General features: G+C 36.3%; 3 protein-coding genes, 1 long non-coding RNA gene and 1 other non-coding gene across 6 annotated transcripts; 2 read left to right on the top strand and 3 right to left on the bottom strand.

Moving 5' to 3' along the window:
* Positions 1–20755: 20755 nt before the first annotated feature.
* LOC145068185 (uncharacterized) lies at positions 20756–21723 on the bottom strand. The gene is made up of 2 exons (XM_079015162.1): positions 21568–21723; positions 20756–21424 (listed from the first exon to the last, which is right to left on the bottom strand). The coding sequence occupies exons 1-2, from the start codon at positions 21721–21723 to the stop codon at positions 20756–20758; spliced, it is 825 nt and encodes a 274-aa protein (XP_078871288.1).
* Positions 21724–22681: 958 nt separating this feature from the next.
* LOC145068605 (uncharacterized) lies at positions 22682–25490 on the top strand. 2 transcript variants are annotated; one of them, XR_013689026.1, is made up of 4 exons: positions 22682–23211; positions 23438–23915; positions 24021–24284; positions 25272–25490. It is a non-coding gene; the product is annotated as an uncharacterized LOC145068605 (long non-coding RNA). The 2 variants fall into 2 exon arrangements; XR_013689025.1 differs by lacking the exon at positions 25272–25490 and adding an exon at positions 24929–25203.
* Positions 25491–27027: 1537 nt separating this feature from the next.
* LOC145068184 (DNA (cytosine-5)-methyltransferase DRM2-like) lies at positions 27028–32188 on the bottom strand. Its single transcript, XM_079015161.1, has 9 exons — positions 32111–32188; positions 31827–31964; positions 31614–31707; positions 31477–31523; positions 31274–31381; positions 30756–30808; positions 29667–29806; positions 28718–29571; positions 27028–27661 (listed from the first exon to the last, which is right to left on the bottom strand). The coding sequence occupies exons 1-9, from the start codon at positions 32186–32188 to the stop codon at positions 27230–27232; spliced, it is 1944 nt and encodes a 647-aa protein (XP_078871287.1). The 3' UTR covers positions 27028–27229.
* Positions 32189–50358: 18170 nt separating this feature from the next.
* On the top strand, positions 50359–55389 carry LOC145070616 (putative polygalacturonase At1g80170). Its single transcript, XM_079017572.1, has 9 exons — positions 50359–50639; positions 51263–51391; positions 52050–52220; positions 52343–52363; positions 52629–52836; positions 53769–53850; positions 53962–54070; positions 54706–54822; positions 54919–55389. The coding sequence occupies exons 1-9, from the start codon at positions 50412–50414 to the stop codon at positions 55213–55215; spliced, it is 1362 nt and encodes a 453-aa protein (XP_078873698.1). The 5' UTR covers positions 50359–50411; the 3' UTR covers positions 55216–55389.
* Positions 55390–60825: 5436 nt separating this feature from the next.
* Positions 60826–60932, bottom strand: LOC145071568 (small nucleolar RNA R71). The gene has a single exon (XR_013690574.1). It is a non-coding gene; the product is annotated as a small nucleolar RNA R71 (small nucleolar RNA).
* Positions 60933–72089: the final 11157 nt, after the last annotated feature.

The raw sequence follows: 72089 nt of genomic DNA, 5'->3' as shown, positions 1-72089 counted from the left end.
GCCGTAAACTCATGTTTACTCCCTAAATGTTGAGTTCAAGGTGTTCCAAGTCCATTCCAATAAGTCCTTAAGTCGATTCTAAGCTTCAAAAGTGTTTTGAGAGGGTTTTGGGGCTCAAAAACCCCTTATATGTGTGTTTACGGCCTATGGGTGTTCTAGGGCCGTAAACACATGTTTATGGTCCTACTTCATAGATTGAACACGGATTTGAAAGGTGAAAAGGTTACACTATGAGTTAGGATAGTTACCTTGTTGATTTGGAGCTTAAATTGGATGATTTTGGACTTAAGATTGAATTGTAGAGAGAGAGTAGTGAGAGAGGGTGCAAAAGCTTCAAAATGAAGTCATTTGAACTTTATATATGGTTCAAGTTTGGGACACGGTGGAATTCTACCCGATACTGACGTTACACGATGCTTTTGGTCGCACCCGATTAAGTTGCCGTAACCCGATATGGTCGAATATAAAAATCTTCCAATTATTAAATTGGGGTGTTATCATGAGTTTCTAATGTGTTTGGACACCCATTAAGTCATAATAGAAGTCTCAAAATTAATGACTTAATTTAATAACAAAATGGAAACAATTCGAAAACGACAAATTTTATTGACGGAACAGGTTACAATGACGGAACAAACTTTGGGTTGTCACATTTTCCCCCCGTTAGAGGGAATTTCGTCCCGAAATTCAAGATTAAGATACAAATCATGGATTTGGAAATAGATGTGGATACTTCTGTTTCATCGAGTCTTCGCGCTCCAAGTGAATTTGGGTCCCCGCTTGGCATTCCAGCGAACCTTCACTATCGGGATGCGGCTTTGCTTCGTACGTTTGATCTCTCGATCCATGATTTCGATTGGTTCTTCCACGAAGTTCAGGTTTTCGTTGATTTCGATCTCTTCAAGAGGAATTACTAGGGTTACATTGGATAAGCACTTCTTAAGATTCGAAACGTGGAATACAGGATGGATGTTACTAAGTTCTTGGGGTAATCGGAGTTTATAGGCTACGGGTTCGATCCTGGCGAGGATCTCGAAGGGTCCTATGTATCTCGGGTTAAGTTTTCCGCGCTTTCCAAAGCGTATCGTGCCTTTCCAGAGCGATGCCTTCAACAGGACATGGTCTCCAACCTGGAACTCCAGAGGTTTCCGTCGTGTATCAACGTAACTCTTCTGTTGGTCTCGTGAGGCTTTCAGTCGTTCTCGAATTTGGATGATTTTCTTGGTGGTTTTGCGGATGATTTCAGGACCACTGAGAGCACTGTCGGGGACTCGACTCTTGGGTAGCTGCGTGTACCCTACCTCGGCCCAGCATAGAGGGGATCTGTACTTACGACCGTAGAGGGATTCAAACGGGGCAGTCTTGATGCTGGTGTGGTAACTGTTGTTATATGAGAACTCTATCAAAGGTAAATGTGTGTCCCACGACTTTCCGAAATCAATGACGCATGCTCTAAGCATGTCTTCCAGGGTTTAGATAGTTCTCTCACTCTGTCCATCTGTCTGAGGATGATCAGCCATGCTTATGTCCAGCCTAGTTACAAGAGCCTTCTAAAGGGACTACCAAAACCTTGAGGTAAACCTGCTATCTCTGTCGGAGATAATGGAAACAGGCACACCGTGCAGTCGGACTACCTCTTGGATGTAGATTCGCGTGAGTCTTTCCATCTTGAATGATTCTTTAATCGGAATAAAGTGAGCGGATTTTGTCAAACGATCGACAATTACCCAAATGGTATCGTACCCACTCGGAGATTTGGGTAACTTGGTTATGAAATCCATGGTAATCATCTCCCATTTCCATTCAGGTTTTTCAGGCTGCTGGAGTAGACCCGAGGGTTTCTGGTACTCGACTTTTACCTTGGCGCAAGTCAAGCACTTGCCTACGAAGGTAGCGATCTCGGCTTTCATGTTTGGCCACCAATATTGTCTCTTGAGATCCAGGTACATCTTATCCGAACCCGGGTGAACAGAGTATCTGGTCTTGTGTGCTTCCTCCATGACAACTTCCCTAAATCCTCCAAACTTTGGGGTCCAGATTCGGTCCATGAAACAGTAGACTTCGTCACCTCTGATCTCAAGTTTCTTATCCATTCCCCTCAAGGCTTCGCTTGACACATTCTCTAGTTTGAGGGCTTCCAACTAGGCTTCTCGGATTTGCATGGATAAGTGAGGATAGATAGTCATCGTCAGTGTCTTCACTTTGCGGCTTGAACTTTCTTTTCGGCTAAGGGCATCTGCCACCACTTTAGCCTTGCCGGGATGGTAGCGGATTTCACAATCATAATCATTGAGTAGCTCTACCCATCGCCGTTGCCTCGTGTTTAATTCCTTCTGATTGAAGATGTGTTGCAGGCTGTTATGGTCAGTGAAGATCGTACACTTGGTTCCATAGAGATAATGTCTCCAAATTTTCAATGCAAATACTACGGCTCCTAGATCCAAGTCATGAGTGGTATAATTGACCTCATGTGCCTTCAGCTGTCTCGAGGCATAAGCAATTACTTTTCCCCTTTGCATAAGCACACAGCCTAAGCCCTGATTAGACGCATCACAATAAACAACAAAGTCTTCCGTCCCTTCGGGCAAGGACAAAACAGGTCCGCTGCACAAGGCTTGCTTTAACGTTTGGAACGCGGTTTCTTTCTTTTCACTCCAACAAAAAGGGTACTCCTTTCTGTGTCAAAGTGGTTAAGGGTTTGGCGATTCTGGAAAATTTTTGGATGAATCTTCGATAATAGCCGGCGAGACCCAAGAATTGACGGATTTCTGTGGGTGTCTTCGGTGCCGACCAATTCTCTATTTCTTTGATCTTGGAAGGGACCACGTCTATACCCTCCTCGCTAACCACGTGACCAAGGAAAGTTACCTTCCGAATCCAGAATTCGCACTTGGAGAATTTCGCGTACAGCTTTTCGGATCTAAGGGTTTCCAATACTGACCTCAAGTGTTGTTTGTGATCTTCTTCTCTTCTGGATTAGACAAGTATGTCGTCAATGAACACAATGAAGAACTTGTCCAGAAAAGGGCGACACACCCGGTTCATCAGGTCCATGAACACAGTCGGTGCATTGGTTAGACCGAAGGGCATCACTACGAACTCGTAGTGTCCATACCGAGTCCTGAAAGCTGTTTTGGAAATATCACTCTCATGAACTCGTAGCTGATGGTACCCTGACCTAAGGTCTATCTTTGAGAAGTAGCTGGCTCCCTAAAGTTGATCGAAGAGGTCATCAATTCGAGGAAGAGGATATCGGTTCTTGACGGTCAACTTATATAGCTCACGATAATCGATGCACATTCGGAAGGATCCATCTTTCTTCTTTACAAACAAAACCGGAGCTCCCCAGGGTGAGGAACTTGGTCTGATGAACCCTTTGCTGAGTAGCGTGTTGAGTTGGCTGGATAACTCCTGCATTTATGCTGGAGCTAGGCGATATGGAGACTTGGCTACGGGGGTAGCTCCAGGGATTAGGTCGATACGAATTTCAACTTGACGTTCAGGAGGAATTCCCGGGAGCTCTTCGGGAAAGACATCAGGAATGTTGCAGACTTCGGGGATGCTCTCAAGGTCTTTAACTTCCTGTTTCTCGTTGATAACATGAGCTAGGAATGCTTGGCACTCCTTTGGCAGAAGCTTTTGAGCTTTGATGCAGGAAATGATATGAAGATTTGAGTTAAGCTTATCGCCATAGATCATGAGAGTCTGGACAGAGGGGAGATTGAGACGGATGGCTTTTTCATAACAAAGGATATCAGCATGATTCAGACTCAACCAATCCATGCCAATGATAACATCAAAGCTCTTTATGGAGACTGGCATAAGATCAATGGGAAAAGAACGGTCGTTCAAGGTAAGGGTACAACCTATGATGATATCGCTAGCGTTTTCTTTCTCACCGTTAGCCATCTCGACGGTAAATGTTTCGGTTAATGGTTGGGGATTATGTTTAAGAAGGCGTTTGAATGAAGGGCTAACAAAACTACGTTCAGCACCAAAATCGAAAAGAATACTAGCATAAGAGTTGTCGAGAAGGAACGTACCCGAGACAACAGTGGGGTCAGCGACAGCCTCCTCTCTTCCTATAGCTAGGACTCTCCCCATGTTGCCAGCTGATGCTGCCTTGGGGCAATTTCTCTTGAAATGCCCTACTTCGCCACAACCATAGCAGGCCTGACCGACACCTGCTCCGGAAGATTGATTGGTTGATTGGGCTAGTTTTCTGCAGTTTCGAGCAAGGTGGCCCTTCTTGCTACAGTTGTTGTAGAGTCTTTCACGACATGGCCCGGGAGTACAATGATGGTAGCTGCACTTGTTGCACCAAGGAAGGGTACCGGTATATCCACTGGTAGGAGTCTGAGCTGTGGATCCGACGGCAGAAACAGCAGCAGGGGCAGTAGCAGCGTGGACTGCTACCATTTGTTGTTTCTTAGAGGATCCTTGTGAACTTTGGGCCTTCCGTTTGTTCCAGAATTTCTTTTTACTTCCGCCACTACTTTTAACCGGCTCAGGAGTGGTGGTCTCCTCATCGGGGTTGTCTCCGTGATCAATCAGGGTTTGCGCCAGACATTTAGTGCTGTCGAAAGTGTCTGGCTTTGCGGCCAAAACATTCCCTTTGGTTGGCTGGGTCAGCCCCCAGATAAATCTTTCAATCTTTTTACTCTATGGGGTAACCATTCCTGGACAGAGAAGCGCTAGGTCTTCGAATCTAGAGGTGTAAGCGACGATGTCGGAACCCTTCATCTTTAGATTCCAAAGTTCATGCTCTAAATTCTGCCTCTCACCCCGCGGGCAGTATTCAGCAAGAAGAAGATCCTTCATGGCCTCCCAACCCATAGCATTAGCTACAGGTAGAGTTAAGGATTTGACTCAGCCGTTCCACCAAGTCAAGGCTTTATCGGTGAAGGTACAGGCGGCGAACTTCACCTTATCAGACTCTGAACAGGCACAGATTTCAAAGATAGATTCGATTTTCTCGAACCATCGGGTTAGGGAAATGACACCTTCAGTGCCATCGAAGGATGTGGGTTTCGCGTTCATAAAGTCTTTGTAGGAACACTCCTTCCGGTGTCCCTGACCACCGTCCTGGTTTTGAGATTAGGTACCACCTCCTGGACCACCGGAACCACCAGGGTTCATTTGAGACATGGCGGTTGCTACTGTGGCAGTAACAGCTTCCTGGAACATCATAGGATCAAATTGAGGAGGAGGTGGTGGCGGAGGAGGATTCTTGTTCTTTGAGTTGGGTCTCTTTCTTGGAGGCATCTTGATCTAAAAAGATCAGGAAAGAGAGGATGGTAAGTCCTCTGAATTGAATCAAGAGATATGACAGATATAGAATTCTATTAAGCGATAAAGTAGGAAAGGGTTATCAAAGCAGATAAACTATCGCTAAAAGAATGATTGGGGAGCAACGCTTGAATGAGGATTTTCTATAACGAAGCTGGCTCTAGAAATATCCCATAGTATTTCATGATTCGCTGCGACGACGACTCGTTGTTTTGGGTATTGGGTAAGTTTTAGGCATGCTGAACACCACAGTCACTCCCAAGCACATGTTGGTCGTGTCTCGAATGAATATAGTTGATCAGGCTATACTGATCCTAGACACGACTACATAACTGCCCAGGTTTAACCGTAGCGTACAACACCCATTTACTTATGTTTTGTTCTACTTGTAGTTACGGATTTCGAAAGTTAGGTATACTTGTATACTTTTGAAAATACTTATATTTTAAAGTATACTTTTAATTCAGAGCACTTAGGCCCTTTAGTGTTTATAGTCTTATACCATGTAAGGTTTGGTATACTTTGTTCACTATAAACAAGGGCTCTGATACCAATCTGTCACACCCCGAAACCCAGGGCGGAAACGTTCCGGGGCGGAGGTGACTTCATGTTAAATATCATAACCAATGTACATAGTAAGCGAAGTAAACATAACCATTACATTACATAATAGAATTTACATTTGCTTGAAAGTAAAGTGTTACAAGTTTATACATCATATAAACAAAAGCTAAGACGAATCTTCACTACACTCTGTCTTCTCCAAAAGATCGCGGGTACCTGTCTAATGTGGACCTGAGAATACAAGCAGTTTGAAAATCAGCATAAAGTTGGTGAGTTCATAAGTGTTTTGTTTTCTGAAAATGAACATGTTTCCTTTAGTTTTCTGAAAAAGTTGTTATCCAAGAAAATCTCATATTTTCTTATAAAGACAGTTTAGTTAGAACTTCTGAATTCCGTTCAGTACAACAGTAGATAGTTTAATACGTAAAAGACAAAACTACAAATTTGGTCCCTGTGGTATTCAAAAATCTTTGGATAGGGTCCAAAAAGTTTCGAGCTTGCATGGAAGGTCCAAAATCAAAACATTTATGTGATTTTGGTCCAAAATTTTTTGAAAAGATGATTATTCCCTTTTATTTTCTTTTTTGTATTTTTTATAATTATTCTAATACTATTTTAATTAAAAAAAAAAAAGAAAAAAGAAAAAAAAAGTATCCCCACCCAACTCACTGTTCTCTCTCTCTCTCTCTCTCTCTCTCTCTCTCTCCGTTCGTCTTCTCAAATCTCATGAACTTCATCTTCTTAAGATATCCCCAAATTGATGAACAAAATCCAAAATCAAGCCATATAAAGAAATTGAAAGCCAAACACACTAACACACATATTCACATTCCAACGCAAAGCACCAACATCGGCTGGAAACAATCTCATCAATAGGATTGAGTCCAGAAAACATATATATTTGTATCGATTTCTTGTGCATCCCCACCCCAAGCTTTTTCTCCTGGAGAAGTAACTGCAATCATCAATTAAAAGTCGTCTAAGGAACAAGATTGCAGGGTTCAAAGTTGTGGATGAAATCGCATATAAACTATACATACCAACGACAAGAACCAAAGAATAAATAAAAACCCATTCATCCCAAAATATTTCCTCCTCTCTCCTTCTTTCTCGTTCTAAAACCTTTCTTCTATTACCAATCCATGTGACAATCTGTTTTCAAAAAAACGTTGTAATATCATCGATTATAATGGCGGACTCGATGAGTGGTGGTGAAGGTCGGTGAATGGGGCTGTGGAACGGTTTTTGCTCCAATTTTATTGTGAGGATAAAAGATGAACACAATTTTAGAGAACAGTGATGGTGACTCCTATGAACTTCAATTGTTGACCTGAACCTTCATCTCTCTCTTCTATTGTAACCTGCAAATCGATGATCCACACATGTGTCATTCATGCTTCATCAATCTCAGTGACCAAATTGAGGGAGCATAAAACCCTAAACCGTTAAATCCGATCTAAGAACTAATGATTCTAAGAAGGTGAAGAACGATAGTAAGAAGACCAATATTTGCTTACAGGATGCTGATGGTATAAGACTATGGTGAAATTCGGTGTTTCTCTTGGAGGAAGGGCAGTGACGGTAGAATGAAGAAGGTAAAGAACAATAGTGTCCGACAAATAAGAGAAAAGGAGAGAGAGAGAGAGAGAGAGAGAGAGAGAGAGAGAGAGATTTTATTTTTTATTTTTTTAATTATTTAAATACCAAAATAAATAAAGAAAATAGAAAATGAAATGAAAAAGGGTAAAACCGACTTTTCAAGTTTTTTGGACCAAAAACAATGAAAAACTTTGATTTTGGACCTTCGATGCAAGCTGGAAACTTTTTGGACCCCATCCAAAGGTTTTTGCAAACCAAAAGGACCAAATTTGCAGTTTTGTCTACGTAAAACTATAGATTGAAAACCACTGGGAATACCATCCAGTACAACAGTAGGTATAAAATCCGTGAATAAACTATATTTTAATACGTATTGTGACTCGTATAACCATGCTAATGTGACCTGACACCTCCTTGACGTTCTTCAGGCGTCGGACGATATCCAGAATTTGTCACCCCAGGCGTGCCCGCCTAACTGTAGCTAGCAGTTAAGGTGTGGGATTGTCAGTCCCGAATAGATCTATTCACAAATTCCACGCTCTCCCTCCAGGAGACTCTGGTTATACTTCCGGGGAGGATTTACTGATAACCCGAAGGGTTTAAATGAAGACGAATCTCACAAGCTAGTATTAAATTATTCACGGTGTACTCGATCGTTATCAAATACCATAATCGTTTTGAAACATAATAGAGTATAAGTAATTGAATACAAAGAAACTATCTGGCATAAAACTCTACTTTAGACAGAGATAAACTGTATCAAACATAGTTTATCTATTAACATTGCATGAAATCCGAACTCATAAAACGAGAATTGAAGTTCCCAAATTATTCCCATAATAATTTGATTAGTTTGATTGTTTCCTTTACTGTAATTGAAATCCATGTAGTTATATTTGATAAAACATCCCTTATGCTCCGCATAATACATAAGGGGTAAAGATATCAAAAAGTTTGCCAGATATTTATAATATTACATCAGTTTTAAGTTTCGAAAACATTTATAATTTGCTTGTATTCCCCCCCTAAAAACATTGAAAAATACAAAAAAAAGGCGTAGGGGTATGAACTCACCAGTTGAGAAATGTGTCGGCTAGGATGCTAAACGTCAGTTTGGGGCATAAGAACGCGCGAGGTTCCTATGTAATATGAAATGATACACAAATGTATCTAATTAGACTTTAAATCACTAATTAGATACGATTATACACTCCAAGAAGCGAAAACACTTCAAATCAAGTGTTCGGAGTGACCCGGGTGGCATCTACGGACGTATAGGGCATAGATATGGAGTTTGCTCTTCAAGAGTAAACTCCTAAGGGAATTTTCGGCCCTAAGACCATGCCCACATGAGTTCACGCCCGCGAACTCATGGGTAATGTATTCTAGGGTGCTCAAGGGTCAAACATCACTAGGGGAATATTGCTAGGATTAAATCTAGGGCATAGGGAAGGATTAAACCACCAAAGGGACTACCAAATGGAGTTTACAGCTGTAAAATAGGATTTTACGGCTATAAGCTCCTAAGTACCCTTTCTTTATATGTTTTGGTAGTCCTAGATCAATCACATGTGATTCAAACTCATTTTTACAAGCCATGGAATGGATTTAGGGCATCATTTGACTAAGGTATAGGAGTTTACGGCCCAGGAACCTATCATTGGGGGGTTTATGGTTGTAAGCTCCTATGGGGGTGGTTTTTATCAAGTTTAAGGCCCCTAACTCGTTTGTGGTTGCTTCTAGACTTTATTCCAAGGCTTATGAGGTGTTTAAGTGGCATCTTAACACCTTAAAATGAGTTTACTGCCCATGAAATGGTGTTTACGGTCCAAGAATGTTCTTGGGCCGTAAACTCATGTTTATTCCCTATATGTTGAGTTCAAGGTGTTCCAAGTCCATTCCGATAAGTCCTTAAGTCGATTCTAAGCTCCAAAAGTGTTTTGAGAGGGTTTTGGGGCTCAAAAACCCCTTATATGTGTGTTTATGGCCTATGGGTGTTCTAGGGCCGTAAACACATGTTTATGGTCCTACTTCATAGATTAAACACGGATTTGAAAGGTGAAAAGGTTACACTATGAGTTAGGATAGTTACCTTGTTGATTTGGAGCTTAAATTGGATGATTTTGGACTTAAGATTGAATTGTAGAGAGAAAGAGTAGTGAGAGAGGGTGCAAAAGCTTCAAAATGAAGTCATTTGAACTTTATATATGGTTCAAGTTTGGGACACGGTGGAATTCTACCCGATACTGACGTTACACAAGGCTTTTGGTCGCACCCGATTAAGTTGTCGTAACCCGATATGGTCGAATCTAAAAATCTTCCAATTATTAAATTGGGGCGTTATCATGAGTTTCTAATGTGTTTGGACACCCATTAAGTCATAATAGAAGTCTCAAAATTAATGACTTAATTTAAGAACGAAATGGAAACAATTCGAAAACGACAAATTTTATTGACGGAACGGGTTACAATGACGGAACAAACTTCGGGTTGTCACATTATAAAATACTCATCAACTTATAATCTTTTTTACATATTTATTTATATTTCCTATATAAAAACTTTATAAAACGTACAAAAATCGGTTCCGATCCATTAAACCCGGTTCCGGTTTTTTTAAATATCCGATTCCAAAAACCGGTTCCAGTTTTTTTACCCGGAATACCCGGACCCGTTGGACCCATACCTGAAATACCCAGAACCCGGATAAGACTAAATTTGGAACCTAATACCCGGACCGTTTAAACATTTTCCGGTTATATCGGTTCCGGTTCCGGTCCGATTTTTTCGGTTTTATAACTCATCCCTACTGTGGACCCTCTGGTCCTTGTTCTGTGAACCTTCCGGTTCTAACTCTTATATACTCTAATATACACATGGCATAAATCACATAGAAATAATGCAGTGCAACACATCACATAAATAGCACACAATAACTCTGTCACATAACTATAGTTACCACTCAAGGTAAAGTAAAGTGAGAAGACTCACCTCGGATGTCTCAGTAATATCTCGCTTGCGTAACACTGATCTAGCCTCTGCCTAAACACATAAACAATCATCTCAATTAATATCGGCTCTCTAGGCTAGACTAAATCTTCACACGTCCTCTAAGAAGGCTAAAAGACCATTTTTACCATTCAAACAGTCCACAAGTCTAATTGTTGACCAAACCCTAAAAGTCAACAAAAGTCAACGGTCACCCTTTGACCAGACTTGTCGAGTGCATAATTGTGAATCGGCGAGTTCATTCATGAACTCAAGCCCTCAAAACCCCCAATGACTCACCGAGTCACTTCCCCAACTCAACGAGTCACCAACTGAGTGATTCATGGGGAAAAACTATCCTACTCGCCGAGCCTGTTCTTGGACTCGGCGAGTTCATGTCATGCTCAAACTCAAAAGACCTCCTGAGGTCAGATCTGTTCCTCCAATCCATATATCTGGTCTTACCAACCACTATAATCACGTAAAGGTCTGATCTTTACACTCATGCCATGACCAAAAAGCCTCCTTGGGTGAAATAACCCCTAAAATGGCAACCTAGGGCCATATCTCTAATGGAGTAGCAAAAAGCAATGTGAATGGGACTCTCTGGACCTCTTAAGGTCCAGATCTAAGAAGAACTCCACCTTGGGACCTCACATACTTCGAATCGAACCCAAAGAATGCATAAGAAAACCCTAGATTCAACTAGAACACCAAATACACGAGTTGGAGCACAGATTAGTACCTCTAGTAGCCTCCTCTGATGAAGGGATGATGGATCTGAGCTCCTCAACCTTCCTTATTTGACCTCCTTCCTTCTTTCTTGCAAAAACACACTTAGAATGATGAAATAGCCCTCCTCTTGCACTACAAGCCTTCTCTCTGCTCTCTAGGGTTTCTCAGGGGTCTGATAGCCACAAATGGTGGCTTAAAGGTCCTTAAATAGGGCTCAGGCCCCGGGGAATTAGGGTTTCATTAAACAGCATGGACTTGCCGAGTCCGCCATTAAATCAGTCCGACCATGCGCGATCCTACTCGGCGAGTCTGAGCGCCTACTTGCCAAGTCCTTCTCCAAAACTCAATATAAATGCCTAAAACAAGATACCTGGAAATCCGGATGTTACAATTCTCCCCCACTAGAATCAGACTTCGACCTCGAAGTCTCATTCCGCAAACAACTCTGGATGCTGCTCACGCATCTCTCGCTCCGGCTCCCAAGTCAGCTCGGAGCCTCTCCGATGTTGCCACTGGACCTGCACTAGGGTCACTTCCTTGTTCCTCAAAACCTTGATCTTCCGATCCATAATCGCAACCGGTCTCTCAACGTAGTTCAGGCTCGCATCCACCTGGATATCATCTAATGGTACCACCACCGACTCATCGGCCACACGCTTTCTCAATTGCGATACGTGGAAGTGTCATGAATCCGACTTACTCCGCAGGTAGCTCCAACCGGTAAGCTACCCTGCCCACTCTTGCGATTACCCTAAATGGACCAATATACCGGTGCCCTAACTTGCCCCTCTTATTGAATCGGATCACTCCTTTTCTAAGGAGATACCTTCAGGAGAACGAAGTCACCAACTTGAAACTCGAGCTCCGAGCGATGCCTATCCGCGTAGCTCTTCTGACGACTCTGAGCCATCAGCAGTCTCTGCCTGACCTGTTGTATCTGCTCTGTCGTCTGGAGCACTATCTTTGTACTGCCCATCACTCGCTGCCCTACTTCTCCCCAGCAGATGGGAGTACGATACTTCCTCTCATACAATAGCTCAAAAGGTGGCATACCAATGCTCGAATGATGGCTGTTGTTATAGGAAAACTCAACCAAGGGTAAATATGTGTCCCAGCTCCCTCTGAAATCCAAAACACATGCCCGAAGCATGTCCTCGAGCGTCTGAATCGTCCGCTCGCTCTGTCTGTCAGTCTGTGGGTGGTATGCGGTACTAAAATGCAGCCTCGTTACCAACTCCTCATGAAATTTCTTCCAGAACCTGGAAGTGAAATGTACATCTCGATCTGAGACGATCGAGATCGGTACTTCATGCCGCGATACCACCTCCCTCACGTACAACTCTGCTAGCCTATCAGCAGAAGAGCACTCACTGATAGCAAGAAAGTGAGCGCTCTTCGTCAATCTGTCTACAATCACCCAAATCGCATCGACCCCTCTTGCAGTCCTTGGCAATTTGGTGATAAAGTCCATGGTAATTTGTTCCCACTTCCACTCGGGAATCTCGAAAGGCTGCAATTTACCATGCGGACGCTGGTGCTCAGCCTTAACCTTGCGACAGGTCAAACACCTCTCTACGAACCATGCGACATACCTCTTCCTACAGGGCCACCAATACTCTCTCTTCAAATCTAAATACATCTTAGTGGCCCTGGGATGGATCGAAAACCTTGATCGGTGCGCCTCCTCCATCAGAATGGTATGTGCCTCGCCCACAAATGGCACCTAACACCGACCCTGGAAGGTCATAAGCCCCCGGCTATCGGTGACGAACTGTGATACCTATCCGATAACCCACTCCCTCTTACAGTTCTTCGGTCTCATGGCCTCAACCTGGGCCCCATGAATGGTGTCTAACACCGGAGTCATCACTGTCAATCTCAAACAAACGTCTCGTATCGGGGCGCTCTCTGCCCTACGGCTCAGGGCATTGGCTACAACGTTAGCCTTGCCCAGGTGGTACAGGATCTCGTAGTCATAATCCTTTACCACATCCAACCACCTTCTCTGTCGCATATTCAGCTTGGGATGATCCATCAAGTACTTCAAACTCTTGTGGTCCGTGTATATAGTACACCGGACCCCATATAAATAGTGACGCCAGATCTTGAGGGCAAACACTGCAGCCCCCAAGTCTAGATCGTGGGTGGGATACCTCATCTCATGAGGCTTCAGCTGCCTCGATGCGTATGCGATCACATGCCCTCTCTGCATTAGCACCGCACCCAATCCCGATATTGACGCGTCACAATACACCACAAAATCCTTCATCCCCTCCGGAAGGGCTAACACCGGAGCTTCGCATAATCTCTGGCGAAGAGTCTCAAATGTGGTCTTCTGCTCCGGACCCCATGCAAAAGCAACAACCTTCCGGGTCAACCTGGTGAGAGGCACAACAATCTTGGAGAAATCTCTGATGAATCTCCTATAGTAGCTGGCCAACCCTAGGAAACTCCTGATCTCGGTGGGGGATCTCGGCACCTCCCAACTCATCACTGCCTCAATCTTGGCCAGATCGACCAATATCCCATTCTGGTTAACGAGGTGTCCTAGGAACTGAACCTCTCGTAACCAGAAATCGCACTTGGAGAATTTGGCATAAAGCCTCTCCAATCTCAGAACTCCGAAGATCTCCCTCAAATGCTCCTCATGCTGCCTCCTGGATTTTGAGTATACCAATATGTCGTCAATGAACACGATCACCGAACGATCCAACATCGGCTTGCACACTCTGTTCATGAGATCCATGAATCCGGTTGGTGCATTGGTGAGCCCGAAAGGCATCACCACGAACTCGTAATGTCCATAACGAGTCTTGAATACCATCTTCTGAATATCCTCATCTCGCACTCTCACCTGTTGATATCCAGACCTCAAATCAATCTTGGAGAACCAAGACGCTCCCTGTAACTGGTCGAATAAATCATCGATCCTCGGAAAGGGGTAACGGTTCTTGACTGTCAACTTGTTCAACTCCCGGTAGTCAATACACATCCGGTGTGAACCATCCTTTTTCTTGACAAAAAGGATCGGAGCTCCCTATGGTGAGCTGCTCGGCCGTATAAACCCCTTCCCCAGCAGCTCCTGAAGCTGTGAGGATAACTCCTGCATCTCTGGAGGCGCAAGACGATAGGGTGCCTTGGCGATAGGTGCTGCCCCCGGAATCAAATCAATGCGGAACTCTACCTGCCTCTCGGGAGGCACACCCGATAACTCCTTGGGGAAAATATCTGGGAACTCGCGGACTATCGGTACCTCATCGACTGACCTCGATCTCTCTGAATCAACTCTCGTATCCATCACGTAAGCCACAAACCCACTATAGCCCCGCCGTAGACTCTGCCTCACTCTAGCAGCCGAACAAAATGCTGAACCAATATGGTAACCCTTGCCGTATACCGTAAGAACTCCCCCACTAGGGTCTCGTATGGTCACCAGCTTTCGCTCGCAGTCAATAACCGCTCCGAATCTGCCCAACCAATCCATGCCCACGATAACACAGATGTCCCCCATCGCAATCGGGACCAAATCAATAGGAAACGCAACACCGAAGATCTCGAGTACACATCCTTGAATCACCTCAGTGGCATAAACTGCTCTCTCATCAGCTATGGAAACTCTCAGAGGTCGACTCAACGCCTCTCGACTAATACTGATGTGTTGACTAAAGGCTAAAGATACAAAAGACCGACTCGCACCCGAGTCAAATAACACCAAAGTAGGCACAGAACATACAATAAATGTATCTATGCATATCATAATATAATCATCTCATCATAAACTCAAAATAAACATGAGAAAGAATACATACCAGCCACAACATCGAGCGCAGTGCGGACCTACTCCGCGGTCAACTGGAAGGCTCTCCCTCGTGCCTTTGGTGCCTCGGCCTTCACCGAGCGGCTCTCTGTAGCTCTGATAGCAGTAGGGGTAGCTCCCTGAGATGCTCCCTGTGCTGACCCCCGTAGTTGCGAACACTCGGCCTTCTGGTGTCCGGTCTGGTTGCAGTGGAAACAGACTGCGAACCCTTGGGGCAATCCTTGGCCATATGCCCCTCCTTTCCACACTTGTAGTAAGACCCTACTCTGCAAACCCCATCGTGACCCTTTCCGTACTTGCCACAAGTGCGGCTCTTCTGGCTCCCTGATCTGGAATCGGCGGGCTTGGCCCGCTTTGCTACCGGCTGGGACTGTGCCAGTCGCCTATCCCTCCCCTTAGACTCCGCCTCCTCCCTAGCCTGAGTCTCCAGCTTTATCTCCCAATTCCGAGCATTTGCCTGAATCTCGGCAAATTTCCGGTACTAGGAGTTCGCTACGAACTCCCGTATATCCCTCCTCAAAATACTCAGATACCGACTCATACGTGCCTGTTCGGAAGACACGTGCTTCGGTCAGAACATCGCCCTCTCGTGGAACATCCTGGTGATCACTGTAACAGACTCAGTACCCTGCTTGAGGGTCAGAAACTCCTGTGCCAAACACTCCCTCTCCACCGGGGAAATGTACTCATCACGGAACATAGCGGTGAACCTCTCCAGGTCACCGCAGCAAGCTCGGCAGGCGAATAGTGCGTCGTCACAAATTTCCACCAGTCCTTCGCTCCCAAGCGAAGCTGGTTCAGCACGAACCGAACCCTCAAATGCTCTGGACATGAGCATGTGAAGAAACACCCCTCAATGTACGAAATCCACCTCATCGCCGCAATCGGATCCTGTGTCCCATCGAACTCTGGTGGTTTTGTGTTGTTGAACTCCCGGAACAGCAACGCATCACCACCCTGCGGTCTAGCCGCAGCTACAGCTGCAGTGGCTGCAGCAACAGCAACATCAGAAAGAGCAGCATATCTCTCATTGAAAGTCTCTATCAACGTGGTCTTGATAGACCCAAACATCTCTGGTATTTCTGCCCTAATGGGCGCAGCCACCTCCTCGTGAATGATCCTATGAATCTCCTCATCACTAGCACCACTGCTCTCTGGTGTAAGGCGTGTCCTGACCATGATGTCTCTGAAATACAACATAAGGAAATATCAGGGACTCGTTCAAGTATACTCTCACTCGATAACTCTACCCTACTTGATCTCTGATGCTCCATGGATTCTTACTTGGACTGTGCACCGCTCTAGTGTCTTCAGTAGTACGGGCCCAATACTACTGTCCACACTGCATCAGCATACACCCCAAGTCCTCCTCCAAGGATCCCATATTCCAAGTACCCTACTCTCACTAAGCATAGTCTACTCTCCAGCAGGTCTCTCATAAGCCTCTCGCTGCTATCTACCTCCTCTCAAGCATCTCCTGGCAGCAACCCCTAGGCTAAGGCATCACAAATCAGGCCACTCTAGTACTAATAGAATACCTAGCCTGCTCTAGCATGCAAAACATATCATATCGTCTCATAATATATAACATAAGGGTATTTTGGGAAATCATCGTTCGGGCGCTAGCTGATCGTACACACGACTCTGCTCTGCTCTTTTTCAAATTCTTTTACTCTTTTAGAAAACTTTTTTTCACTTTTTGAAAAATATCTCTCAAATCCTCAGTTTGAGTTCAATTACGCCCGAAGGTGTACCCCAATCCCTCAAACCAAGGCTCTGATACCAACTTGTAACGCCGTAAAATTTCAGACAAATTTTCACATTTAAAAAACAATTCAACTCACAATATTATAAAACACATTGTTCTTATATTCCACATAAGTCAAAATACCAAGATCATAACATATCAATAAAACTCTGCGCGCGTGTGTGTACTGATCATGTCGGTGCCTTCCCGCGATCCTCACTAGTACCTGAAACACATAACACAAAACACTGTAAGCACGAAGCTTAGTGAGTTCCCCAAAATACCACTCATAACACATACTAGCCACTCGAGGCTATAACTTTGCGGGCCCTTGGGCCCTAACTCTGTGGACCCTCTGGTCCTAGCTCTATGAACCTTCCATTTCTAACTCTGATATACTCTAATATACACACGACATAAATCACATAGAAATAATGCAGTGCAACACATCACATAAATAGCACACAATAAGTCTGTCACATAACTCTAATTACCACTCAAGGTAAAGTAAAGTGAGAAGACTCACCTTGGATGTCTCTGTAATATCTCGCTCGCGTAACACTGATCTAGCCTCTGCCTAAACACATAAACAATCATCTCAATTAATAACGGCTCTCTAGGCTAGACTAAACCCTCACACGTCCTCTAAGAAGGCTAAAAGACCATTTTACCATTCAAACAGTCCACAAGTCCAATTGTTGACCAAACCCTAAAAGTCAACAAAAGTCAACAGTCAACCCTTTGACCAGACTCGCTGAGTGCACAATTGCGACTCGGCGAGTTCAGTCATGAACTCAAGCCCTCAAAACCCCCAATGACTCACCGAGTCACTTCCCCAACTCAACGAGTCACCAACTGAGTGATTCATGGGGGAAAACTATCCTACTCGCCGAGTCTGTTCTTGGACTCGGCGAGTTCATGCCCTGCTCAAACTCAAATGACCTCCTGAGGTCAGATCTGTTCCTCCAATCCATAGATCTGGCCTTACCAACCACTATAATCACATAAAGTTCTGATCTTTACACTCATGCTATGACCAAAAAGCTTCCTTGGGTGAAATAACCCCTAAAATGGCAACCTAGGGCCATATCTCTAATGGAGTAGCAAAAAGCAATGTGAATGGGACTCTCTGGACCTCTTAAGGTCCATATCTAAGAAGAACTCCACCTTGGGACCTCACATACTTCGAATCCAACCCAAAGAATGCACAAGAAAACCCTAGATTCAACTAGAACACCAAATACACGAGTTGGAGCACAGATTAGTACCTCTAGTAGCCTCCTCTGATGAAGGGATGATAGATCTGAGCTCCTCAACCTTCCTTGTTTAACCTCCTTCCTTGTTTCTTGAAAAAACACACTTAGAATGATGAAATAGCCCTCCTCTTGCACTACAAGCCTTCTCTCTGCTCTCTAGGGTTTCTCAGGGGTCTGATAGCCACAAAGGGTGGCTTAAAGGTCCTTAAATAGGGCTCGAGCCCCGGGGAATTAGGGTTTCATTAAACAACGTGGACTCGCCGAGTCCACGAATGGACTCGCCGAGTCTGCCATTAAATCAGTCCGACCATGCGCAATCCTACTCGGCGAGTCTGAGCGCCTACTCGCCGAGTCCCTCTCCAACACTCAATATAAATGCCTAAAACAAGATACCTGGAAATCCAGATGTTACATCATAAAGAAAACATTTATCTTTATAAATTAATAATTTTTCTATTAAAATTGTTCAGTAATTACCTTACGATTTATTTATAATTTTTTTTTATCTTTCTCATCCATGGTGTCCACGGGTTATAACCTGGTAATATAATATAGAATGAACTGGTTAGATCCATGAAACCCATATCTTTCCGGCTAAGCCTAATTTCTAAGGAGTCAGTCCAGACAAGAATGGATCAGGCTGGAAACCCCATTTTTGGCCAACACCTCTATTAAAGGGTCTTAAATTTTGGGGATCATTGGCCTTTAAATGGTTGTAAACAAGCCACGCATAATGATAGACCCGTTCAGTAATCAAAGATTATAAATCCTCGTTAGAGAAGCTCCTTTCAAAAATAAAATTATAACTAGACTTTAGTAATCAGTTAAAGAATCCGAACTTTTTAATCGAGAAACATCCACTGCGTCAACCGCATAGAACAAATGAGAAACTTTCACATCAAAATCTTCAATATGCATACCCATGAACACTCCAGCTAATCCAACACGAAGGAAGGCCACAAGGAAATCTTCCATAGCAATAAAAAAATGGGATAAGGGATCTATTTGCTTCAAAACCCCTCTGCACTACAAATCCTGGGTAGGGACTCATTAACCCTAATAGAGGTTCTAGTAGAAGAAAATTCAACCATACTCCACCCACACCACACGAACCAAACCCCATAATCTACATAATCTCGAGGAGATAATCCCAAAAAAGTGAATAACTTGTGACAGAATCCTAGTACCATTTCAGAAAACCAAAAATGAAACCATCGGGACATGGAGTTTTATCAACCCCACGTCCCAAACTACCCGTTTAATCTCTTCCCTAGAAAAAACGAAAGGTAATTTTGTTTTACTTTATAGATTAAAACATAATGTTAATTCTCAAAATTGTATCACTCTCAACTCACCTATAATTCACAAAACTAATTGACGGATTTGATTTTCTTGTTGCGTCTATTAACTTGGATGGAATTGTATAACAAGTGGTTTCACATGCACTAATTGTGACACAAAAGTTTGTAAGTCTATTAACTTGCATAAAATCATATAATAAATGATTATACGTTTACTAATTTTGAGACAAAATATTTTGCATATACTAATTTGAGAAGTAGATATTATACTTTTGCTGATTCCTTTAGATATATTCATTTGAAAATTAAATAATAAATTACCTAAGGAAATTGTTGACCATTCTATTATTGATATGACAATTGAATGGAAAAGTTGATTTTCAAAGAAATATAATGAGATTATTGTTGATCAAATCACACAAACACGAACATGCAAATTATAAGCCAAAACACCAAAAACAATGAGCAACAATAGGAAAAAGAAAATACGAATCTAAATAGATGTTTATGGATCAAACCGGCAATATGAATAAGCACAAGAAGACCATAAACAAAAGTAAGATCAAAGCAACTTTTCAAGGAAAAAATGTTAGATTTTTTTTTCAATTACCGAAAGATCACTGGTATACCTGCTAAAACAGTAAAAAGTTTTTTTTTTTTTTTTTTTTTTTTTTTAAATAAAAGATTAGGTTTAAAGAAAAAAAGGTCAGGAAATATTAGGTCTTTTATAATTAGTAGCCCGAAATAAAAATAAATAATAGTTATTATATATATATATATATATATATATATATATATATATATATATATATATATATATATATATATTAAAATTGTCCATCCTTAGACCATCCGTTATACCCACCACATACAACATATGTGGTGGGTGCCACATCAGCACCATATTCCACTGCCACTAACACGAGATACCTACCACTAACACACCACTCCACATCATTATTTTTATTTTTTTTAATTCAAAAATACAATAAAATTACTTTTTTTTTAATTCAAAAATTACAATAAAATTACATTTTTTATAATTAAAAAGCATTCATTTTTTTAAAACTATTTTTTCATTAATTATAAAAACAAAATAACAACTTTAAACTACATTACTTAGTTAATCTAGAAAAAAAACATTACATTAATAAGAAAACGAACAAACGTACATATAAAAATCCTAATCGTCGTTCATGCTATGTTGGTACAAATGTTCCGCGACATCTTCTTGAAGATTGAAACACGTTTCACTGTTATGAATTTCAACAACTCGCTCTAAAAACACATTCGTTCCAGGTACGAACTCCTCAATTGGAACGACAACGTCGTTCGGATCATACGTGCAAATCGCTCGACCTTCATCTTCAATAATCATATTATGCATTATAATACATGCTAGGACCATTCGCTTAATTCTTTCTTTATCCCAGAGTCGTGTAGCATATTTCACTACATGTCATGTTTGCTTAAGGACTCCAAATGCCCTCTCGATATCCTTTCTCGCCGATTCCTGTTTTTTGGTAAAAAATTTTGCTTTTTCACTTCGAGGAACCGAGTATGCATTCATCAATGTAGAATAATCCGGGTATATCGCATCACCAAGGTAGTAACCGTATTTGTACGCGTGCCCGTTTACCGTGAACATCATATAAGGTGATTTGTCAGTCCAAATATCGTTGAAAAGTGGAGACTGACCAAGAACATTAAGGTCGTTGTTAGACCCCGCTACTCCAAAAAAGGCATGCCATATCCACAAATCTTGAGATGCAACAGCTTCTAGGATGATAGTTGGTTCACCTATATCTCCTCGAGTGAACTGACCATGCCATGCAGTTGGACATTTTTCCCAAGCCACATGCGTATAATCTAGACTGCCAAGCATACCAGGAAATCCATGCCTCTCTTTATGAGCCGAATATAATCTCTCAATATCACGTTGAGTAGGTTTACGCAAATATTCTTCGTGAAAAACCTCATAAACACATGCAGAAAACCAATATACACATTCAACTGCGGTCCTCTCGGATACTTTCAAGTATTCGTCAGATGCATCAAATGTTATACCGTATCCCAAATACCTACGAGCAGCCGCACATTTTTGTATACTACTAAACCCATTCTTCCTCTAGCATCGGGTTTTTGTTTGAAAAAATCATAACGAGATTCTAAAGCATTACTAATACGTAAAAATATAGCCTTATTCAGACGGAAACGACGTTCGAACGAGTCGTCATTATAAAGACAATTATCGGAAAAGTAATCACGTACCAATAAGTCGTGTGCGGCTTGACGATCACGATTGACGACCGCCCTTGTACGCGCTGCATTCGAACTTTCTTCGGCGTGAACGTGTTGCACAACATTGAAGAATGTCTCGACGAATTCTACGTCGTCATCTGATTCAAAACTTTTTAAAAATTCCATATGTATTGTGGGATCCATGTGTATGTATTTTGTGGTTTAGAGAATAGAATGGGGTGTAATAGAATGTGTATGTGTTTTGGTAATAGAAGTTTACTTATAATTGAGTTTGAAAATAGCCATTCAACGGCCAAAATAGCCGTTCAACGGCCAAAAACCAAACAACCAATCAAATGCCTCGTTTGAATCCATTGTCCCGAGCACGAGTCACGACGAAAACGAGCCACCACGAAACAACAGGGTGGTGTGCACGCCCGTTGTTCGTGGCCAGCTCGACCACGAACCCACTCGTTATATGTATACCATTTGGCCTTAGCTACAGTAAAGTGGCTAAGGGTTGGCAAAAGTAGTCCCTGTTTATTTGTCTATTGTCAAATGTGTTTGGGCTTTCATGAATGTCAAAATTGCCCCACTTCTTTCTTCATCTGGTCCTTCTCAGAATTAACCCAATCGTTTAAGGAATTGACAGCTTAATCCCTGAACTCCTCTTAATTAGGTTGAAGGGTTCGCCTCCTCATCGGTTTTGACACTACCAAGAAGCGTGGCGTCTTCCCTCTTTTGTTTTTTTGTTTTGCATGTCTTTGCTTACTCACCCTCAATAAATTGTTTATTGGTCGGTGGAAGCCACGTGTTCTCTACTGCACAAAGTATTTGACCACTCCACCGCCCAGTTATGTTCGTCTGCTATTCTCTCACACCCCGCTCCCGAGTTATAGCAAAGAAAAGAAGAGAAGAGAAAAGAAAGTAAGGAGAAAAAAGAAGAGAAAAGAAAGGAAAAAGAAATTGTCATTTGTGCTCCCGAGTCGGAGAGAAATGGAAGAAAAGTTAAACATTTTGTTTTTTTTTTTCAAATCCTCCCAAATCGGGAGGAAAAGTAGGAGGGAAAGTTTTCCTTCCATTTCCTTCCACTTCCTTCTTTTAATAAACTCAGAGCACCATTCTATCTTGCTTTCCTCTCACTTCCTCCCATTTGTATTTTCTCTCTTTAAGTTAACTCGTAAGCGGGGTGTCAGTCTAAATCCGAACGGCGACCATGATTTTCTCCGTCTCCACAATCGCCTACTTTCGCTAATATCCACTGCCAACCTTCTTCTACCCTCTTAAAATCCAATATTCTTACAAAGTCCTTTTCATCTTTCTTTAGAGATCGATCGGTCGATCGAGATGGCATTGAACGGGAAAATGCGAGCCTGGCCACCAGAGAAAAGGTAGCGGTGGTGGGAATGGACTGCCGAAGATACAAACGCATATGATGCTGAAGGCACATACCATCGATGAGCTATATTCTCTTTAGCAGTAGAAGCTGGCACCAACCGCGTCGGTCGACTCCGTTCAAGGTGACGATTCCCGTGTTTTGTTGTGTGTTAACAGAAACGAATAAAGGGGAAATCAGCCGCTGATACAGAAGGAAGCAGCCCTGTGTTGTTGTATCAGTACTGTTCAGCCCTAATTTCTTCAACTCTTCCCTTCTGCTAGACAAACTTTTAAGAGGTAAGTTGTAAACCCTAAGTATAAATTCTGAAATCACTTGGGTTTTTTTGTATGCCTATGGAAATACGGACATCAAATTACCTCATACATGCATGTTACATCATCATCATAACCATTCATATGCATATTTGTTAGCGTTTGCAGCCACTTTGATAGAGTCGGTATATCAATCATTTAAGGATGAATTTGATCTGTTCGATTAACTTCACAAATGGCTTTTTTTTAGGGAATTTGCACTTAGGATTGTAACTAATCAGGTATGTTTTCTAATAATTAAATGGTTAAACTTTTAGATGCTTTCATATCTCTCGCTTCCTCATTCACTCCTAATTCTTGGAATTCATGTTCTTCACAAATTGTTCATTAATGGGGTTTATCCTAATGTGAGGCCAAGCAGCTGAAATGATTAAAATATAAGAATTGAGGTATGCAAGTAATTACGCAAAGAAATGATGGTTTGCTTAATTTGTAGGAGAAATTGCTCTTATACAGTTTGTGAAAGTTTATATATCATAAAAGGGGGGAAGTGCCAGTGGATGCCTTCTATTGTTTGATGTAGATGCATATAACATTGTTTCTGATATTAGGTTGTTTTCTTCTCTGTATATGAGATTGGAAATTTTTAAGTTTGCAGTGCGAAATTGGCTTACAAAGGAAATGATTAATAAGAAACTTCAGCGATAGAGGTGTCCACAGATCATACAGTAAGACCTTTTGTGTATGTCTTTGAGTAATGTATTACATTACATTAGATTACAATGATATGATGATACGAATGAATATGATTGATTAAATGATTATTTGGTTAGAGAACAAAAATCACCTTCTTGAAATTCACTTGGAAGAAAGGTGGTGAAGCTGAGACTTTTCGTTAATCAACTAGCATGTGTGGAACTTAATCGTGGGACTTGGATGGTTCATGGTGTAGTTGTAGTGTCATGGAGCATAGGTGATGTTCATTTGAAAGATTGGTTATTGAGTGAACCTGAAAGGACAATTTTACCCTTGACTGATGAGTTGGAGTATCCAATATTGGTTTCTGATGGAGTGTGGGATGACGTACATAACACATGGTACTTATATTTTGTAAACTTTAGACAAAATTACACAAATGGTTATTGTGGTTGACAAAAAAAACTATGATCACCTACTAAAAAAAGCAATTTTTTTGACCAACTTAGTGATGAGGACCTCTGGTGCAACATTTCAACCCTCAGGCATCACCAATGTTCAAAATTCTTTATAAGGACTTGCAGTGTTTTTATTTGCCAACCACAAGCACCAACTATGTAATTTTGTAAATAGATGCCTCTTAACTATTTTATTTATTTAAAGGTAAAATGTTAGAATTACCTCCTCTATTAGTAAAAGTAGCCATTACTGAAATTTTTTTTCTTTTTCTTTTATGAAATGACCATTTTGATCCCGAAGACTCAATCCGTCTATTTTCACCTTTACCCTTTATAAAATGACCATTTCGCCCTGTCTTCTCTTCTATATGTTTTTATTATTAATTACGGTAACTGTAGAAAATAGCAACATATATTACACTTTTTACCAATATCCTTTATTTTTTTACGTTATTATTAATTAAGAAAAACTATATAATTCTTTTTTCTTAATAGGTGACATAAAATAGCCACTGACACTATTGTGCTTTTTTTACATTTCATTATGTTTTTTGCAAGTATTTGATACATTTTTTTTCTTCATTCAGAAAGTCGCGAAATAAGTCAATGCAGAATGCTTCAAATGCATAAAAGAAAATGTGAAACAAGTTTCTTCACAACAAAATGTGACACAAGCTTTTGATCATATTGGCGAAAAAAATTAGTTAGGATATGTTAACTGTTGGAAATACCCTTTGAAATCTTATATTTAACTCAAGAAGTAATTTGTTTGTCAATTATGTTATGCAACTTGACCATAGGAAGAAAGATTATAATTCTGGGTTGGTTTTCAATTAATCCAAAGATACGATTTTTTTTTTTTTATCTTTTGTTAATTTATTAGTCAACGAAATTATGATCAAGTCAATGTTTTTAATTCGTGGGACGCAGGAAGGCCAAAAAGCTGAGATCACGAAATGAAAGAAGAGTTTGACATTTAAAACTGCCCCACTGCTAAATTTTTACAAAAATTCCCCTCTGAAAGTAGAACTAAAGAAGGTTAACTTACTATTTTTTCTTTGGCGGAATTTTGCACTTATTTCCCCATTAGCTTTGTGTTTTAGACATCTATGTTGAACAAGAAACAAAATGACAATGCTTATTCTTCAAGAGACCCTTTACAACGTAAATTACTATGATACCCTTGGTAGAGAATTGCATATCAAATTACTATTTTGTCATTTTATATATATCAAATGCATGTCGAAAATCTCCAAAGCTGAGCAGAAACATCTGCTCTGTGGCCGAATCATCAAGTAGGAAGGTTAGAAAATTCTTTTAATATTTGTAGTAATAGAGTTTTTTTTATGCAAAGATTTTCAGGTTGGTTTTTGTGATATGAATAATGTGGTGAAAGATTGTCTTTTTTTTTTTTTTTTTTTTGCAAAAGGGTTGTCTCTACATGTTTATATGATATGATGTAATGAATCTTTCTTTGAATCCAAATGCGATTTTTTTTAATCTTTTGTTGATTGTGATATGTTTTTTGTTTTTTTTGTTTTTTTAATTTTAATTTTTTGAGCAGCTCTCCAACTGTTCTCCACAATATCAACTGAAAATACAAAAAATAGTAATGTACTTTTATTTACTTGTGTATCATGGCATTAGTACATTTGTTTTTTTTTTTTCTTTTACATGATTCTACTTGCATTTTTTATCATGGAATTGTACTTTGATAAATGTAACTATTTTCATCAATTTTTTCTTCATTGTACGTTATATTTTGAAAAGTCTATCCCTGTATAGCCTTTACACATACATTGCTACAATTTCATATATTTTTCAAAGTACACTGCTTTAATAGGAAAAACCAAAGGTATATGTTATAATAAACAATGTAATTAAATTAGGTTGCTATTTTGGAACTTAATCGTCAGAATGGAACTTTTAGGCTGAATTTTGTGTCAAAAAACTTTGGAATCAAGAAAAAGATGTTCTTCCAATTCCTGATTTTGAGATGAAAACAAGTAGACATCCGACTGAATCTTCTACATGATTAGTTGATTAAAAGTTTTTTTAAAACACTCGATTAGTTGATTAAAGATCTGCAATGTTTACCAAAAAAAAATATGACATCAGATACATTCGTCTCTAGTTTGTAAAAAAAAGGTTGTCTAAAATATGTTCAAAACGTATAGATTTCTGAGTAGTATTTAACAAGACGAGTGTGTATATGTTTGCCGTTTAGATTTTACAAATTATTTTAATAAGTATTAGTAGACATTAATATTTAAGTACAACTACATTAGGTAATTAACTAAAATATAAAAAAGAATTGTTATAGTTATAAAACTAAACATGAAAAATATTATATAATAAAATATTTCATAATTGAAATACTATCATATTTTTAGTAAAATATTTTTTTACTAAAAAACTAATTTTAAAATATTAAATATAATTAAAGAGGCAATATAAAATATTAATCCATTTCAAACAAATAATAATTAGTTATAATAAAACTTCCCATTAGATATGAGTAATGCTATTATAACTTTTACATAAGAGTAATGCTATTAAAACATTGAATATATGTGGTTTTGGATTTCTCAATTTCGGATTAAAAACAAAATTCACCATTTTTCTTGAACATGTTTCCATTATATCACAGACAAAACCGAAATAAATATAACAGACAAAACAAACAAAAGTCAAATATAACATTTCCATTCTACCAAAAATGTTTAACAATAGATTTCCTGAGAACGACATATGTAACGCGAATCCTGAGGTTTCGTTAGCTTTCACCATTTACATTCAACGCTAATAAATGAGAACACAATGGTGGTAATTGACTAATTTTTTATATCAAAAAAACAAAGATATTATATTAAATCAGGACCTCTAATTTAATTTGTACCCATAATAGACTTAACCCCATCAAGAATACGAAAATAGTCATAAAAAAGCCAAGAGTGTTCCCCTTCAAGTCCATCACGTGTCTTCCTATTTCCACCAGCAAGATTGTTACAAGGACTCCCTCCAATCACAAGATCAAACCCTCCAAAACACCCAATCCACTCCTCTAACTTCTCAACTGTCACATCTTCAACATCTGACACGTGTATCAAATTCCCTTTTTGGTTAGTTTGTTCCCACCAATCCTGAAGAATATTCTGACAAACTACAGATTTCTCAACAGAAACCACATTCTTCATTGGAATCCCGAGTCTGTGTAGTGCAACTTCAGCCCCACCAATCCCGGAGAAAAGTGAAAGAACGTTTATTCCGTGTGGGTACAAATTCTTTAGCACGGACAAATGGTAAGCAACCGTGTCAACCTGATTACAACAAATTCATAATTATTTACGTATTATAGATTATTACAAAAATTATAATAACAAAAGACAAATTTAACCTAGTTCGTTAATCATTTGTCAAGAAACAGCCAAAAAATTAAGAAACGACCCAAATACCTAGTTCGTTAATCATTTGTCATGAATTTAACTGTTTAGACACGTATAAGATACGATACAAATTCATGTTAGATATGTGACAAGTACAAACATGTATAAACACATATATACACATATATACTTTAAGGTTAAATTTTATATTTATAATATATTATGGACCACTTTCGTAAAAGTCAATAATTCGCTTATAGCCCTAGCTTAAAAAGAGTCATTAAAAATATGTCTATTCGTGTTTTTTCATGTAACACGGCTAAAAAACATGTCAATTCGTGTCGTGTCACACGGATTTTTTACGTGTCGTGTTCGTGTTTGATACCCCAAACACGTTTTATAATTCGTGTCGTGTTCGTATTTAACAAATTCGTGTCGTGTAAATTTGTGTCTGACAAGAATACACAACATGCAGACACGGATTGTCAGGTCTATCCTTAAGTGAGATTGTACAAGTATTTAATACATAATCTTATGCATTAGAGACATGTACTATATCAATTAAAGAGAGGAAATCCCAGATGAAAATTTTCAAAAGGAAATCATAGATGGCAAATGATATCTACGATTTTGTTATACAAAAATGGAATAACTCGATTTTATTTTGGGAAAACCTCATAAAAACCCAATGTATTTTTATCAAATGCTTAAAAAAACCACTATATTATTTTTTAGTGCACAAAAACCTTTATATTTTCTAAAATTCATAATTAAGGTTTTCTATACCTAGAAAAACCACTATAGTATTTCCCTTTTATTTTTATACTTTTTATCCATATAGCAGCCCAAATGACAAAACCACCGCACGTGAACCATTTCATTGGCTATTTGGGTCATTTCTTAAATTTTTTAGTTATTTCTTGACAAATGATTTCAGAAATTAGGCTAAATTTGTAGATTTCTCAAATTATAATTTTAAAACATTTTAACCTGAAATGCATTCCCGAGGCCTTTGTATCTTTCGGCTCTGCTTGCACCTCTTGTATGGTAGATAGGGTACCCCATGATTAACTCAATCTCATCAGGCTCAAGTGGCGCCACCTTCGTCTTCCCTGTCCAAACCATGTTCCATTTCTTGCACTGATTGATAACGAATTTCTTCACTTGCTCCGAAGGCTCGCACTCACTTTTGGAATTCGAATTCGAATTTTCTAGGGCTAATCTGATCCGATCCGTAAGTTGGGCACTTCCTATACATGTAAGTATGCAATTCAATTGTTCTCTTTTGTCCCATGAAGGCCACCATTTTTTAGTTCCAGGGAGAGCTTCGAAAATCGTGCGAGGGGGAAGCGGTTGAATTGGGGATCTGTTTGTTAACGGAAGGTTGTGGATGTAACCTCGTTTTCTAGCTGCTGCACAGAAGAATTTTGAATCCACAAATTCGGGTTCGATTTCGTATAAGAAACGTTTGATTGTATTCCAAACACCTTTCGGTGTAAGTGCAACATTTTCATAGTAAAAATACGGAGGCCCAATGGCTGCATCGGGAAGCGTTCTGTGAACATTGCGAAATGGTTCGTGTGGGACCCCGAATCCTATCATTGGATTAGGAAGGTGAAGAACGTCTTCGTCTTCGTCTTCATCTTCATTGTTTCTTTTTCTTTTTGGTTTTTTTTCGAGATTTTTCTTTTTCATCAAGAAATTCCCTTTTTGAGACTTTCTCTTCTTGTCCTTTTTTGAGACTTCCTCTTTGTATGTCAATGCATCGAATTCTGCATCGGCTTGTTTTGATATGTGAGCAGCACTAATGAAATCTACTAGCTCTGATAATGGCACATCTTTTCCTACAAATTTGATGAAATTTTCATTTTAAGGTCAGGAATTAAATGTGTTGCACATAGTTTTATTTTTGAGAAGAGAAAGTACTAAGTACACACACCACATCTGGCAATAGCAGCTGAAGCTTCTCCATGTGAGTACCCCATATCAATTAGACACACCAATGAGTCATCCTTTTCAAAAGATTCATTATTGTCTTCCTGGAAAACATGAAGGAAGCTAGTCATATAATATACTTGTCTATTGAAAATAAAAAAAATATACCCAATCATAGCATTGTACTTTCAAATATTTTTAGTGGGACATTTTCCTTTGAAACTTTACCCAATTATAAACAATGAAAATTGCTTTGTATTTGGATCACATAACTAGGTAGATTTTCTGTGATGCTATAATAAACAAATCAATGAAAGTGTATTGATATTTCTTGCATTTAACTTATTAAAAAGGTAAATTCTATCTATTTATAAGATTTTCCTCTAGTGTCTATTTCTGAACCTATATATATTTCTCTTTATATGAAGTAAATGAGATGAATTGTCTCAATCCTTGTGCATAAGCTAGTTTCACTTAGTCAAATCTTCAATATTCTCAAACCATATAAACGGGACCCATAAAATTAACCTAAAGTATAGGAGCTAAGGATGCGTTTGGTTGTGGAAAAATTTCTAATTTTCCCGAAATTTTTCTAAGAAAAACGATAAGTTAGAAAACATGTTTGGTTCAATTTTTTTTCCAAAAATTTTCTATGAAAAGGGAATTTTCCAATTTTCTAAATTACGTATAACTTGAAAAAGTGATAATTTTTGTTTTCCATACTTTTCTATTTCTAAATTTTTTCTAAATATAAACCCACACATGCACCCCCACCCCCATACCCACACCCACCAAATTTTTAATGTTGACAAAGCAATTAAACAGTAAGCTCAAGAGTAAATTTTATTTTTAAACTATTTAAATATACAAAAGGTTATTTTCTAATTTCTACAAAATAAACTTATGCAAAAAGTCATTTTCTGCAAAATGTAAAGACACAAGGAGTCAGGGGCCAATTCTGTAACTTTACTATTATACAGGACCATTTTTGTAATTTTTACATTCCATGCAATTACACAGGGACCATTTCTGTAATTTTGTCTATTTCATGCACAATGCAAGGACACGGACCATTTCTGCAATTTACTATTACACAGGGACCATTTCTGTAATTCTTTGCATTAGAGAACTGTAGTTTGATTGGTCCTTAAAGACCAATGCACAATATTTGCTACATGTTATGTAAGTAATATATTAAATTGTTATTATTTGAAATAACAAAAATTGGAAAATAAAAAAAGGATAGAAAATACACATCCAAACATGTTTTCTTTTCTAAATTTTTCTACAGAAAACTGAAAATAAAACCCCACTCCTTTTTCTAAAATCTTTTCCAAAAAAACTGAAAACAATTTTCCACAACCACTTGCCCCCTCAAATGTGTTTTGTTGTGGAAAATTTTGTAGTTTTCCACAAAAAATTTTGTAAGAAAAATGTTTTTTTCCTAAGAAAAGAGAAATTTTCAATTTTCTAAACTACATCATATAACTTGAAAAAAATGATAAGTGTTGTTTTCCATACTTTTCCATCTCTAAAATACATGAAGAAGAAAGACAGACTACGAATTCGGTGCTTTATTTGACAAAAAAGAAAATCAAAAGCAGGACTTACATCACTACAACTGTCATCAAGATCAGAGAAGTCACTTTCAAAATTGCTTTCAGGCTTCACAAATGAATCATTGAGTTCTTGTTCTTGGTGGGGAGTCTCATCAAGATACTGCAACACTTTCAATTAGAAACAATACAATTTCTTTGATACAAAGAAAGGTTGATATAAATAGTAGTAAGATACAAAACATATGGAGAACTTACACAGTATGAGAGTAATGTATCAAGTATTGCATCAATATCATGATCTCCTGGAAATGAAACAAAACTAGATATATTATATGATATACAAAAGAAAAAAAAAACATGATCATAGATAAAATTTAAAGATGAATTATTACCAATTTCAGCTATGACTTTAGCCACCATTGCTTGAGGAAATCCCATTTTTATAAAGTGATGTAGCTTGGAAGAATAATTGCTAGAAGAACTTGACTGCAGCAACCAAATAAAAGAGATTAGTGTAACATTTCATTATCACATCCCATGTGGCATTATGTGGGACCCGGTGTTATTATTTATGTGTAATTAATTAATTGTAAACTATTAACTACCTCCCCGAATTCGGATAAAACAGTTCCATTAGTACTCATAGAAACTGAGGAAGATGATGATATATTATTAGCGATCTCCAGCTCATCATCAGTATTCCAATCAATGGTGTCACTTCCTACAGAAGAAGAATTGTCATCCTGCAGAGAGATGAAATTTTAAAGAAATTCCAAGTTTGATAGGGCCCACCAAATAGCTAATGAAGAACATTTCTTGCTTTTAAATTTTTGTTGAAAGGCTTTGAATATAATCATCTAAAAGCAAATTACTAATAGCACCAATTTACCATTTGTCCAAAAGATTCAGGATATACGACTCTGTAGGCTGCAGCAGATAATAATCTGTTAAAAGGATTGGAATCCATATCAGATCTTTATCGATGAAATAATAAAATATCTTTCAACAAAACAATAAGATTACACATGGAAATTCCATAGTTAGCTCCTCATCAAATCTAGGGCTCAAGATAGAATACCCTAAAATTGTCCTCATAAAGCATTTTTCGATTACATGGTACAAGTGATCAATGCACAAAGCATTACATTGCATATCTTCCATCAACGAATATAAATAATGTTAATATATTGAACAAAATCCAGGACTCCACACGAATATTCCGAAATGGATCAAATCACGTATATTTTAGTTGTACAGTACAAGTAAGTCATGCATAATGAGAATCATTTAGCTTTTAAGGGTTTCCTTCTTCGTTATGTGAGAGGTGAACGACGACGGATTAAGTACAGAAACTAAGGGAGTAATGAAATGCACCAAGAGGTAAAACTCATTCATTACATGCACTAATGTGTGTGGCATTGTAAAAGTAAACCTAGAATAAACGGCAATAAATCAAAACGCAAATCGTGTTGAGTGATATTTCAGCAAAAATCACAATGTAGGTATTAGCAACTTGATTTCTACTGTTTACCAAAAATGAAATCGGAATGAAATCAGTGATGAAATCCGCTTTCAGAGGTAGCTTCGCCAACAAGCTACAAAAGTTGCAGGTAGCTTGATGCTGCTCGCTTTTACAGAGGATCCCGAGAAAATGGCGTATGCAATCCCCGATTAAAACAGCTTTAATTACTTTATTTTTATATTATTTTTAAACAAAACTTAAAATAAACATGGTTTTACCAAATCTAAAGTTTGGTCTTCGAATTTAAAAAAATCTGAGTTCATGTGGTTTCAAAACGTTTTTTTTATCATTAAATGAGTAGTATTTTCATCATTTTAATATCCATGGATTATTTATGAAGTTTTCTTTATTTAAAAAAAATAAAAATAAAATATAAATATTTAATATAAAAGGGTCCTACCCGCTCCCCTCTCTATCCATATAGATTTGTATACGTAATGTAATTTTCTTTAAATCGTCATATTGGTATCTAAGTTTATTTCGTAATGTATTCATGTCTTTCGGGGATCAATCTTATTCGATTTTGATGCGCTAAGACTATTCAAAGGTAAATTTTTGCTTTGGGATTAGGATGATGCAATTTACGATTTTGTGAATTCTGGTTAGGTGATCCGTAAAACCCTAGTTATCTCTTCTGTTTTTAATCTTTTATATATATATATATATATATATATATATATATATATATATATATATATATATATATATATATGGAAACGATTAAATGAGAACAACTAAAAGATTGAGAATATGAGAACAGTTCTGGATCAATCAATATATAAGGGCATATTAATAATTATATATTTTAATTAAATTAAAATAAAATAACATCAATCAAATTCCCTTAAATTTAGGATCAGTTATCAAAAAAATGAAATATTTGATTTTTTTTTTATTTTTCTTATTAATGAAATATAAAAAACATTTTTATTAAAAACAAAAGTTTAACTAAAAAAATTTAATTTTTTTTCTTAAAAAATATTTTTTCTCCTATTTCACGTCTTTTTTTTTCAAAAAAAATTAATAGAAATCCAACCCCAAATCAATACATTTGTATTCATAAACGATTTTTTTTTTCAAAAAAAAACTAATACTACTACAATCACAAATGAATACATATCAATTTACAAGTAATCCAATTCCTTTCTTTTGATCAGCCGAAAATAAAAGGGGTGTAAAAATTATCATTTCTTCATAAAAGAATACCTTTAATCATAAATAATTACATTTATTCACACATGATTACATTGCTATTTACAAATGAATACATTGTTATTAACAAATGAATACCCTGGTATTCACAAATGAATAAAAGAATACCTCTAATCATAAATAAATACACTTATTCACACATGATTACACTGCTATTTACAAATGAATACATTGTTATTAACAAATGAATACCCCGCTATTCACAAGTGAATACCTCTCTCATGCATTTCATCAAACAACTTATGTGCACAACCTTTTACCTTGAATCTGATTACAACTTTGTGTAGCTATCTCTTCCATCAATTATAAGGGCTAGTATGAGATGAATTATAACCAAGAAATATAGGGTTGGTGTGTAAATGAAGAACAGTGGTCTACAATGAAGAACAAGGAAAGTTAAAAGGAAAGTGGCAAACCGGGGAGAACTTTATGGGGCATGTGTAATGATGCTCTTAATAAATCGACCTGCATGTGTAGTTATGATGATTATCACAAGAAATCAGTAAATCAACAAAGATGGAGTGACATTGATGATATCATGATAGTTTCATTTTATTTACTTCTTTTTATAGTTTATTTTAGCATATTTCATCCATAATCTAGTTAATTTTCATGCATATTTTCCTTTTTGTTATTTTATGACTATTTCGGGCACTTTCTAGTTTCGTGAGCTTTATTGCAGATTTCATGGAGACTAGTGGAGCGGGAATGTTCGGGACGTATGGAAAACGATGGGAATTGGTGGAAAACAAGGATCTTAGGCTTGATGGGTGGTGGAGATGATGCATGGAGCGAGCTTGATGATTATTTGAAGGCTTGGAGAGAAATAAACATTTAAATTTGCAAGATGCGGGAGTATATTCAAGCGTGCATAGATTATTAATCAGGCGAGTTTACGAGCTATGAATCATTTGGAGAAGCCAAATTGGACTTAAATTGAAGAAAACTTGAAGAAAAATGGGCTAGGAGCTGATTGGACTCGAACTAGGCCAAGTGGGCTAAGCTATGGAGGCCCAAAACCTCAAAGATGCTACATTCAGGGACCACCCAAGCAACCCACCCGTGCAACAGCACGCGGGTCGTGCAACCTCCTGCAGGGGCATTTCCGGGAATTCATGTTTTGAGCTATATGGGGAAATTTGGTGTGCCACTTTTCTCAACTCTTGGACATCCGATTTTTGGAGATTCTCTCTGGAGTTTTGAAGACTTTTGAAGGCCAAGAACACCTCAAGAACATCCTCTTTTCACCTCTTAATTCTTGCTTAATGTTGGTATAATCCTTTGAACTGTTGTTGAATGTTGAAGAATCCATGAACATGTTCTTAAATCTTTATGGGAATGTTTTGTGTTTTAACATCTTATCACTACTTGTATGTTTTAGTTCATGAGTTTAAATGTGTTTGTGGTGATTAGTTGGCTAATCTCTTGATTAAGTAAAGGATCCTCAAATTAGCAAGCAACAAATGATTTTTGTGTTGTTTTTGCTTCACACAATCATAAAAACATTTCCTCCAACATGGTGGTGAAAGCATTTGACCCCTCTTGGATTTGGTGACTTTTTGGTTCTTAATGCTAGTTGACTTTCACTAATTACATGCTTAATTGAAATTGTGACTTTAACTAAGGAAATTGTTATGAGCTTCTCTAACCATTTTAACAACTAAGAAAAGTCTAGGTAATCTCAAGCTTCTTGGATTACTATAGTCAAATTAAGGATTTAAGTCAAGTATTGCACCATTGGATTCTAATGATATGTTCATCAAATAGTCAAAGTGAGGAAACCTTAAGTCAACCATCTTTCCCATATTGATTTTACATCAAAATCTTGTTTTTGTTAAATTGTCCATTTAAATCATAGTTTAATTCTAGTTTGTTTCAAGTACTTCAAAACACCAAAACCCCCATTTTTAATTTATTGTCATTTAGCAAGTATTTTCACAAAGAGATCTTTCATAGAGTTATAAATTGAACCAATCTCCGTGGATTCGATCCCTTTACCACTATACACTATTCTAGTGTGTAATATTTAGGGTTATTATTTTTGTTGGCCTCGACAACCACCAAATTTTTGGCGCCATTGCCGGGGATTGGTTTATTTTTAATCAGTTTGTTTCTCCATGCCTAGATCTCATTGTACAGGTACTCAAATTTAAAATCCCGAAATTAAAAAAAAAAAGTATGGTTCGGAAATGAACACTCCTTGCACCGAAGACCAACTTTCTGAGCTAGCTCAGTTAGTTATGATGATTGAAAGTAACCAAAGTGTGCAGCCCACACCTCTTCTTTGTGATTTTTGCGCCCAAAATGGACATCATTCCGACATGTGTCCATATTTATAAGGAGAGATGGGAAGAAGTGCAAGATAAGGGAAGCTATTACCGGTCAAACCAATGGAGTTATGATCAGCCTCAATATGATCAATGGTGGGAGAACAACCAAGTTTGGGGAAATAACCATTACCAAAACCCATACCAAACATGGGGAAATAACCAATACCAACCAACTCCACTGTTCCAAGAACCCTATCCTTACCCTCCTCAACAAACTGAAACACCAAGCATGTCCTTAGAGGACATTGTGAAAATCATTGCCACTTCTACCCAAATTTTTCAGGAAACAACCCAAGCTAGCCTCAAAATCTTAGAGCAACAAATAACACAAATTGCTCAATCAATTAGTATAATGGAAGCTCAAGACAAACTACCATCCGAAGAGAGCCCATCGCATAGCGCATGTTCCATTCCTTTGAAAGATGAGAAAATTTTTGATGGCCCAGGAGTGTTATATGAAGAAGATGAAGAAGAAGTAGAAGTGGAAGAGGCTGTCAAAGAAGAAGAAGAAATTGAAAAAGCTGACAATAAAACTATAGAGGAAGTGATAGGGGTTAATGAAAGAGAGGTTGAGCCGCCCACTACCATTAAGAAACTAACTCCATTGGTAGGCCAGCCACAAGAGCTGGAAGCGATAAATTTATCGGACTCTTCAAAAGGATACGTATCCCAAGAAAGAAGACGCCCAACCGGTCACCTACTCAAAATCCATGTCAAAGAAGGAAGAGTTGGTCACCTTAATGAACAAGTACAAGAAAGAATATGGTTGGATGATTGCTATTATCAAAGGTCTGAGTTCGGTATGGTTCTCCCGTAAAAAGAAAGTCAAATACAAGAAAAGAGTCCCAATGGAGGTGTGGAAATTAAAAAATGTCGACACGGGGAAAATTTACAAGGTTAATGGACATCGATTGAATCCATTCAATGAAGTTTTTGATTCAAATGTCCAAGATTTCGTCCATTTGGACGCCCCAAAGTGTTAAAGTGAAGTTTGGAGGCGTCTTGCCAAAGACGTTAAAGAATGACATTTTTGGAAAGCATTGTGTTTTTGTGTTTTTAATTTGAATAAATGAGTTTTAAAGATGCTTTTGGAATTCAAAAGAGTCGTTTTTGAAGAAATCAAGAGTTTCTAGGTGTTTGAGGCCTTCCAAAGCAAGAACGGGTGAAAAAACGAAGAAAAATGAAGCGAAAATAAAGATCAGGATCAGCGGGTTGCGCGACCCGCGTGCTGTTGCGCGGGTGGGTTGCGCGGCCAGGTGTGATGAAACGACATTGGCCTAAGACTTAACTGCAAGGTCTGCGCGACCCGCGCACTGTGCTGGGAAATTTGGGCTATTTTTGGCTATTATTTGACCAGGTGTTGACCAAAGGTTTTAATGAGTTGACCTTTTGACTTTTCTTGACCAACATTGACCGAAATTGACCCTTTTTGACCCATAGATTAAAATGTTCAGCTTCCCTTCTTCTTCATTTAATCATCTTGACCTCCCACTCCATTCCTCTCATATAACCTTCCAGCAATCACCTCGCCGGAAAATTCAAGATTGTCGGAATTCTAGCGGTCGTAATTTCACTAAATCACCGCCACAGACATCTCCCATTATCCAATCCTCCGATTTAGGTCATTTTTGCCCTTACCTTAAGCATTGAGGACAATGCTTGCTCTTAAGCTTGAGGTGGGGCATTTCATTTTCCTTTTATTTTTTCATGCATTTTTAATTAGGTTGCATAACATTTTAGTTTTAAGCTAATTTTCATTCATTTTTTTAAATCCAAAAAGATTTTATTTTCTTCTTTTCTACTTTTATATTTTTGCATAACCTTTAGCTTAGGGCATTAGCATTCATGCATTTTTGTTGTCTGTTTATTCTCACCTCCTTGGATGCCATGGAACATGTTCATAGTTATTGTATCATTATTGGTCCAGGATCTTGTTGCTGTCTCACCCATCGAATCGAGACCACTAGCTGCAGTTTGGGATTTCATACTTGGGATCAGATGCTGGTAGCTTAAAGGGGTAAGTGATCATGGGCATGTAGTTTTCATGAAGAATTATGCATACAATACTAATGACTGTATGATATACTATAGCAATGGATGTCTTAGCCTTGCGGTCACTACCGCCGAGAGGATCACACTTTATCATGTTTGAACCGTTAGGATGAAGCACTAGTGCTTGTCCCCGAGTAGAATCCATATCCGGTCTCTTTACATCACCATATCTTTTTGCGATTTTCTTAGGATTTTAGAGAAGTCTTTTAGTCCGCATGTGGACATTTTCATTATTTTTGAAAAAAAAAATCACAAGTTTGAAAAGGAGCTTACATTATATCTTTATGCTCCACACATGGTCATTTTCTCACTTAGACCATTCGGATTATATTACTACCCTTTCGGTTCCACTTACACACTTTAGGAACCAAATTTTGAGTCAAAGGGTTTTCTCGATTGTTATTACATTACCTTCAAGTATGGTAAAAAAAAATGGCAGGCAATTCCCAACTGCAGAAATCTAAGAAGGGTGACCGGTTCAATTATTGAACAAATTTTTCCAACATTTTGGTCACCCAACATTTGATATTCATTTGTATAGGTTTGATTCATTGTATTTAGATCGAGTTGTTTTTCGCAAATTGGTGATGTTAGGAGGCTGTCGAGTCGGATACTACGGGAGGTTTGGGTCAACACCAAGTAAGCTGATTCCTACAACGGTGCCCGAGCGATTAAACCTAGTTACACATGAGAGAAACCAGCAGACGTGAGATCAGAGTGTACACTTAAAGAAGAGCTCCACACGAGCCCATCCAGCTGCTTTCTCCCTACTACAGATGTTCTTCATTATATGCATGTTCCATTGGGGCTGCGACTGTCTATCCCTCCTTACTCACCTAGAGGAGTTGTCCTAGCTATGGTTTATGGTGCCTTTGTCATCAGATGAAAAAGTAATGAGATAATAGCAAGATCAGTTCTGACCATGTTGACTAACGGTGATTAGGTTCTGTGGTTCTATCCATTCTTTTTATTTTCCTTAGGATAGTTCATCCCGAGTTCATTTTAGTCTTGTCTTACTTGAGGACAAGTAAGGTTTAAGCTTGGGGTGATTTGATAGTTTCATTTTATTTACTTCTTTTTATAGTTTATTTTAGCATATTTCATCCATAATCTAGTTAATTTTCATGCATATTTTCCTTTTTGTTATTTTATGACTATTTCGGGCACTTTCTAGTTTCGTGAGCTTTATTGCAGATTTCATGGAGACTAGTGGAGCGGGAATGTTCGGGACGTATGGAAAGCGATGGGAATTGGTGGAAAACAAGGATCTTAGGCTTGATGGGTGGTGGAGATGATGCATGGAACGAGCTTGATGATTATTTGAAGGCTTGGAGAGAAATAAACATTTAAATTTGCAAGATGCGGGAGTATATTCAAGCGTGCATAGATTATTAATCGGGTGAGTTTACGAGCTATGAATCATTTGGAGAAGCCAAATTGGGCTTAAATTAAAGAAAACTTGAAGAAAAATGGGCTAGGAGCTGATTGGACTCGAACTGGGCGAAGTGGGCTAAGCTATGGAGGCCCAAAACCTCAAAGATGCTACATTCAGGGACCACCCAAGCAACCCACCCGCGCAACAACATGCGGGTCGCGCAACCTCCTGCAGGGGCATTTCCGGGAATTCATGTTTTGAGCTATACGGGGAAGTTTGGTGTGCCACTTTTCTCAACTCTTGGACATCCGATTTTTGGAGATTCTCTCTGGAGTTTTGAAGACTTTTGAAGGCCAAGAACACCTCAAGAACATCGTCTTTTCACCTCTTGATTCTTGCTTAATGTTTGGTATAATCTTCTCTAACTTTGTTTCTTTGAGTTTAGCCATGCCTGGCTAAACTAATCTTGGTTGACTTTTGTTGAATCCTTTGAACTTTTGTTGAATGTTGAAGAATCCATGAACATGTTCTTAAATCTTTATGGGAATGTTTTGTGTTTTAACATCTTATCACTACTTGTATGTTTAGTTCATGAGTTTAAATGTGTTTGTGGTGATTAGTTGGCTAATCTCTTGATTAAGTAAATGATCCTCAAATTAGCAAGCAGCAAATGATTTTTGTGTTGTTTTTGCTTCACACAAACATAAAAACATTTCCTCCAACATGGTGGTGAAAGCATTTGACCCTTCTTGGATTTGGTGACTTTTTGGTTCTTAATGCTAGTTGACTTTCACTAATTACATGCTTAATGGAAATTGTGACTTTAACTAAGGAAATTGTTATGAGCTTCTCTAACCATTTTAACAACTAAGAAAAGTCTAGGTAATCTCAAGCTTCTTGGATTACTATAGCCAAATTAAGGATTTAAGTCAAGTATTGCACCATTGGATTCTAATGATATGTTCATCAAAAAGTCAAAGTGAGGAAACCTTAAGTCAACCATCTTTCCCATATTGATTTTACATCAAAATCTTGTTTTTGTTAAATTGTCCATTTAAATCATAGTTTAATTCTAGTTTGTTTCAAGTACTTCAAAACATCAAAACCCCCATTTTTAATTTATTGTCATTTAGCATGTATTTTCACAAAGAGATCTTTCATAGAGTTATAAATTGAACCAATCTCCGTGGATTCGATCCCTTTACCACCATACACTATTCTAGTGTGTAATATTTAGGGTTATTATTTTTGTTGGCCTCGACAACCACCATATCCTCCTGGAGCAACCGATTTGTTACAGGTTGTATGTTGATTATGTGAAGATGGTGGGTTGAAGTAGGTGTGGTGTACGCTGCGTAGATGGGTAGTGATGGTGCGATGGAGTGTACTTAAGAAGATGAAAGTAGATGCGTGATGAAGATGAATGATTTCTTGGTTCTAATTCATCTCTATTTACACGCCTCAGAAAGCTTTCCCTAGATTGAATGATTCTCTGTTTTTTTTGGTTCTCCCTTATGTTTGCCCATTTAAGAGAAAATGAACTCTATTGTTGTTGAAATCGTGAAGATCCAAAGAGGGAAGCAACCGTGTGAATAACCACGTTTAGACTAAGGAGAAGGCTCGATGGTGGCTGTGTGATGGTCGACGATGGAGGATGGCAGAAAACGATGAACGAAAATAGTGGTGGGGGTGTACGCCGGTTTTTTTCAAAATAATTAGATTAGGGTTTTCTAGTTAAGTAGAGAGAGAGAGAGATAGAGAAATTATAGGAATTTCTATTTAATTAAATTATATGGATTTCCTATTGTACCCTTCTTGCCATTTCAATGTTACATATTTAGCACATCAGTTTTATAAATATTCATAAATGGTCCGGTTAATAATAACCATAGATCTAATTATTTATAAGGTTGTGATCTGTTCTCGCGTTCTCAACCTTTTAGGTGTGCTCAGTTGATCCTACTCCTATATATATATATATATATATATATATATATATATATATATATATATATATATATATATATATATCAATTTAGGGGTTTTTCTAGATTTATTAGGAGTTCTTGTTCTGGATTTATAATGTGGTTCTAAACCGAATTGAGATCAAGAGAGGTTTTTTGCAGGTTAGGTTTTGATTGGTATAGATGGCTTCAAATCCTCCATTTCAGGTGGAGGATACTAACGAAGATTTCTTTGATAAATTGGTCAATGATGACGGTGATGATTATAAGGTCACTCTATTATCCTCAGAAACGACCAAATTAGCTGATAGGAACGATTATGATGATACTAAAGCTTTTGCTAATATAGGTATCAGTGATGTTGGCACTAGACTCGAAGATTTGGGGAAAGTAGGTGAAGATTCTTCTTCCATTGATGGGGATACCAAACATGCGTCAACTGACACTTTTTTAGACCATGTTTATCCATTAGTTTCTTCAAATTCATTTACATTTGATAGCGTGAGTGAAGAACCCAATACTGAGGTAGCTGGTTTGGAAGAGCCTTTTGGATTCTACAGCTAGTTGGGATCATGGATCTGGAGGTGCTCTTGGTGTTAAGGAGGTGCGGTGGACAACTTTTGCTATCGAACCTGCTGAGAATGATGGCAATGGGTTTGGATCCTATAATGATTTTTTCACTAAATTTGGAGATAATTATGTGGATCAAATAGGGAAAGGTTGTAACTTGGTTAGTCAGAAACAAAATGTTGTTGTGTTAAGCAGCAACAATGTAGTAGATGATTCCATGCATAGGAAGAATGTTTATGATTACTCAAATCAATTTCAAGACGTCTAGACTTATGCTTCGGCTGGAGAACAAAGTACAAAGGTCCAAGCTTATAGTACATATGAGGAACAAAGTACAGATGGTCAAGATCCAAACAACAGTTGTTTGGTTAAGAGAGAGAGAGAGAGAGAGAGAGAGAGAGAGAGAGCATTTTATATTTAATATTTATATTTTATTTATATTATTTTTTAAATAGAGAAAACCTCATAAATGGTCCCTGAGTATTGAAATGACGAAAATGCCCCTCACTTAATGGTAGAAAGCTGGCGGAGTTAGGCAGAAGGACTGGACATTAGAAGTTTTGAAACCATAGGGACCATCCGTGAGGTTTTTTAAAATTTGGGACCAAACTTCAAATTTCGTGAAACCACAGGGACCATTTTTGAAGTTTTGTCTTATTTTAATGTGCATGTTAATATTTAGAGTAAATTATATGAATGGTCATTGTGATTTAAGTAATTTATACATTTGGTTTCTAACCTATTTTTTTTTAATTTGGAAGATTAATAGAGTTTATTGTGCGTTTGATCATTGTCTAACCTAAAATGACTATTACACCACATTAATTTCTTTTTTAACTTTCTCTCATTTATTTATCATTTTTAAATTTAAAAAAAAATAAGAAAAAAGGCTCGCTATCCATCCGATATTATCTATATTTTTTTTAACCGGTAAATCTAATCTACTTATAATCTAACACTTAATTCCACCTATATGTCCACAACGAGACTTAAACTCTCGACCTCAAAGAGGGAATGCACCACCTGATTATATTTTTCTTCTATAATACATTAAGCCCTAAATCACTACACTGAGGTCTTTTCCCTACTTTACTAGTCGACTATTGTCGCCTTTTTTTTCTCGAACGATTGTCGCCACCTCCTTTGTCAGATGACTGCAGCCACCTCCTTTATCGGACAACTGTCACCGACCCTCTGTAATAGGATCGACATCACCCTTGTAACCGGACTACCGTCATTGTCAGTCCACACCTCCTATCCACCACCACTCGATTTAGTGAGTTTAAAACACATCAAAATTCCTTCACGGACACCTACAAGAGACTATTTATATGCATCAACCTCTAGGTTTCAAGGATCCTCGCTTTCCCAATCACGTGTGTCATCTTTAGAGACCTCTTTATGCTCTCAAACAGGCCATCGAGGCCTGGTATCATCGATTTTCTCAACATCCACATTCATCGGCTTTCACCATAGTCGCATATATTCCACATTATTTATATTACATTTAGTCGGGGAGACTGCATACTTATTACTTTATGTCAACGATATTATCTTTATCTTTCCCACATCATATTACTGACAAAATCATCATGAGTTTGCCATGATAGATCTTGGATACCTTAACTTTTTTTTTTTGAGTATTTATGCAATTCGATCTTCCACAAGTCTCTTTCTTTTGCAACAGAAGTATGCCACTGAGATTTTGGCATGAGAAAACATGACAAACTGCAACCCTTTTCGGAATCTAACTAAACCGATTCACAAACTAGACGCACCTGGATCTCACAATGATTGACCCCACATTGTAGTCTTACAGGTGCTCTTTAGCATCTCACATGTACCTGAAATTGCTTTCATCGTTAAGCGGATTTGTTTATACATGCATGATCCTTGAGAGCTACATCTTCATGCTCTCAAACGAATTCTTCAATATGTTTGAGGAACTCTTGATCATGGGCTCCAACTCCATATCTCCTCCACCCCATCCCTTATTGCTTACTGTGATGCGGATTGAGAGGGATTCCCAGTTACCAGACATTCCACCTTAGGCTACTATGTGTTTCTTGGGGACAACCTCAACTCTTGGTCTTCCAAACGAATAGACACCATTTCCAATCCAACGCCGAGACTAAATACCACAGAGTTGCCAACACCGTTGCAAAAATCTCTTGGATCCGGAACCTTTTACTTGAGTTAAATTGCCATACACCTAAAGCAACCATTGTATATTGTGACTACGTAAATGCGGTCTACATGTCAACCAAGGTCCAACACCAACGGACAAAACACATTGGAATCAACATCCACTTTGTTTGAGACAAAGTGGCTCTCGGCCACATACATGTCCATAATGTGCCATCCTGATCTCAATATGCCGACATCTTCACCAAAGGACTACCCATCGGCCTATTCTAGATTTTTTCTCTAGTTTAAACGTTCGTTAGTTGCCTCCCAATAAAACTATGCGAGGATGTTAGTATATATTGTACTGTATATAACCCATAATTAGCTTGATTGTATTCGGCCCTTGTTCCTTGTATATATTGCTATGTAGTGTAAGTTTTGAGCAATGAGAATCACATATTGATTTCCAATCAGTAATACCACTAAAATAGGGTAAGGTAGGTAAATGTCGTTAATAGTGTTTTGCACAGATTGAACCACTATGTCACATTAGATAGAAGTGTAATATGTCAAAATATAATCCATAAGGGCAAGCTAGTTGTGCTAACAGAAAATCAAGGGTCCAGGTTAAGAAATCTATAATGGGCGTGTTCGATACGGAGCGTTTGAGAGCTTCTAGCTTGTAGCGTTTGACAAAACGCTCATTTTAAAACAAAAAACCTCGTTTGACTCTACAAACTTCTAGCGTTTAGTTTAATCAAAACGCTACAAATCCAAATGCTACTTCATGTAGCGTTTAACAAAACGCTACAAGCTACAAGCTACCCGTTACCTGCTATAAGCTACCCGCTACCAACTAGTTTTACCGAACACGCCCAACGTACCACGGAACGACGGTGTATAGCTGGCGTACGGAAATGATCACTTTCTCTCTCTTGACAGCCGGCCACAGGAGAGGGATTTTGTGAACTATTCGAGTTTGAGGTGATTCTCCATTCTTGTGAATTATATTTCAGTTTTTCTTCAACTTCTTTTGTATTTATTTATAATATGTTGCATGCATATATACACGATCATTCGAGTGATCAATTTGATACGATAGTTGAATCTTCATGAGATTTGTGTATTTTAAGGTCTATTTTCTTCTTTGTAGTAATTACGATGGCCTCAATTTGTATTACACAAGATATTTATCATTTATGGTCCTTTAGCATTTTTTTTTGGATATTTTCAACTTTTGAGACTTTGGTAGGGTTTTATAACATCGAATAAAGACCATAATTTCTAATTGATATAATTTTTCGAAAATAAAGGTTTAGATGTTGGTATTACTTTAGGTAGTTCTACTGTTCTTGAGATTGAGGGAGAATATGCACTTCCCATGTGTTGCAAGTTACTGAATTAGGGTTTTCAAGACAATATGTGTAGCTCGAAAGAAGTTGTGTGGGTGAGTATTTTGCAATCCTTTTTCTTCAATTTTGAATTGGAAAATGTACAGACTTGTTGACTTTTCAAATTAATGTATCTGGCTTTTTATAGAAAAGAAACCATCATTCTTGTATAAATGCAAAAAAAAAGAAAAACACATAAGCACCATACTACAATTTGCTAGAATGCGTATATTAATCTCAAGGCACTGTACTTTGTGAATTTTACTCATTATAGCATCATACTCTTAATTTGTTTTTCTCATTATGACATTATATTTTGAAAAATCTACCTCATTATAGCACTGGAAATTGCTTTGTACTTGGATGAAATTGTTATAATTGCTAAAATTTTAAAGTACAATTTTGTGATTAGAAAAAAATGAAGAAAAAAATCTACCCTAATAAATAAGAATGATTTTTGCCACATGTCATTCTCTCATTCAATTGGCCACATGTGATTTTGTCATAATTTTGAGATATATTTATTTTCCACTTGTCATTTACTTCATTTTTTATTTCTAATATATCATTAATATAACTTCCATAAATTAAACCTACCATAATGACTATTAATTTCAAATTTCAAATTTTAAATTTAAATTTTAATTCCAAATAAATTTACAGTTTAAACCTTTGTGTTTAGCATTTTGTTATAATTTACCCGTTTAGTACACAAATTTGATAACTAAACACATAATTTTAATTTATTTATTTTTTTCATGTTTTTTTCTCATAATTTTCAGTTATCTCAAATTTCAAATTCAAATAAAATTTTCATTTAATCATTTATATTAACATATTATTTTAATCAACCCGTGTAATATACGGGTCTACACCTAGTGTTATAATAAACAAATCAATAAAAGCACTTAGCTATTTCTTGCATTTAACAGTTGTTTAAAATCCATCCAAAGTTCACGACTCATGAGCGTGTTTTCTTAAGGTGAAGGAAAGAAAGTGAAAAGTAATCGCCCAAACATATGAAAGTAAATATATGATGTTTCACTTTTACCCCGTCAAATTTATATATTGTCTTATTAAAGAATGATTTTAGATTTTACTCCAAAGTTCACCCAATATTGCTTCTGCCCAACTTTAGACAGAATAGTGCAGTTTATTATTTTATCATTGAAAATTAGAAGGAATTAATTATTTATTTTGAGTTTTGAAACTTATTCCATTTGACATAAATAGCCAAATTGATCACTCCCCTTAGAAAAAAAATGACATATGTAAGATTTCTCATAAGTTTGAATTCAAAGAAAGGTATCTATCTCAACAAGTTTTTACGTTATTTTTTTTATCAGTGATTCCAAATCAGATCACTCTATGTCACATGCAAAAATGTTCTATCCTTTTGGTGCTTGCAAAGCTTTAATTTTTTTTAGATTTTCATATAGGAATGATTAAAACCACTTTTGTATGCTTCACGTTATGATTATGAACATAGTTTTCCTTAATATACAAGTGGTATTATTTCCTTGGAGTATTTACCTTCAGAAAAGGACAATTATCCAATAAGATGGAGTATATAATAAACGAGGTTTTTAAGCCCGCGCGTTGCAGCGAGAGTTTCGAAAATACTTGTGATATAATATGTTCTTTTGAACTTTAAGCTTCACATAATTTGTCACGTATCTATCTTTTAATATGGAATGCTATAATACCCAATAAATAAAAGTATATTATTATTTTTTACATGGATATGACATTAAACCTTTTAACTTTAAAAGAAAAGAAACCAAAGATATTATGGAAGCATTCTATCACCTTTAAAACATTTTTTAATGTTTTGTCATAGTTTCGTTCACCACATTTATGGACCGCAACAAACATTTCATTAACCTCAACAGCACAACAGGCCTAACGATCGGTTTTCCATAATATATGTTCATAGTCACTTTGTGTTCTTTTCATGTGAGGTGGAAAATTCTGACTCACTCCTGTTATTCATGTAAGAAAAAAAAAGTCAAACTAAATTAAAAAATTACAGTATTATGTTCGGAAAAAAAATGAAAACTACACAAACCAAAGTAATTATATGGAAGTATGTTATCATTTCACACATTTAGCCCCCTATTTAAGGGAATATAGTTTGAAAAAGCACCCAAATAAGAGGAAAATTTAAAGTACAATGACGTAATGAGAAAAATGAAAATACATTAAATGTTTAGGTATTTCTTCAAGAATTTGATCATTTTAGAGCAAAAATCATAGAAAATATCTCCATTTGTAAAAAGTTGAGAGACAAAAGCAATGTACATATAAATAGAAAATACCTCCATTTTATATACCCTCATACCAGACCAACCATTGCTAAAGTCTTTGTTTAACTAAAAAAATGAAAAAAGTTATCACAAAGAAACCAGTCACATGTTGCAATGAGAAACAAATATATAAAATGAATAAAAGTGCAAAAAATAAAATAAAAGATGACAAATATTTTGTTTTCTTATTATTTTAACAAAATGTAAAAAAGTAAAAAGCTTCTTTAACAATGATTTAAAATAGATTCTTTGGGCAATGGTTCTCTAACAATAGTTTCATAAAATATAAAATTAGTTGGTTGGCTAACAATTATAAAAAGAGTAAATTACACAAATGATCCCTATGGTTTGGGGTAATTTGTAAAATTGGTCTTTAACTTATTTTTTTAACTTGGAGGGTCTCTACAGTTTGTTTTTGTTGCGCGCTTTGTCCCTTTTACCTAAAAAATCTATTTTTCCCTTGATTTTTTTAATTTATTTAAATAAAATAGGGTAGGTAAGTTAATGTAAGATGAGGTTGAAGTAGGGTTGGGTGTGTTTATTTAAATAAATTAAAAAAATCAAGGGCAAAATAATATTTTTAGGTAAGATAGGGATCAAATACACAATAAAAACAAACTGCAGAGACTAAACGTGCAAATTACCCAAACCATAGAGACCATTCGTGTAATTTATTCTTGTAAAAAGGAAAAAGACAATAGCAACATGAAAATCATATAGCAACATTATGTGAAAATTAAGCAAATTGCAAGAAAATAAGATAAAAAAACAAATTGCATGAAATAACAATGTATTTTAGTTTCTTTTTATATATAGATATAGACAATGCACTTTATTTTTTATGCAAAAAAGCAATGTGCTTACATTTGTTTGTACTTGAGGCTCACTTATGGTTTTTGTCGATTTTTATGTCAAATTTCTAATGGAAATTACAAATCCTCAAATGAAGAGACCTATAATCCCACATAATATTTCAGCACTTAATTCCATCAGCCAAATTACATAAATCACACAACATTTAAAATCATGTTTATTCCTATTGTTAAGATTCCAACACTCTTATAAATTTCCAATACTCTTTTCCACACTTCCACTTCTTGGTGATGAAAGCCAAGCACATGGTACAATCCACAGGAGCAATACAATCCCTGAAAACCACCAAACACTTTTGTTCTTTCCACTCTCCTCTTCCTATTCATTACTAAATCAAGAGTGCCTAAAGTACAACTCCACACCTTAAAAAAAAAAAAATAGATCAAGCAAAGCATACAACCACTTAAGCACTTATCCTTACAACAAATTCGTTTAATGCTTAACTTATTAAAGATAGATCGACATAAGCAAATACTAATCTGAACCATTCCCATTTTGATCTCATTAGGACATTACCTCTATATGTATTATATTGAGCACTTTTTCCCTTACACCTATAAAATTTAATTTATAAAAGACGATAATGTCCTTTGATTAATCATATCTTCTATCATAGTTTTTACCATTCACCATGCCATCTTCTATATAAGCACCAAACCAAACATATGGATCGCTACACCTCCATATTGTCACATTTCCATGTTCCTATAAAAAAATAAATAAAGAGAAGCTAGAAAACCTTTAAACAAAATTCAAATATCAAGATTCCAACACAACACAATCCATACAATTTCCAAATCTTTACAATCTCTAAAAGATCAAAGTCACGAAAGTTAAATCGTTTATATCTCAAAAGCATCATCTACCTAAATAAATCAAATTCATATAGTAAAATTAATGGTTAAAATTTTAATTTTGGAAAAAAGATTGCAGTAATCATATACCATGTATGTAACATATTAAACAATTGGCTCCCTGAAACTGAAAAATTAACAAAAATCGAGAAATAGCTTATCTACAGTCAAACAACATTTGATAAATGTTAAGAGTTTATAATATAATCAAATAGAAAGAATTAATTTATGTTTTGTGTGTCACATTTAATTTTCTTAGACTTAATTCTACCATGAGGAGACTTTTTGAAAGGAGAAACTTTGAAGGATGTTAATCTAACGTCGGCTACTAGTGGGTCCCAAAGACAGAAAACAAAAGACGCTTTTAGACTCTCTGTGAAATTTAGTGCTGATTTAGACAAGTATTTGAAGAGTAAAGCAAAGGTTTCCTAAAAAATACTTGAAGCTTGAGCATGTAGAAAATCTAACACCTTCATGTACTTTTAAGCAAAGCCAGGTACAACTATATCATCATTTATACCACTAATCTATACATATAAATTAAAATCCTCATGTCTTCTTTTTGATTTATACAAATCTATCGGTTTTCTCAAACTAACAAAACCTTTTAAAGCATGGGCAAAATCGACTTTTTTTCTATTCTTGTTGTTTTGTTATTGGTTCATGGCACTCATGTTGTAAAAAGTTTTTATGGTTTTGATGAACTTGAAAGTTTGGATGTCGAAGATGATGAAATTGAGTTCTTGGAGTTGCCTTCGTGGTCAAGTCAACATGGTAGCAAGGTTATGATCAATGTGGATAGCTTTGGTGCAGTTGGAGATGGAGTTTCTGACGATACAAAGGTGAGTTTTTGGAAATGTCTAAAATACCCTTTTCAAGAAATTGTTTTGTGATATGAAATGTCTAAAATACCCTTTTCAAGAATTTGTTTTTATAGCGGTTTCCATAAGTTTTTGTTTGTGGAAATGGAGTTTCTGATGATGCAAAGGTGAATATGTGGAATGTCTAAAATACCCTTCGAAAAAATGTTTTGTGTGATTTGAAATGTCTAAAACACCCTTTTCAAGAAATTAGTTTTATAGCAGTTTCCATAACTTTTTGTTTGTGGAAATGGAGTTTCTGATGATACAAAGGTGAATATGTGGAATATCTAAAATGCCCTTTAAAAAATTGTTTTTTTTTCTTCATTTGAAAGGTCTAAAATACCCTTCAAGAAATTACTTTTATAGTAGTTTCCATATCTTTTTCTGTGTGGAAATGGAGTTTCTATGACACAATGGTGAAGATGTGGAAATTACTAAAATACCCTTATAGAAATAGTTTTTTCATTTGTCATACCTTTTGCTACGCAGCATGTAACTCACCAAGATGCTTCTAAGCAATTGTTTTTCATTTCCGAAATGTCAGAAATACCCTTAAAGAAAAATATATTTTTTTTTAATCCAAGTTTTGATTTATTTTTCAGGCATTTGAAAATGCTTGGTCAAAAGCCTGCTCTACAGCAAAAGCCGTACTTTTGGTTCCTCCAGGTCGCTCTTATCTTGTTAATGCAACAAGATTTAAAGGACCTTGTGCGACAAAGTTAATTGTTCAGGTATTTCCTTTTAAATATGGAAAGAAATATGTGGGACATTTTAAAATTAAAGCTTAACGATAGTGTTGGGATGGAGATAATGTAGTTATTTAAAAAATTGAAGCATTTCACTCACTATTCACTAACATCTTCTAAGAATTGTTTTTTTTCATTCGAGGAATACTTAAAATACCCTTTAAGAATGACACAATAAGGGAACCATCACAACAGTCTTTTGTAATGGTGACATTGAGCAAGATTTGAAAGCTTTCCAAAAATAGAAATGTTGCAATACATTTTGAAGATAAAATACTAAAGATCTTATTCATTTTGAATATGGAAAGAACTAGGTTGGAAATTTTAAAACTAAAACTTAACTATAGTTTTGAGATGAAGGTTCTATTTTAGGAAATTGCAACATCTCACTTTGCGAAATGTTGATATACCCTTCAACAATGACACTACAAGGGAACCATTTAAAACCAAATCATTACATTCAAGGCTTCAACTTTCTTTTATAATGATGACATTGAGCAAATAACACTTTTAACTTGAAAGATTTTGTAAAAATAGAAATGTTTGAAATTTTAACGAGGCATCTCTCGATCGAAATTTACGCAATTTGTGTAAGTTTTTTTTAGTAGATAATTAATAAAATGATGAATATAATTATATACAGATCGATGGAACAATCGTAGCTCCAGATGAACCCAAGAACTGGGATTCGAAAAATCCTCGGAATTGGCTTCACTTTTCTAATCTGACCGGAGCCACTTTCCAAGGACATGGAATTATTGATGGATCCGGCAAGAAATGGTGGGCTGCATCTTGCAAAAAAAACAAGACAAATGTACAATATTTATTCTTTCCGAAAAACTCCAATTTAACCACGATAAAATAGATTATAGTCTCATAATTCAATATAACCGATAAAAATCAAGTTATTGACATACTTTTTTTCTTGTTTTACAGCCTTGCGTAGGAGCACCAACGGTAAGAACTTAAGGATCTACTTGATACACAGAACACAGTCTGTACTGCGTTTAACATGTATTGGACTTGGACTATAACTTATTTCAATAGGTTAGGTTTTTGACTAAAACCGAAAAGAACCAAAAATTTTGGTTTTTGACATTGAAAAATTGGATTAAGGTTTTTATTTTAATGTTTAGTCATGTCCCGTGTAACAAACACATCTTATATATGGTTTCTGAACAGCTTGAATGAAATTTATTTTAACATAGAAGATTGTATACAGGCGTTCACAATTGATCAAAGTTCATCTATAAAAGTGCAAGGTCTTACTTTCCAAAATAGTCAACAGATGCATTTTGTCATCTCTCATTGTGACTCTGTGCGCATAAATAGTGTTGTAGTTTCTGCTCCTGAAGATAGTCCTAACACTGATGGAATCCATCTAACTGGATCAAGCAATGTCGTTATTCAAAACAGCAAAATTGGAACAGGTTTTTTTTTTTTTTTTTTTTCAATTTTTTCTTGTATTTCATGTTCCATAATATATAGATATAATCATATAAAAGCTCCTCTCGTTAACAAAAATACATACTACAGGTTAGACTCTACTATTGTTATAATATTGTGTTCAATGGAAGAAATAGCAACGTATTTATATTGGTTTGTTTACTAAAGATCAATCCTACTTTTGTTTTCTTGTTATTATAACATTCAACTTTTGAAATTCTACCCAATTATAGAAATGCCATCTAGATTCAAAACAATAATTGGGAATATCTTCTGAAGTATAATTTCGTAATAAGATACTATGCGAAAGTATAATGTTTTAATAGAAAGAAATGAGAGTAGCATGATATAATACACAAATAATGAAAGTACAAATCAATGAAAGCAAGTTTCTATTTCTTGCCTCTTCCTTATAATTATTTAGTAAAGATTTTAACACTAAAAAAGGATACCAAAAAGAATTTGAGGGTATTTACGTCCATACCCTCCTTTGCATCATTGCATGTAGGTCAGCCACTATCTCCTATCCACTAAATTGCTAAATTTCATCTTTTTTTCAACTTTTTAGCCTAAAGTTACCTGATATGGGTCCACAAGATTTTTATTTTTTATTTTTATTTTGTGAAGGATCTTAAGCCATTGACTAATAGTCAAAATGTTTTTTTTTTCTTGACCTTTAAATGTTCTAATTCTTATGAGACTAATAAAACATATAAATGGTTGATTTTAACGTCTAACATACTACTTTCAACTTCAAAATCGATATGAAAATTCTTTAAATATAATAACTATGATAAACTTTATAAAACAATAAAGAGTCAATATTATATACTTCAAATAGAATCCAACAAGTATAACATTTGACCTCAAAAGTCAATGTACTAACCGTTTATCTATTTTCACACATGTTATTTAGGTGATGACTGTGTCTCGATTGTGAATGCTAGCTCAAATATCAAGATGAAGAATATTTATTGTGGGCCCGGCCATGGAATTAGGTGTGTTTTGATTTCTAATAAGAATGTTAGATTAATATATATTTATATAATATTTGATGATTAAATAATAAAAAAAAAGGGAATACTTAAAAAAGATTTTGGTGTTTGCAGCATTGGAAGCTTGGGTAAGGATAACTCTACTGGCATAGTATCAAAAGTAGTCCTGGATACAGCTTTCCTTAAAGGCACTAGTAATGGCCTCAGAATTAAAACATGGCAGGTATTTACATAATAAATATCAATACATTAGTTATTATTAAAAAAGGTGTGATTAGAATAATGATTAAATTATTTTAATGAAGCAATTTAGGAAGTTGCAAATACTTGAGTATATTTTAGATAACTTTTAAATGGTTTGATTGACCTTTATTTTTATGGTAAGTTTTATAAATAATATAAAGACAAAATTGTAAAAATGGTACTTGCGGTATGTCCAAAAATGCTACTTTTGGAGAAACAGGTTTGGACTAACACCAATAGTCCAAAAGTTTTCATTTTGGTCCTAAAAAATCTAAAAATGACGGATTGGTGCTAGTCCAAACTTGTTTGGTCAAAAGTAGCATTTTTGGACATACCACAGGGACCATTATTGCAATTTTATCAATAATGTATAATTGACCAATTTTAATTAATAGACGTATTACATAAATTGTTTGTTTCTTGATCTGGATAACTTACTTATTCAACTTGCATTTTAATGATTTTGATTGATACCTAAATGTAGGTCTGCATCAAGTGAACTCTTATTTATATTTAGGCAAAAATATTTTGTTCTTCTTGAATGCACACACACATGATTTGATTCGATATATTTTAGATGAAAAATCATTGATTTTTAAAATTTATATCATGTAGGGAGGATCAGGTTACGTTAAAGGCGTACGCTACCAAAATGTAAAAATGGATAATGTAGCCAACCCCATCATAATCGATCAATTCTATTGCGATTCACCTAAAAGTTGTCAAAATCAGGTACAATTTCTATCATATCTTAATTTTCAATACTTTACATTAAGAATAACAAAAAAACTCTTGAATCAACTTTTTAAATTTTTTTTCCTTGTACAGACGTCGGCTGTGGAAATAAGCCAAATAATGTACCAAAACGTCACCGGATCATCAAAAAGCACAGACGCAATGAAATTTGCATGCAGCGATACTGTGCCTTGCAATAACATAATTTTAAAAAACATCAATTTACTGAAGCTTGATGGCAAAACAGCCCAAACTTATTGCAATTCTGTTACGGGAATTAATTATGGGCAAGTTCAACCTTCTGCTGATTGTTTGACTTCTTCTGATAAGTCGTCTATTGAAGAAATTGAGGTCAATGATGATGAGCGCTTGATTCATACCGAGCTTTAGCTCAATTTCCTCGAGTCTTAGGTACTCTAGAGGCTACTTTATATAGTATATATGAGCCTATACAGATACCGTATAGGTTCAACAAATTATATAGATACGATATGTGTTTTAAGTTTTGTGAAATCTTGTAAAAAATATACTAATGTCGAATGAATTTGCTATCTTTTTGTCATATATTGTCATGTTATGGTTCTCCATAAGAGGTGTGTCAGATACTCAAATATTTGGATATCACCTTCTTTATTCTGGGGACATTGCGATTTATCTTTCACATGTTAGTTATGGAACTAGTTTGTGGGGGACATTGTGATTTATCTTTCCCATGTTAGTCCCGAGATTAATTTGTGCGGAATGCCTAAGGTGGTGTACGTAAAAGAATATTGTCATGTTTAATCAATTTGACAATTTCGTATTTTAGGTTTTTATTTATATCTTTACATTGCTTGACGCAAGCAAGAAATGATTAAAACGTATAGAATAGTGAGTGAAAATTTGAATTTTGTTTTTATGTAAATGAATTAAACCTATATAAGTTTTACTGACCATTGAGTTTTTCTTTAAGGACAAGCTACACATGACAATGTTTGGTTGTTTGTTTTTGTTTTAAACTATCCATGTTTAATGAATCTTTGCTTGAGTTTATTTACCTTTGGTTTTCATATGATGTTAGTTTTTGGTAATTGCGTTAAATGTATTAAACTATGGTAACATCACATCAATATCTATTAGTGATACTTTCGACTCATTTAGCACCATGCATAACATAGTTGGTTTCAAGATAATGTACAAATGGCTAGGGTTTAAGTGTTAGTTTCCACAACATGAGAGTTTGAATTCCGATATTGAATGGGACTCCTTGTGGGCATTGTATTTTAATGTCAGCCTCCTAGTGAAATGTTGTGTACACGATTTATAGTTCACTGATATTTCTTTCATATTGTAGTTTTGAGACGAGAGGATGTGTGTCAGCTCATGGGTTACTAAAGTGATAATCAATTTTGTAAAAAAGTTAACTAAATTGTTTAAATTTTTTTTGATTCTAGATATATTTTATCTCAAATGAGCAAGATTAAAATAATATAGCTAGAACTAAAACATAATCAAATGAGTCGATGATTGAATGTTGTTCTAAGGACATTGTTATTTATCTTCTCCATGTTAGTTGCGGGGAATGCCTAAGGTGGCGTATGCCACAAAATATTGTCATGTTTAATCAATTTGACAATTTCATATTTTGGGTTTTTATTTATATATTTACATTGCTTGACGTAGGCAAGAAATGATTAAAACGTATAGAATAGTGAATGAAAAATTGAAATTTTTTTGATGTAAATGAATAAAACCTATATAATTTTTATAGATGATTCAATCTTTCTTTAAGAACAAGCTACACATGATGATATTCAAATCTTCGTTTTTGTTTTTAATTATCCATGTTCAATACATCTTTGCTTGAGTTTATTTACCTTTGGTTTTCATAGGATGTTAGTTTTTGGTTATTGCGTTTAATGTATTAAGTTATGGTAACATAACATCAATATCTATTAGTGACATCATTTAGCTACATGCATAACATAGTTGGTTTCAAGATGTCACACCCTCGGCCGACGACAGAATCGCCAAGCTGCGCGACGTTAGAATGTTAGATCACAGATATTGAACATACATTAAACAATACAGAACAAGATATAACATATATATCACTTCCATTATGAGTAAAATGTTACATCGGAATATGTTTTATTGAAGTCTCTAATAGAAAAGGGTGCCTCTATATTTAGGCATAAAACTAACTAATACAAAGCTTCCAGTAGCTCCATTGATTAACCGCTGCTCCACAGAGTGCATCTTCTATCTCACGGTTTCCTAGGAATACATGTGGTTTTGAAATAATCAACATAATGTTGGTGAGTTCACATGTTTTATAGTTTGAAAATACTTTTTACACGTAACTATATGTGGTTATAAAAGTATTTCAGCCTACATGGTTTTAAGGTAAGATTTTAATGTTTGTTGGTACTATGGTTTTCTTACTCTATCTGATGTTTACTGTATATTACTACTCTCTTTAGGCGTCTCCTTACCAAATGTAGTATATTAGGCATTTCCTATCGTATGTTTCTATCTTGCTTCTTATATCTAAGAAGGTAGGTTAACAGGTTACTATCCTATAATTGTTTGCTAGAGGTGGGTTAATAGGATACTATTCTATCCTATAACTATTTATTATTCTTGCTATATAACATATGCTTAAGATGTTCCTCATTTTGAATTTTTGTAGTATTTATTACATGATATGTGCATAATAAACTACATATTTAATGCATATTTCAAATACATTTAGCTACAATTATGCTTAATATGGAACAAAAGATATTTATTATGATAAATTGTGCTTTGTAGTCGCAAAGACTTGCTCAGGAATAAAAGGAAGCATATGAGGAGCTGGAAGCAGGAAACATAATCTAAAACAAAAGAAGAAAAGAAAAGGTCTGAAGACCACATCATGGTCACATAAACACAACATGGTGATTGGAAGAATCACGACCCATTTGTTGACATGGCAGACACGAGATTAACACGAAGACCACGTCGTGGTGGCGGTCTAGATTGCTAGTGTTGTGTGGCACGATCCGATGCGAGTTTCAATGTTTATTTGAGCCAATATATGTTATAATGTATTTTTGGCTTCCTCGTCTTAGTGAAATCATGGAACAAAAACACTAACTTGCTTAGTTTGAGGGCCGCAATATGATTAGTATCGTGTACCATAAATGTATCCATGAGAGCTTATGTAGTCATTGCACCTTAGGCTAATACCTCTAACCAATAAGGGTTGAAGTTAAGTTCCCTTGCTTAAGCATGTGTTTTATAATATTTTTAGTTTTGAGTGAAAAAAATGAGAAAAAAATAGAAAAAGAAAGAAAAGTTGCAAAAGTTGAAGAATAAGAGTCTACAAGCTATGTAGATCAAGAAATATCATGAAGAAAAACTCCAAATTATCAAAAACTCAAGAATAAGGAAAAAAAATTCCAAGTTATTTATTGTATTTTTATTTTCTAGGTTATTTTTCCATATGTATGCTTAGGGGTTCAACCAAAAATACCTTGAGGTTAAGAAAGTTTTCTGGGGATGGATTCGGAGGGATGCATAAAATGAGCGTTGTTCAAAAGAAGTGAGACAGTGTTTATGAAGATTGTGAGTATTTCGGATTGGGGAAGTTCTTAGGAAAAATTTAAACACAAATATATGCATTGCGGTCTTGGAGTAATGGAGAGGCTCAAAATAGATTGTTTTGTCTGATGTTGGTAGTTAAAGTCTTGATATGATGATAATAAGATCAGTTTTGCTTGGGGGCAACCAAAAGCCAAGTGTGGGCTATTTTGATAGTGCATAATTAACTATATATTTAATGCATATTTATAATAATTTTAGCTATAATTATGCTTAATATGGAACAAAAGGTACTTATTATGTTTAAATTATGTTTTGTAGCGCCAAAGACTTGCTTGGGACAAAAAGGAAGCATACAAAGAGCTGGAAGTAGGAAAAAAGAGCTAAGACAAGAAAACAAAATAAAAGTCTGAAGACCAAATCGTGGTCACATAACCACAATGTAGTGATTGGAAGAATCACGACCCATTTGATGATGTAGTAGACACGGGATTAACACAAAGACCACATCATGGTGGCGATGAACCACAACGTGGTGGCCAAATTTCCTCAATTACGAAATCTCGGACATTAGGTCGAAACAGAGAGGATGCATTCGGTTCTCTGAGGTTAATTGTGACTAATAAACCCTTAGAAACCTAGAGAAAGTCGAAATTCGAGAGATGTCAAGAATGGTAGAAGATTTAGAAGATATTCAACATTGATCTAGTTGGTATGCTTATTAAACTTATGTTTAGCTAACTTTACTTAGATCTAATGTGTTTTTTCTGCTACAATGAGAGGCAAATCACCTTTTACTCCTGTTTGGTGAAGATGAGCTTGATACATGTGTTGATTTCGATATTAGATGAGTATTATTGATTTTACTTGTTTTTTATATATATAAAGCCTAACATGTTTTAGTTCTAGTTTATATTGCTTATAAATAAGATTTTGTGTGTTAATTGATCATATTAATTACAGGAATATAGCTCCTAATTGTTTATGATCATTAGATAATTAGAGTTAGGATTAATCACATCTTAATTTAAGTATTTAAAGCTAGTAACTTTAACTGTTTTAATGAGTATAAATAGTATTAAGTTGTGCTTGGTTGCTAGAATTGATCATAGGAGAGTAACTCATATCATTCCTAATCCAATTGTGCTATTATCAATTTGGTGTTTAACTTATGCATGATCATTGCTTTGTCATTCATAAATTGGTAGTCCTAGATATTTGATAATAATAGTTAGATAATTGGTAATCAATATTCTATCCATAAGAAATCAACCATAGGATTAAATGAAATCGAATCTAGGCAAAAGTATTCTTTTAATTCTTGAAGTTACTTTGTTTTTGTTTCTTGTTTGTTTGATAGTTGATATTAAGTTATTCTGATCTTGAAAATCTGTAACACCCCCTAATCATAGTTTGTTTAATAGTTTAATTAGAAGTAGTTAATTTGATTAATTAAATTTTGTTCCCTATGATCAACACCCGACTTACCTGAGCTATACTATAAACTGACTAGATACATTGCATATAGGTTCATAGTTAGTAAGAGTTTGTTAAATTATAAATTAAAAACTAAATAGGTACTTTTTCTGGCATCAAAGTTTTTGGTGCCGTTGCCGGGGAATGAATTATTTGATAATCATTTTAATTGCTTTTAGTTATTCGATCGTTTTTGTGGGGTAAAAACCACAAAAAGTTAATTTTATGCAATTAGTAGATTTTGTTTTTCTTTCTGAGACACAACCACATCATGGTTATCCTTACAACGTCGTGGTCTCACTTCAGTGAATTTATTAGTTTACTGATTTTTATTCCTTTTACGCATTTTTGTTTTGTTTCAGTGATTTATGACCCAAGTATCTAAAACTTCTATTGTTCCTCCACGTCAAGACCCCGAATCTGCTTTCCACAAGAAGAAGGATAAGAAAGTCAACGAGTCAACAAGCACTTTTCAATCAGACAAAGGATTTGAAAGCTTTGAGAGGACGCTAGATAAAAGGAATTGGATATGAGCCAAAATCCTCTACTGAAGGAAGTTAAGACAATTTGGAGATTAAAAGAGAGGTTGAAGAGATGGCATGCATTACGAGAACGATGATTGGAGGCTATAAGAAGAGGATACATGAAGAACATGTACTAGGTCTAGTTCTACCTAAGATACCAGCCGAGAGAAGTTTTGAGCTCAAGGGACACATTCTATCAATGCTCAAGGATATACCTTTCGCTGGGAAAGAGTATGAAGATGCTTTCAAGCATATTGCAAACTACTTTCATGTCCCTAATGTTCCATGAGAATCTATGTTACTAAGGATGCTTTCGGTCACATTTACCGATGAAGCAAAGGATTAGCTGAAGTCTCTTGCACCCGGATCTATTACCACATGGGCTACTCTTTGTGATGCTTTCATAGAGAAATTTAGTTCACCTTCGAAGATTTCAAAGATTAAAAAGAAGATTGCTAACTTTCAACAAGGGGTGGCAGAGTCCTTATATGAAGCTTGGGAATGATAAAAGGGATTTATTAGAAGTTGCACTCAACATGATTTGAATGTTCAACAAGAAGTTTCCATCTTCTATGATGGATTGAATGTAACTACTATACAACTTCTTGACTCATAAGGGCCTATGACGAAGAAGGAGCCGACAACTATAAAAGAATTAATTGAAGAATTTTCAAATCACTCACGAGAGTACCACAATCCATTAGATAATGTTACAAGAGGAAAAGGAGATGGTGGGAACGAGAACTTGGCTGCAATCATAGCTGAATTAGATTTTATGGATATGCGAATGACAAAATTAGATCAATCCATTCATGCGATAAGAGTTGGTTGTGACAATTATAGTCATCCACATTTGACCAAGAATTGTGATTTTGGATGAAAATAGGAACAAGAAGGCGCAAGTGTTCTACTCATGTGGTGATAAATATGATGAAGATTGGAGGAAGCCCAAGAAGGAGTGGTTGCCATACGAATAGTACAAGAAACAAAAGGATTAGATTTATGGAAACATCTAAAAATAGGCATAATACTACTGACGTCGATCTGAGAAACCATCAAGCTTCCATCAAAAACATAGAAACTCAACTTGGGCAATTGACCACACTTGTTAATGAAAGGTTACCACCCAAAAATCAAGACCCAAAGTCACAACCTCATGTCATGGCGATCTACACCGAAGAAGAGGTTCATTCTGAGCCAATAATGACCGATGAAGTAGCTATAAGTCAATCTAAGTCATGTGCGGAAGAAGAAAATCCTGGAGCCAAAAGATCATATAGTGGATTGCTCTCTAATGCTTCACCAAGTCGTGGTCTCGAGTTGAAGAACTTTTTTCTCTTCTCAATTCATTTCAGCCACCTTTTCCATTCTTATCTCGAGCAATCAAACATTCTCTCGAGCCCGGACAAAGGAAATTTATGGAACAAGTGACCTCACTCTGGATCAACCCCCCATTCCTTAAATCAATGGCAAAACTTCCAAAATTTGCAAAAGATGTAATGAGTAATAGAAAGGAGTTAGAAAAGGCCTAAACTATGGTTCTTAATGAGTTTTGTTCAGATGCGATTATCAAGGGATTACCAATCAAGATGGGATATCCATGAAAAACTCATATTTCTTTGTAAATTTGGCAATTTGATTTTTATTAATGCTTTATCCAATTCGGGGGCAAGCATTAATCTCAGGTCATACTCTTTCTATCAAAAGCTCGGATTACTAAGGCTCCAAGACACAAGGATTACCATTTGAATGGTTGATCACTCGACAACATACCCATAAGGAATCATTGAAGACTTACTAGTGAAAGCGGGAAAGTTTGTTTTTCCTATCGATTTTGTGGTTCTTAACATGAAGGAGGATCAAGAACTTCCAATTATTTTAGGAAGACCATTTTTGAGTATCACAAGAGCACTAGTTGAAATCCATGAATCAAGAATCACACTTCGTGTGGAAGACGATTATATTACCTTTGAGATGGGTCCTAAATTGAAACATGAAGAACCAAGAGGCGAAGTGTCGAAGATAGATGCGATGGAAGAGGATCTTGATGAGCTAGTTGCAATTGAGAAGATGATGGAAGAAGAGCTTAAGGTTTGGGAGGAGCCCAATGTTGAAAAAGTCAAAGATTTGAGGCCAAGAGCCTCGAATCCTATGAATTTTGAGATGCTTTCACTTACTACACCTAAGTTTCAAAAGGAAGAAGAAATGGATGAAATCAAAGAGGACTTGTATGAGGAAGTGTAAATAATAGAAGAAGATATGGGATGAGAATTGGAGGAGCCAACAATGGTCAACATGGAGGTAGATAAAGATGGATCTAAGGAAGATGATAAGAAGGTAAACAAGGAAAAGAAGTAAGGAAAAGGGGTGAAGCATAAGGGTGAGGAAAGTGCCAACAAGAAGAAGAAAGAGAATTTAAAGAAGGCTTACAAGAGAAGGGTTCAAGCTTACAAGCGAAAATGGAAGGAGCAAAGGAGCAAAGGGATATCCCACTCCCAACTTCAACAACGTAGAATGGGAAGGAGTCCAACTCACGACTCCTCAAAAAGAAGAACTTCTTGGGAGGTAACCCAATTTTTAGAGCTTGCATGTTATTTTCCGTTTTGATTTTATTTTCGTTTAGTTTTTATTTTAACCAATTCATCATGTGTTTCTCTAGTCTTCTTAATTTATTTTGTAGTTTAAAAAAAAGTGTACATGAAGTGATAAAGGAGCTTAATGGATGAAAAACGCGTGATCTTTTTGAAAATCACAATCAAAGACCATATTCTTAGATAAGTGTGGGGTTCCCACATTATGATGAAGAGAATAGGCATTTTGAAGAATTTTTACTAAAAACGAAGTTTGGGAATGGTCCTACACATTACGAAGAGTCGATTCCTTATTCCAATTTTTAAAGACAATCTGAGAAGGAACCACGACATGGACATCATCAACACATTATGGAAAAAGTTTTTATCGCGATTGCTTTTTACCGCACCACGATGTGGCATCCTTAGACCATGTCGTGGCAACATTATTTTGCTCGAGCATTACGATTTACAGATTTACACCAAGTCGTGGCGGTGCTTTCCCACAACCTGGTAGCGGTTCAACACATTTTTCAAGAATGGTTCTTTGATTTTATTCCGATCCGGCACATTTGCATTCACAAAAAGAGGTCCAATATTCTTGTTTCCAGCCATATTACGAGAAGTCCAAGCTTTCCACACACTTTCAGAATTCGATCTTGCCACTACTACCCAATTGGAGTCTATTCCAATTCTTCCTCTTTAATTTATATGTTCTTAATTGTTTTAGTACACAATGGGGATATTGCATCATTTAAGTGTGGGGTAGGGGGTTTAATAAAGGGAAACAAGAATTCTGATAAAAAAAAAATTGAAAAATGGCTAGGATTTTAAAAAAATTATTAGAAAGATTTGAAACAATAATCTAAAACTTAATCTAGTCAAAGAAAATTGTTGTCTTAAGATCTAGGTTACTAGTGTTGTGTGGGACGATCCAATGCAAGTTTCAATCTTTATTTCCGCCAATATATGTTATAGTGTATTTGTGGCCTCCCTGTCCGATTGAAATCATGTAACAAAAACACGAAATTGCTTAGTTTGAAGGCTGCAATATGTTTAGCATCGTGTACCATAATTGTATCCAGGAGAGCTTATGTAGTCATTACACCTTAGACTAATACCTCTAACCAATAAGGGTTGAAGTTAAGTTCCCTATCTAAAGCATATGTTTGATAAGATTTTTAGTTTTGAGTGAAAAAAATAGTGAGAAAAGAAAAATAGAAAATAGAAAAAAAAAGTTGCAAAGGATCAAGAAAAAGAGTCTACAAGCTATGAAGATCAAGAAATATCATGAAGAAAAACTCCAAATTATCAAAGACTCAAGAATAAGGCAAAGTTTGCCAAGTTATTTATTGTATTTTAATTTTGTAGGTTATTTTTCATATGTATGCTTGGGGGTTTAACCAAAAATACATTGAGGTTAAGAAAGTTTTAAGGGGATGGATTCGGAGGGATGAATAAAATGAGCGTTGTTCAAAAAAAGTGGGCAAGTGTTTATGAAGATTGTGAGTGTTTAGGATTGGGGAAGTTCTTAGGAAAAATTTAAACACAAATACATGCATTGCGGTCTTGGAGTAATGGAGAGGATCAAAATGGATTGTTTTGTGCGATGTTGGTAGTTAAAGTCTTGATATGATGATAATAAGATCAGTTTTTCTTGGGGGCAAGCAAAAGCCAAGTGTGGGGTATTTTGATATGAGCATAATTAACTACATATTTAATGCATATTTCTAATACTTTTAGCTACAGTTATGCTTAATATGGAAAAAAAGATAATTAGTATGTTTAAATTATGTTTTGTAGTGGCAAAGACTTGCTTGGGACAAAAAGGAAGCATACGAGATGCTAAAAGTAGAAAACATGAGCTAATACAAAAGAAGAAAAGAAAAGGTCTGAAGAGCATGTCGTGGTCACATAACCGCGATGTGGTGATTGGAAGAACCATGACCCATTTGCTGACGTGGCAGGCACATGATTAACACGAAAACCACATCGTGGTGACGGTCAAAAACAACGTGGTGGTCAGATTTTCTCAATTATAAATCCTGGATAATAGGTTGAAAGTGTGAGAATTTGGTTCTCTAAGGTTAAATGCGAATAATAAACCCTTAGAAACCTAGATAAAGTCGAAATTCAAGAAAGCTCAAGGATTGAGGAAGATTTAGATGATATTCAACCTTCATCTAGTTGGTTTGCTTATTAAACTTATGTCTAGCTTACTGTGCTTAGATTTAATGTGTTTTTCTACTACAAGGAGAGGCTAATCACCTTTTACTTCTGTTTGGTGAAGATGAGCTTGATTGTTATATGTTGATTTCGATATTAGATGAGTATTGTTGATTTTACTTGGTTTTTTATATATAAAGCCTAACATGTTTTAATTGCAGTTTATATTGCTTATAAATTGATCATATTAATTACATGAGTCTATCTTCTAATTGTTTATGATCATTAGATAATTAGAGCTAGGATTAATCACATCTTAGTTTAAGTAATTAAAGCTAGTAAGTTTATCTATTTTATAGAGCATAAATAGTATTAAGTTGTGCTTGGTTGCTTGAATTGATCATATGAGACTAACTGTAACATCCTGATGATAAAGTACTTCAAATTCCAACCCTTTAATTCATTTATATTGAATTTGGTCCCAAGGTTCAAGAATTGTAGGCAAAAAGGGACTTAATGGCATTTTGGTAATTTAAGGCTTCAGAGTACACCATGCGTACGTGGTGTATGCTGAGCATAGTAGAGCGTGCCCTAGTATGTTGGGCGTACATCATTCTACGTTGCACGTACTTCCTTCACCTTATCAGCCTCCACCCTTTCATTCGTGTTTAAAGCCCTATTTCTCATTGAGAAGCCATTTCTAGACTAAAAGTGTGTGTTTGTGTGCTTAGAAGAGGAAGGGAGGAAGCCAAGATCATCTTTGGAGAGTGAAGCACTTTGGATTTAGGATTTTCTCTTATTTGCAACCCTTCAAAGGTATAAAGCTTGCAAATTGATCTTTCAATCATGTTGATCTAGAAATGGTTGTTTTAGTGATACTTTTTGGTTACGAATATCTTATCTTGAGCATGACATGTTCTTGACGATTTTAGTTGTCCTTTCAGACCCTAGGAGGGTTCCTAAGTCATAAAAACGAAGTCCCAATGGTTAGTTTTGCTCCATGCATCTTGTAGAATGTCTTAAAGGATTAAGACCCTAATTTAAGCACTTAATGGGCATGTAAAGTTATAAGGCTGGAAACTTGATGACTTTAGAGTGTATTTGAGCATTCGATATGAAATATGGACATAAGTGCTTAAGCCATTAAGCACTTATTAAGTTTCAAAGGATGCAAGAGGACACCATGCGTACTCGGAGTATGCCTGCTTACAAGGTCAACCACCCCAATGGTGGTCAACTGCGAGGGTTTGGAGTACGCTCAACGTACCTCTGGAGTACGCCCCGCGTACTCGCACTGGGTTAGCCCGGATGAGTTGATTTGATTGGGTTGACTCCGCTGGGTTGACTTAGTTGACTTAGTGGGTTTCACCAATTGACTTTGACTTTGACCAAGTTTGACCTTGAGGGTATTTTAGGATTTTGATGGAAATTGGTCATTGGTGGGATTAGGTTCCGGTTATAGAATTGAGATTCGGGGTCGGGACCTCACCAGCTTCTGTTCAGTTGTGAGGTGAGTTTTCCTCATTGTACTTGCAGGTCGAACGCATCAAGGCCGGCCCTTTGGATTCGATATCCTGTTATGCACGCTATTGTATTGTAGTGATCTATTAGATTGGTACCCTGATATATAGGATGTTGCTATGCATAGTGATCAGTGGATCTGTACGTTGTCTTTTGGTTGACAATATGTTTTTTTGTTATGTATATGTGCACATATTTTGTTGATGGTTGAGTCTTTACTGCTCTATTTGTGAGCCAACTGACCGGGGGCATTCCAACCCGATGGTTGAGTACGCCCAAGGGTATTCCATCCCGAGGATGACAGGACCCATTGTATATTGGAATTCCAACCCGATGGTTGATGGGACTGGGGTATTCCAACCCAATGGTTGACTCAACCCACAGTGTATTGACATTTCAACCCGATGCTTGAGGGGTCTGGGGTACTCCAACCTGATGGTTGAGCGAACCCGATATGCTATTATTGTATATGTTATTTGTTTGCGTGTTGGTACTTTGGGGGATCTCACTAAGCGTTGAGTTATAGTTTTGGGTTATGTTTCAGGTACTTGGGATAATCGTGGGAAGGCGAATGTGTAACCATACGCATTCTTATGTTTGGACTTATGATTTTGGGAGACTTTGATATTGAATATGTTTTGAAAACTATGTTTGTAACAATTTGTGGAAATAGTTGGTTTTAAAAAGTTTACATTTATCATGATGTTTATGAGTGTTACAATAACTCATATCATTTATAGTCTAATTGTTCTATTATCAATTTGGTGTTTAACTTGTGCATGGTCATTGCTTTTTCATTCATAAATTGGTAGTCCTAGATATTTGATCATAATAACTAGATAATTGATAATCAATATAATCTATCTGTAAGAAATCAACCAAAGGAGAAAGTGAAATCGGATCTAGACATAAGTATTCTTTTAATTCTTGAAGTTACTTTGTTTTTGTTGCTTGCTTGTTTGCTAGTTGATATTAAGTTTATTTGATCTTGAAAAATCAGAATAAACCCCCCAATCCTAGTTTGTTTAATACTCTAATTAGAAGTAGTTAATTTAATTAATTGAATTCCGTTCTCTGTGATCGGCACCCGACTTACCTGAGCTATACTATAAACTGACTAGGTACACTACATATAGGTGCATAGATAGTAAGAGTTTGTTAGGTTATAAATTTAAAAATAAATAGGTACTTTTTCCTGCGTTATTACATAAAAAATTATGTATTGCTTATCAAAATAAGGTTGATGGACAAAGTTACAATGAATTTGTCATAATCGATTCTCAGATCTAACTAATGCCCCACAAGATACTTTGCTGTGATGATCCATGATTATAGCCTGAGGTATAACTAAAATCTAATTGGCTTTTTAAGAAGAGTGAAGTGTCTCATTTAACACTTGTTTATTTTAGCCTTAATTTGTTGGCGTCATATCGTGTATCTTACTTTTCATTCTTATCTTTAGTTGTATTTAATATATATTATCATATATATGTATTTGAGTTAGTTTAGCTTATTATGTTTTCATATAGTCATATCGTTGCTTTGCTTTTCTTGTTTCGTTTCTGTTGTGCTTAATCAATATATATATATATATATATATATATATATATATATATATATATATATATATCATCCTATATATAATTAAGTTGGTATAGTTTGTGTTGGTAGGATATTCGGGCATATTAGCAACTAGGTACAATGTTATCAAAAAGTTTGACCAGGGTGATGATTAGGTATACTACTTTCCTAATGAGCATAATGACTATGTACAAAATTAAATGATGACGTTGATCAACTTAACGATTAGGTATGATGTTGTGTTTGAAAGTTTGTGAGGATAATGACTAGGTACGATATTATCCTATAAAGTTGATCATCATAACGACTAGGTATGATGTTGTATTTGAAAGCTGGATAGGATAACCAGTAGGTATGATATTATCATGTAAAGTTGATTAGCATAACGACTAGGTACGAAGTTATGTTTTGGTTAGGATAAGGACTAGGTACGATATTATCCTATGAAGTTGGGTAGGGTATATACTAGGTATAATATTATCCTAACATTTTAGGCATAGTTATATCACTAGTACTATACAATTAGTAATATCTATAAAAACAATGAGTATTATAACATATATTCCCCTCGTAAAGCATTTGAAAAGTCGTCAGCCATGAACTCACCCTTGAAGTGTGATTTTTTCTCCGATAGATTTCCCCTGTCTACTTGAGACTTTCTTGTCTCAAAAGTGGGAAAACTTTCTCAAAAAATCGAGAGGAAGTGAAGAAGGAAGGTGTGCGAAACGGTTGTGCTTCGTTGGGATTTTATAGGGAAATTGTTCAATAGGGGCGTCATGCCTTGCTGACGTGGCCCCAATGGTTGTGTAACACGTGTCTTGGTTTCCCCGATCCACGATGCTCCCTTCTAGAAACCTTGTGTGTCGCGCGCCGCGCGCCCATGCGCATGCTGGAAATACTGATTTTTATAAATTGCATAACTTCTTCATACGAGCTCCGTTTTTTACGTTATTTATATCCACGCGTAGCTGTCTACGCATACTACAACTTTCCTTTAGGTAGAGTTTGCTAATTTTGACTTTATTTTAGCACTTATTTTTATAGGTTTTACATGATTTTACGGAAATCATATCTCTCTCATATGGAGTCCATTTGTTGGCATTCTTTGTTTCGTCAGTTTTATGTCGAGGAGTACTTCGATTCTCCTTTTGGTGACTTTAGCCAAAAGTCAGCTGTTCTCTTCGTAACTTTTTGATGTTATAACTTTTTGTGTGTGATAGATTTTTATATTTTGTACAAATAATAACTAATTCACGAGGAATAAGATTTTTACGAAATTTTTATTTTTGTGATTCGAATGACGTGTACTTTCAGAATTTGTAATTATCTACATATGCTGACACGACCTTATACGCACCTTATTTTTAGTTTATGGATGATTTGCTAATAAAGGGATGCAAATTCTTATATTTTCATCATAGGTTGACTAATATTTAGTCTATTACGTTTTGTCACGTTAATGATCGGTGACAATTATTAGAAATGTCACATTCTGCCCCCGATAAAGGAACTCCGTCCTCGAAATTCAACTTGTAGTGCCTGATGCGTAGGCACTATTTTGGAGAATGTTAAGGAAACATGTTTTTTTTAAGCATACTCTTAGGTAGTAGTGAATATTGGTACAACTTAGACTCCTAGAAAGTGAACCGGCTTCCTAAGGTTTAGTTTATATCAGTTTTATGTCTTAACGAGCACTTAATACTAGTAGTTATAAAGCCTATCTGCATATAGTTTGCACGCAAGTTGTTTAGTAAGGATATACCATTTTCTAGTGTATAATCTCTTGTGCTAATGTAAAATGATCTTCCTTGAGCATTACCTCCTTAGTTTGTCCTCCTCAGGCAATCTCTCTTGATGTGGCCACCTTCTTTACATTAATAACATTTGCGTTTACCATCTCTAGTATTTTGGTGTGTGGCATGTGTCGGGCTTCTACAGGACTTAGCGATGTGTCCCTTCTTACCACAGTTCTTACATACTAGTTCTCTACATTCTCCTTAATGGTGGTACTATCACTTATTTCCTGGTGGTAGATCTCCAACGTGTTGTCTTGGTGGAGTGGTAGATGTGGTGTTTGCAGCGTAAACCTACCCAAGTCTCATTTCTTCCATATTGGTTGCTCTAAATCGCCATTAGATTTTCTCTTACTGCTCTCATACTTGGGAATGTCAACCTTCTGGACTATAGTGCCTTGGAAAATTTTCTGATTAGTCAGGTTAAATGCCAATCTTTTGGCACTATCGTATGTAGTTAGCCTTGAAGCAGCGACCAGTCCTTAAACAGTCTTAACCAAACCCCATATGGACCTTTAAAACTTTTTGTACTACGCGGTGACAAGGTTGGGGTAGAAAGTGGCGAGATCATTCGAGCGGTTGGTATAAGTTGCAATATCTGCATCTTTCATGGTGAGATTCCAAAATACTTGCTCTAGATTTTGAATCTTTTTAAGGGGAAATACTCCTCAATCAGTAGTTGTTTTAATTCATCCCAAGATATGGAATTAGTTGCATTAATATCCATGGTTTTGGCTTGGTTGTTCCGCCATGCTAATTTTGTATCTATGAAGGTGTAGATAACAAATCTAACCTTGGTGTTTTCAACACAAAAGCTGATCTTAAACGATTACTCCATCTTCTCAATCCAGTGAGTGAGTATAACTACTCATTCATTTCCATATAAGGGTTTGGGTTTGTAGTTTATAAATACCTTATAGTACATGCCCTTGGATGACCTCTGTTATTCCCTAGAGAACTGTCACTGTCTGCTCCTCCATTACGACTCGACTTGATATTCCTATTAGCTTCAAAGATATCTATTGTGTTCGAGGTGTGTTAGGCTATCAGTGTCTCAATGGCTGCTATGTCCATGAATGTGTGATCTGAGTCTGATTGGGGTTCTAGATTGCTTTGAGCTGGCAACAAGTTTCGACCCTATGGTTTGTCAGTACAAGAGAGGGTGTTAGTTTTTGATGTCGTAGATATCAATGGTTATGAGAATGAGTTAGTACATGAATTCTTACTAAAAAGTTTACGAATAACATGAAAGTTTTGGGTGGAAAGCTTTTATATGCCCAAAGGCCCTATCCAAATAGATGGCGAGGATACTATACTCTCGTATAACCTGACTTCGTATTGTACCCGTAATCCAAGGATCATAGGGAATAACTTTGACTGGGTAAGTCTATCATATCTTAAAAAGGTAATTGTTACTGATATAAGGTTACAAAGTTGTGTTTTGAGCGGAGCGGCTCCTTTCCTTGTCGTATAGGCTCTAGCTTTGGTGGTGATTGATCCTTTCTCCGCATTTTCCGCATTCGGTCTTAACCTTCTTCATCATAGACTTTTACCCTCTTCTCATCTTTGGACTATGTTTAGATAGATCTATGGTTTTCCTTTGATGATTTGAAACTCATCATTGATGGTGTGAGTATGATTGGCATGATGTGTGTTACCAGTGGCTAGGATATGTATAGAGGGATTTAGATGATGTTTCGAGGGAAAGGTTAATTTTTGAAGCCTATGGTGATTTCTGACCTTAAAGTAGGAAGGTATCTGATCCACGTATCTTCATAGCAATTTTTTATGCGAGGATCTTCGGAAAAAGTTGAAATGTTTTGATTAATAGTGGAGCTTATTCCTTAGTGACGAACTCTAGCTTTTCTGGTCCCTTCTTAACACTTGGTCTCCTTCCTTAGTTTGGTTTTTATCAGTTTCATCTATTTTATTCTCTTACTGCAAGAAATCATCTTCTTCCTTAGTGGGATTTGTTTCCTCCTCTGCACAATCGTCTTCCTTAGAGGGCTCTGAAGGGTCCTCATGGGATTCTTATGACAACTAAACTAGTTCTTGAGTTGATCGTTCTC

This window comes from Lactuca serriola, chromosome 8 (assembly GCF_051521515.1).
Source record: "Lactuca serriola cultivar US96UC23 chromosome 8, Lser_US96UC23_V15, whole genome shotgun sequence".
NCBI classification, from domain to species: domain Eukaryota; kingdom Viridiplantae; phylum Streptophyta; class Magnoliopsida; order Asterales; family Asteraceae; genus Lactuca; species Lactuca serriola.
The sequence above is the reverse complement of the archived record's forward strand: the minus strand, read 5'-3'. Positions and strand labels throughout refer to the sequence as shown.

Coding starts and splice junctions, on each gene's coding strand:
- LOC145068185 (XM_079015162.1), bottom strand. CDS start 21,723: ATGGAATTTTTAAAAAGTTTTGAATCAGATGACGACGTAGAATTCGTC. Junction 21,425..21,567: donor AAGCCGCACACGACTTATTG/GTACGTGATTAC, acceptor ACCCGATGCTAG/AGGAAGAATGGGTTTAGTAG.
- LOC145068184 (XM_079015161.1), bottom strand. CDS start 32,188: ATGGATTCCAATCCTTTTAACAGATTATTATCTGCTGCAGCCTACAGA. Junction 31,524..31,613: donor TAAAGTCATAGCTGAAATTG/GTAATAATTCAT, acceptor TTTCATTTCCAG/GAGATCATGATATTGATGCA. Junction 30,809..31,273: donor TTGATGACAGTTGTAGTGAT/GTAAGTCCTGCT, acceptor TTGGTCTTTAAG/GACCAATCAAACTACAGTTC.
- LOC145070616 (XM_079017572.1), top strand. CDS start 50,412: ATGGGCAAAATCGACTTTTTTTCTATTCTTGTTGTTTTGTTATTGGTT. Junction 52,364..52,628: donor CTTGCGTAGGAGCACCAACG/GTAAGAACTTAA, acceptor GATTGTATACAG/GCGTTCACAATTGATCAAAG. Junction 54,823..54,918: donor CTAAAAGTTGTCAAAATCAG/GTACAATTTCTA, acceptor TTCCTTGTACAG/ACGTCGGCTGTGGAAATAAG.